The following is a 72,089-nucleotide window of genomic DNA, read 5'->3' on the forward strand; positions in this document are numbered from 1 at the left end:
GGTCTCATGACCCAACATTCAGAGCATACAAGTCAAAGCACATGCAGAAGCTTAACATGTCTGACTACAGACATCTACAAATGAAAAAGGCTGAGAAGCCTGACTATCTGCTAGATCCTACCGAGGGCACAAGATCATAGCTGAGGTAACAAGCTAAACGTCGAAGTCCACACGGAACTACTAGTGAGACTGAAGTCTCTCTGCAAAAACATAAATTAAGCAAACGTGAGTACAAATGTACCCAGCAAGACTTACATCATAACTAACTACATATGCATCATTATCAACAAAGGGATGGTGGGGTTTAACTGCAGCAAGCCAGCTTTGACTCAGTGGCTAACCTGAACTACTACTGCAAGTAACTCTTTTGAGGTGGCGCACACGAGTCCACATATTCACCAATCAATACACCACTATGGATCCGCTCTGGTCTTCCTACGAGAACGTCATCCATAGCACTCACGCTTATCTTGCGCATTTTAGAGTATCCACTTTCACTTGTCTATGAACTGTACAGGCAACCCAGAAGTCCTTTACCGCGGACACGGCTATTCGAATAGATGATGTTAACCCTGCAGGGGTGTACTTCTTCACACACGCTCTCGCCACTTACCACGATGTACACGTCGTGTATCTCGGCAACCTTCAAGAAGAAGCGTGGCAAGGGTGTCGGCCATGACCTGACTAACCACACAAGTCTCTAGTCCAGGTTTATCGCCTATTCGTGTTCCATCCGCGAGGAGATCCAGCCGGAGTTTCGCTCACAGCCCCAAACGACGTGTGCAGGGTTCCCGAGACACCAAACGGGCGCCCACCCCTAGGGTCAGCGCTACGCACGACCTCCAACACATATCCTACAAACACCAGAAACTAGTTGCAACTCCAGGACAAAGATCAAGGCGATTAATAAGTCGAGAGAGTCAATTAAGGATCCCAATGTGTGGTAGTAGCTGTTCATGGATCACAAACACAGAACTCAGTTCCTGAGGACGGCTTCAATGAGACAACCCACCATGTACTCCTACTTGGCCTCTCACCGCTACCTTTACCAAATCGTGTTCACACACTTAGCTCACGCACAGTAGGACATGTTCATCACCACTCCAATTCATTCTCGATGAATCTGACTCGACTCAACTCTAAGCAGTAGCAGGCATAACAAACAAGCATGAATGATTAGGCACATAAGGGCTCAATCAACTCCTACTCATGCTAGTGGGTTTCATCTATTTACTGTGGCAATGACAGGTCATGCAAAGGAAAGGGGTTCAACTACCGCAGCATGTAACAGTTGAATTGTTGTTGTCCTATTGCAGTAAAAGAGAGCAGGAGCAAGAGAGTGGGATTGTATCGGAATGAACAGGGGGGTTTTGCTTGCCTGGCAGAGTGGTCGAGGGGTACTACACTTCAACTGGACACTCACGGATATCCTCGGAGCAGAACCTACCACGGGGATCACACCGGTAACACAATCAATACATTGCAATATGCAACAATATGATGCATGCATGTGACATGGAAAAAAGAGTGTGTTGGGCTAATGCATCTATAACCAGATGGGTTTGAGCTATTTTGAACCAAAGATTTAAAGTTTAAACACATTTGTGATCTTAAATAGTGCTTTATCATGTTTTGCACTGAACAGCAAGTTAACTTGTTTAAACATGCATGAAACCAGTAAAAATGGATAGATTGGATTTTTCTGATCATTTTTCATAAATAATTTATTTAATTTGGAGTTACAGTTGATTTTATATGATTTTTAGAATTTTTGGATATTTTCTGAATTAAATAAATCATTTCTGATTTATTCGAAATCCCAGAAAATATTTACTGCGTCAGCCCTACGTCATGCTGACCTGAGAAGGTCAACAGGAGCGGTCTAGGTCAAACCTGACCAGTGGGGTCCACTGGTCAGTGACCTAGTGTTGTTCAGTGACAATGATAGGTGGGTCTAGTCAACGGACACGTCAGCACAGTCAATGCTGACGCGTGGGTCCAGAGTAATTAGATTAAACTTAATCTAGTTTAGGTAGCTAGTAAGTTAGGATGTGGGGCCCGGCTGTCAGCTTCTATGGGTGGTTTAGCTGGCAGTGATTAGTACTAATTACGAGGCCACGTCGGCACGCCGGAGATTGGCCGTTGGCGACCTCAAGCCGCGGCGGAGTCCGCTCGGGAAACGCCCTCCGGCGACCCAAAACAGCGGCGAGGAGCATCTACGCGCAGCTGGCACTCAGCCGCATCTATAAGCAAGCAGGAGGGGCCGAGGTCGACCGGACACGCCAGAATCAAGCTCACGGTGGCAGCCGGAGTTCAGGTGACATCGTGCTCGGTGTTAGAGTACACGGGAGGAGGAGTTGGTGGGTGTTCCATGCTCCTGGGAGCGTGCAGAGAACGGTGACGCGCTCGGTTTCGAGCCTAAGCGGCTGCAGCGACGGCGGTGACATCGCCGGTGACATGGAGCTCTCGGTTCCGGCTGTGGAGCTAGCTAGAGGATGTGCGCGACGACGAGGTAAGGGAGGTTTTGATCGGGGGCTCACATAGGATCGTTTGGCGCATACGGCGAGGCCTGGGAGGGTCGAGGCTGAGCGGGACGCCGAGAGGGATCTCCGGCGACCGAGGTTGAAGAAGATGGCGATGAGGGCGTTCGGGGGCGTCCGGCATCGTGCAGCTCGATGGAGAGGACGAGGCAGAGCTCGAGGATAGGTCGGAGAGGCTCCAGGGAGGCTGTGGGCATGACTACGGTGGCGACGAGCTCGGGCGTGCGTCGGCCATGGCATGAAGAGAGCGAGGGGGCGAAGGGGAAAGAGTGAGCGAGGGGTCGGTGGGTTCCGGAGCCCACGGGGAGACGATCCCAACGTCGCGCTGGCCAGGGAGGGGCCAGAAAGGCAGCTCCGTGCCCGCGCGCGAGCGCCGTGCACTGCTTCCCCTCTGCCTTCTGGCGAGAGGAGCAAGACAACTGGCAGGGGAGGTGGCTGGGCTAGGCCGACTTCAGTAGCAGGCTCCACAGGTAGGCGCCAGGTAGGTTCTCTCTCTCTCTCTGGTTTTTCTATTTATTTAGTTATGTTTGTTTTGATTTAGTAGGAGTACTAAACCAATTTATTTTCTTCTGTAAATTATTGTATGGACTAGAGATATTACTCTAGAGCCCCATAATAATTTCCAGAATTATTGGACATGTATTTCTTTTATAACAGAAATAAAGCCCATTCAAATACATTATGATTTAATTCAAATGCCCAAATTAATTACTCTTAATGCTCTAAAAATATTGGTTTAGGTTTTTCCCTCTTGCCAATATTTGCAGGGATTAAAATGAACATTTCCTTGGGCTCATCTGAAGAAATTTTTAACTTGCTCATTTTTAAAAGGTTTCTGAGGCTTTGAGAATCTTCCTCAATTCAAATTTCTTGGAATTAAACATGATGCATGCTCACTGATGCAACTATTTACAGTCATGAATCTAGGGCTGTGACAGCGACAACCCTGATCGAGGACCTGGAGGAAACATTCGCCAACCTGCGCAGGGCAAACCTCTAGCTTAACCCCAAGAAGTGTGTTTTTGGGGTCCCAACTCGCAAGCTGCTTGGTTTCCTAGTCTCGCACTGAGGGATAGAAGCGAACCTAGAGAAGGTCAATGCTATCAAAAAGATGCGCCCGCTCGAAACCCTCAAGGAAATGCAGAAGCTGGCGGGATGTGTGACCTCCTTGGGGTGCTTCATATCCAAGTCGGGCAAGCGTGTACTGCCGTTCTTCAAGTTGATTAAGAGGAAGGGTCCTTTCGAATGGACACCCGAGGCGGAGGCAGCCTTCGAGGACCTCAAGAGGTACCTCACGAGCCAGCCCATCATGGTAGCGCCCCGCTCGCGCGAGCCCCTGGTGCTTTACCTAGCGGACACCCCGCATTCGGCCAGCGCTATACTCGTAACAATTCGAGAGGAACGCGGCAGCACTCGAGGGAAGCCCCACGGCCCGTGCGGGGCCACGAAGCCTTCTGAGTCCTCGTTGCCTCAGGACGACGCTCCTGAGGGCTCTGCCCCTAACGTCCGAAGGGATCCCACGGCCCCACGCACCTTGCGCCAACAAGAATCCATCCATGCTTCGCGCCTCGTTTAACACCCGGTGTACTTCGTCAGCACGGTGCTCCGGTATGCGCACATGCGTTACCCTATGCAGTAGAAGCTCCTCCTCGTGCTCCTGGCCGCCTAGAGGAAGCTGCACCACTATTTCCAGGGCCACCCCTTAAAGGTCGTATCCGCATACCCCCTGGAGTGGATATTACGTAGCCCTAACACCGCCGACAAGGTCGCCGAATGGAACATCGAGCTGCAGGCCTTCCAGCTGGAGTTCAACACGACCAAGGTAATCAACGGAGCGGCACTCGCCAACTTCGTGGCAGCGTGGACAGACACGTCGAACCAGGAGCTGTGTGAGCATCGATCCTTGGTGCCAGGCAACAAGGTGCCTGACGGCTGGGTCATGCACTTCTGTCACATCACGGGTTCCGGCAAAACCCTCAAGGTTCGAACACTGGAGTGCGCACGAAGATCTCCTCCTACCGATCCACGTCCTAGCTTCACTAAGATCTCAAGAACTAACTCTATGAACTCGCAACACACGGGACACAAGATTTATACTGGTTCGGGACACCGTTGTGGTGTAATACCCTACTCCAATGTGGTGGTGGTGGATTGCCTCTTGGGCTGAGGATGAACAGTACAAGGGGAAGAACAGCCTCCTGAGGCGAGGTGTTCTTGTGCTTGGTGGACTTGAGTGGGTGAGGATCACTCAAGTTAGGATGAGATGCCTCTGAATAAGTTATCTCCTACGGTGGTAGCTAGTCCTATTTATATAGGCCCTGTTCCTCTCCCCAAATATTGAGCGGGAAGGGAGCCAACAACGGCCAATTTGAAAGGGGACAGCTAGTACAGCTTATCCTGACAAAAGCTGCCTTCGCGTGCAAAAGGCTCTGGTGGTGACGCCGCCTTGGGCTCCATGGTGACCTCCGTCTTGCCGTCCTGCTGGTCTTGGTCTTGTTGCACTGATATGGAAACCTTTGCTTGACGCCTTGGTACTCCGCGCCTGTACTTGCCTCCTTAGGACCCAAGGGGAAACAAGGACACTGTGCGTGCTGGCGCCCGCCTGGCGCCTGCCTGGTCTCGATCGTCGTGGCTCACGTCACAAGAACCTCGCGAGGTTTGCCTTGCCTTGATCTCTCCGCCCCTCGCGAGCCAACCTGGTCAGGCTGCTCCCGAAGGGGTCTTGCGCCGTCCGCCTTGCGAGGCTTGGCCCCTCGCGAGGGTCTTGAGTGCTTGTCGGTGAAGATGGACCGTACGGGCCCGCTCGCAGAGCTACGCCGTGGGCCGCAGGCAGGCAAGTCTGGGGACCCCTTTCCCCGGAACGCCGACAGTAGCCCCCGGGCCCATGGCACGCTCGGGCTTGGCTTCGAGGCGAAGCCAATGGTCAAGTGCGGAGCGCCGCGGGCCCCAATAGCCTGCGGCCTTGGTCGACGCGTGGCGGTTGATTGGACGTGGGCGTCTCCGCTTCCCCACGCTGCCTTAGAATCCGTCTGGCTATGCGGCCACCGCAACCTACACAATTATTCTTCCATCGCTAGCGCCATAATTCCCCAATTCCTTTGCTTCCCCGGGACTCCGCTCCTCTTTCCGATCTGACATGAGCTCCGCTCACTCCATTGCCATGGCGCTGAAACAAGCAGATAAGGGGAAGATTCCTCTGTCTTTAGCCGGTGCACCTCCAGCCGTCGAGCCCGTAGTTGGCCGATCGCTAATGCTCAATGACGAGGCCATGGGCAAGGTGCGCCCCATGCTCGCCTCCAGTTTCAATGAGTGGGGAAAGATGGCGGCTTGGCTTGCGTCTCGTGCTCGCATTGACCGGGCTGCCACCAAGGTCCCAATCTTGATCGATGCCCTCTGGGCCAGCCTGGTCCCTCCTATCTCCGCCTTCTTCAACGCAGTGCTTGAACACTATCAGATCCATATGCTGCATCTTGGTCCCCAATCCGTGACCCTTCTTGCCGTCTTCGCCTTCGCGTGTGATGCCATGGTGAGCATTGCCCCTTCCGTGGCCCTTCTTCGCCACTTCTTCTCGTTGCATCTGATTGACCGCCGGTAGAGCTCGGGTTGTCTGAGCTTCCGGGCGGTGGCTGCGACGGCAGGCGTGGGGATCGACTTCGAGCTTCCCCAATCCACGAGCGGATTTCGGACGCGGTGGGTATTGCTGATGTCAGAGTGCTCAGCCCTCTGCTTCATTCTCCGTCGGCGCCTGTTGTCCCCAACTCCGGTTGGGGCCACGAGAAGCTCACGATCCCTTGCCTTGTCCTTGTCTGGCTCAGGCTGAAGAGGCTGAAGGACCGTGGCGTAACTGCGCCTATGGAGGTGACGGAGTTTGTCCGGCGCCGAGTCGCTCTGCTTCAGCGCCATTCTCAGCCGATGTGGGCCTTGCTCAACAGCAAAGACCATATGAGGCTTCAGGAGTCCAGGCTCCCTCTTGAGACGCGGCAGACGGTGCTTGGGGTCTTGGCGGGTGTTCCATTGCCGGACGACATGCCTGGGAAGAGTTGTTTGCTGTACCATTGCTCAAATAAGGAGGAGTTCGTGGAGCACATGCCTTCCATTGACGAGTGGGGGTTGCGCCCAGACAGCCTGGTGGGGCCCCGCGAGAACCCTGTCAACGTGGTCCCCCTCTTCATTGCTGGCGCCAAGCTCACCCCAAGTGTGGATGCAGGGAGGCGAGCACCGTCCGAGGCTGATGGCTCTAGTACCGGGGTGCTGATGCCGCCTGGTGCTCCCGAGGCGTCATCCTCGGGAGCTCATGATTCCTGTCCTGGGGCGGTAGCTGTGGGGGCAATGCAGTGCACGACTCCTGAGGCTGAAGCTCTTGAGGCCTCGGCAGGTCGCTGCGAGGTGGCGCCCGACGGCTCTCCTCGTCTTGGCACCCTTGAGGCCGTCCCTTCAAGCGCTTCTCCTGCTGCACCTCATGTTGGCTGCTGTGTCCAACGCTTCGGTCGGCTCGGACTTTGAGGAGCTTCGGAAGAGGAAGGGGTCCCCAAGCGGCAGCGGTGGCATCTTCGGGCCGTTGAAGCGGAGGAAGTACATCGCCATTGACGAGTAAGTACCGTATCTTTGTGGCTTCTTGAGTGCCGCTTTCCTCCCTGACGTTGGTTCTTCAGGGTCCCCTCCGCCACAGCTGCTGAGTCTCCCGAGGAACAGTCTCCTCTCTCCTCGTCTCCCCCGCTGACCTTGAGTGCCTCTAGCCCGCACGCCGCCTTGGGTGCGGGGTCGGTTGCAGGGGTGCGCTCGCCTCCATGGCGCCTTGGGCTTACGCCCCCGTCGTCCCTCCTCCACGGCCTTGCATGGAGCTCAGCGAGCGTGTCGAGGGCTCCTCCTCTGATTGTGGACGGCGGCTGGATGGCTTCGGTCTCGGGCGCCTCCCCAAGCAGCGGGCCCCGATTCGTCCGGGCCCCTTGCGAGGCCTGGCTGGCCTCCTGGTGTGCGCCAGCCCCAGCCCCCCGTGGGAGGGGGCGCACCGCTTCGGGCCCCGCGGTGGAGAATGAGATGGGTCGTGCCCTTCAGTTCGAGCACGGACGAAGCGTTGTTCGTCATGAGCTCTTCCAGGAGGCGATGGGCGCGATGAACCAACTCGGTGAAGAACTCGCAGGTGTCGACGCGCGCCTCGAGGCCGAGGGTCTCCGGTTGGCCGAGGAGCGGCATAAGTTGAAGGTGGCCATCAACCTCGGGCGTCTCCAGCGTGAGTTTGATAACGCGAAGGTTGAAGCTTCTCTCACAACCTCGCGTGAAGCTTGCTCCCGAGCTCTAGAAGAGGCCCGAGAAGCTGACCGCCGCCATGAGGCCGCGGAGAAGCGCACGTGGGAGCTCCAAGCCTGGGGCGCCTCCTTGGAGCGGCGGTAAGTGGACGCGTGCAAAGCCGCCCTTGCATCGCTGCGGGGGACGCCCGTCGAGGAAGACGAGATCCGGAGGCGCGAGGAGCCGTTGGCGCTAGAAGCCGTGGAGCGTAGCCTCGAGCTTGAGCGACTGGAGATGAGGGAGCGTCAAGTCGCCCAAGCGGAAGATGCCGTTGGTGCTCGCGAGGCCAAGGCCCAGGAGGAGGTCGATCGCCGGGTGGCCGAGGTTTGCGCGGGTCTTGAGGGTAGGCACGACCTGAAGTTGAAGCGTGCGGAGACGGAGGCTGCGGGTAGGGCCGCCGCCCTTAGGCCCAGGCTAGCTGAGGCGGCGAGGCGCGAGGAAGCTGCGGCAGCCGCCCTGGTCACGGCGCAAGTGGAATTGGCCACCGTCCGCACCGAGCTGCTCTCTCTTCAGAAACGGGTTGCTGACGTCGTGTCCGTTGCGCGGCGGAACAGGGAGGAAGTGCTCCAGCGGCGGACGCTGGAGCGCGTGCATGCTCCCATGCTTCAGGACCTTCAGAACAGGGCCAATACTGCCCTTGGCCACATCTGTGATGAGAACGCCCCTCACCCCCACGTGAACGACTATGCCAGCCACCTCTGCTTCTTTGTCGACGTGGTGACGCGCCTGGAGAACCGCTCTGAGAGAGCTCGCCTGCTTGTCGAAGAGAGGAGCCACAGCCCGCTGGGGCGCGCATTCTCCCGTGTCTTCAGCCATCTTCGGAACACCTACCAGGACTTCGCCGCCATTGCTCCAATCCCGGAAGCCATCCGGGGAGACCTGGCATGGTGGGTGGAAGATAAGGTGGACGCACTGGTCAGGGCCTTCTCTCCTGACCACGACGCGGTGGTGGTCGCGGCGGATGAAGGCGACGTGGTCGATGATGATGCTGACGGCGCCGGAGGAGGCGATGGTGATGCTGGCGATGGTGACAGCGATGCCAGCGGTGCGTCTGAAGGCGATGCGGCGAGCGACATGTCCGACTGATCCCCGCGCTTCCCATTTGTTTGTCCTGCACGCAGAGGCTTGGGCGCGGCCCTAGAGGTTGTGAGAGCATTTTGAGAGGGGGAGCCCCTCGTGTAAACAAACCACTGCCTTTATTGTTTTTATGTCAAGCTGAGTGTGCGCCTTCATGAGTCTAGTGGCAAGTTTGCTGCTGCGGCTTACCTTAACCGGGGTAAGCCCCGAACTGGATCGTGAGGTCGCGAGCTCCCAAGGAACCCATGGAGGGCATGCTGATTCGCCCGAGAGGGCCTCACGAGCATCTGGTGCCGACCGTGGTATCGACACGCGCGGTGCGTATGCTGCACCCAGCCCCGCTCACGAGGGGGAGGTAGCGAGTGCGAGCTTCAGAATAAGGCAAGAACCAGATAGCAAGAAATCCCTCGAACGTGAAAAGGCACCCCCCGCATGCATCAATGAAAATTCAACTTCAACTTAAATCCAAATACAGAAGGCAAGGCTACAGAAAAAGGGATCCAAAGCAAATGGCCGCGTCCGGCACCTAGTCTAGTCTTCTTGTCTTCGAGTCTTCTCACCAGCGCGGAGCTAAGTGCTGCCACTAGGACGTGGGAGGGAGCCCCCGAGGCCCGAGGGCGGCACTCCTGAGACTCCGGGGCGTGTACTGCCTGACTCGTTATTACGTGAGAGTGTCACGGGCGGCGACCTTCACAGGCGTGAGCCTTACTTCATATCGCCAGTCGAGGGTCCCGCCTTGCGTCTCCCTCGGCTACCATTGGGGGCGACCGGAAACCAGGACGACACCAAAGGGGAAAAGGGGACGCCAGCGGCGCCCTCGGCGACCACGGATCCTCAGCCGGGGGTAGGCTCTGGAGCACCTCCCCGACAGAGGGCCTACCTCCGGGGGACGCCTTGCTCTGTGCGGCGCTGGGGTGGGCCTTCGCCCCGGCTTCCTTCCTGCAGTACCCAGCGTGCCCCTTCAGGAAGGAGGGAGGTCGACGAGCTTGTGCCGCCGTCTGCTGCTGCGACCTGATCCTCCTGCGCACCATGGTTAGCGTAAGCCTGCTCCTGAGGAATCAGTGGTACCCTGTAGTCGTTGGCGCCGGCGCGGTTGGTGAGGCTTCCGGATGGATCCTGAAAGATGCCAGCTTCTAGCGCCTCCTCCTCCTAGCCCGGCTCGAGGAACGAGCCAGGGTTGTCTTCCAGCATGTACTCCTGGTCCACCATGCGGGGCACGTAGGCCTCCAAGGCCGCCGCCTCGAAGACCTCGCTGTAGTGTCCCACGCTCCATGTCGCCCGTCCTAGCGTGCCGCCTCGAGGATGGTAGCGTTGCATCCCACCCGGACCGTAGGTGGCGGCGCTCGTGCCCGCGCCTAGCGGAGGTTGCGCGGGCGCCAGCGGGCGTACAGCTCATTGGTTGCGCCGGTGTCGATGAAGCCTGGTGGTGCGCCTGTGGGCACGCGGGTGCGGCGTGGTACGCCATGCGACCCGGACGCAGCTTGTGGCGTGAGCGGAGTACAGAAGGGTGGCGCTTGATGAGTACATAGACCTGGGGTAGGGTAATAGGCCTGACCTATGCCTCCTACTTAAGGTCCTTGTCCTAGAAGCAAAGAGGTTCAGGAGTAAATAGAGGGGACCCAACGAAGGTGTCGAGTGCAATCCACTTGACCTACCATTCACTCGGAGACCCCCCTTTATTCAGGTCACTCGACCACCAAACCACTCGACGTGCAGAAGACCTAAAGCAACTCCACGCAGCAACGATCGGGCATTTACCCTTAGAATTAATAGTCATTCATAGCACTTTAATACGGACGTTACATGTAACGCTCCTTCTTTATGAACATTGAACCCTGTGCAACGGAGGGGAGCTGGGGTCCTAGCACACTCTATATAAGCCACCCCCTCCTCTGGGACAAGGGTTCGCACCCCCTGTAACACACACGCATATAATCCAGTCGACCGCCTCCGGGCTCCGAGACGTAGGGTTGTTACTTCCTCCGAGAAGGGCCTGAACTCGTAGAACTCATGCGTACAACTTATCCATAGCTAGGATCTTACCTCTACATTCCTACCCCGATTCCACTGTCAGACTTAGAACCACGACAGTTGGCGCCCACCGTGGGGCCGGTGTTTTCGCGACTTGTTGGAGAAGTTGCAGTTCTTCCGATCCCCATCAGCATGGTTTCAGGCGGAGGATTGGCCGAGGGCCGCGAGATCCATTTCGGCGCGCTCGTGTTCGTCGCCCACGACTCCGCTTGGCTCCAAGAAGCTCCACTCGACGTCGAGGCGCTCCCCGTCCGCGGGGCAACGCACTTCCGCGCGTGCGTCCGCGGCGTCCTCCTGCGGCAGCCGTCGACCCTCCGGTGGCGTCTTCACTCCCTGCTGCCTGCCGGCACAAGCGTTTCGGTCGGTCGAGGCTCCAGCGGTGGGTGAGGCACGCGGTGGCTCGCCAGTCGGCCACCCCCCAAGTCGCGGCAATCGAGCCCGACGAAACTCTCTACGGCCTGTTCGACTTGTCGACTGGCTCAGTTGAGACCGCATCCGAGTGCGACAGCAGTGACCCCGCGGCGGAAGTCCTGATGGTCAATGGACCGCGCAGTCCTCCTGGCTTCCCCCGCGACGACGGTGGTGATGGTAGAGGAGATCCGTCGCGTGTCCACGAGGAGTACCGCCCCGAGCCCCTCTCTTCGCAGCAGAGGGAAGAGCTTCACCGCCGTAACATCGATACACTTCACACTCCTATCGTTGGAGAAACCCCCGAGGCCCGCGCCTTGGAGGAGGTGCGCCTGGCCAACTTGGCTGAGCGCACTCGACTGGAGAATCTCCAGCACGCAATCGACGAGCGTGCTCGGCAGCGAGTTCCTGAATCCAGTCGACGACAACTCTTTCCGCCTCCAACCCAGGTATATCGAACTCCGATCCAGAATCTCGCTGCTGTTGCCCGAATAGCAGAGTCGATTCGGCCTTCCCAGTCGGAGGCCGGTAGGGGTTTGATGCAAATCCGGGCTTTGCTCCGGGCGGCGGGGGAGTATAACACAGCAGTATCAGTCTCAGAATAGGATTCATAGTAGATCTATAATGGCAGACACAGTTCAGTCGGCTCACAGCCCAAGATCACCTCCAAGGCGAGAGGGACGTGGAGATCGACAGGATTAGTACAGAAACTGTGAGTAGTATGATCGTCGTTGAGTACCCACACCTCCCCCAAGGAGTGGGTCATACGCGCCTCGGCAACACGATGACAGGCGCCCTCACAGTGGTGGGCGAAGGATTCTAGTCGACCCCCGGGAGCCGGGCTTTGATGCGAGATCCATTCTCGTTCAAGGTCTTGTTGACAGGAACAGAGCACACAAAGATGGCCACGATAGAGATTACCCGACCGGCAGCAGGGTGCATGTTTCAGGTCCCGAGTGTTTCAGCAGAGCCATCAGAGCAACAGTGATTCCTCCCAACTTCAGGTTGGCGACTAGAGTCAGCAAGTTCATTGGTGAGTCCAAGCCTGACACTTGGCTTGAGGACTACCGAGTGGCTGTGCAGATTGGTGGTGGCAATGATGAAGTGGCCATGAAGCACCTTCCTCTGATGTTAGAGGGCTCGGCCAGAGCGTGGTTGAATCAGTTAGCACCTGGCAGTATTTATAGCTGGGAAGAGCTTGCCCGAGTGTTTGTCAGAACATTTGAGGGTACATGCATATGGCCAGCAGGGCTAACTGAGCTACAGTCTTGTGTGCAGAAGTCGAATGAAACTTTGAGAGATTATATCCAGAGATGGATCACGTTGCACCACACGGTGGAGAATGTGTCTGATCACCAAGCGTCAAGTAAGGCGTCAAGTATCGAGAATTGAATCTGAAGTTCGGTCGGACCGGAGATATGTCTCTGAGTCGAATGATGGAAATTGCCACCAAGTATGCTAATGGTGAGGAGGAGGATCGGCTCCGGAGTGGCAAGCACAAAACAGTCGCCCACGCAACCGGAGGAGGGAACTCCAGTCGGAAGCAGAAGCGTAAAGCCGAGCCAGCTGCTCCCGGAGAAGTCTTAGCCATGACTCAAGGAAAGTTTAAGGGGAAGCCCAAAGGGCCATGGAACCCCAAGAAAGTAAAATATCAAGATGGAAATGATGTGTTGGATTTACCATGCCACATTCACACCAAAAAAGATGAGGAGGGTAATCTCATTTACCCGAAACATACCACTCGACAATGTCGGCTCCTAATCCAGAAATTCTGAGAGAAACAGCCGAAAGAGAAGGAGAAAGAATCAGACTAGGTTGAGGATAAGGAAGAGGACGATGATGGTTACCCCCACGTCAATTCAACTCTGATGATTTTTGCTGATGTTGAGAGCAAAAGTCGACTGAAAGTCATCAACAGAGAAGTGAACATGGTCGGTCCAGCGACACCCAGTTATTTGAAGTGGTCTCAGACTGCCATTACATTCGACCAGTCTGATCACCCAACACACATAGCCACCCCTGGGAGGCAAGTGTTGGTGGTTGACCCAGTCGTCGAAGGCACTCGGTTGACTAAGGTTCTGATGGATGGTGGCAGTGGCCTTAATATACTGTATGCGGAGACCTTGAAGGGAATGGGCATTCCGATGTCCAGACTCAGTGAAAGGAATGTGAGTTTCCATGGAGTTATTCCTGGCAAGAAGGCTGAGTCACTCGGCCAGATCGCCCTCGATGTGGTTTTCGGTGATTCCAAGAATTACCGCAAAGAAAAGTTGACGTTTGAAGTTGTGAATTTCCAGAGTGCCTACCATGCTATTCTGGGCAGGCCGGCTTATGCACATTTCATGGCTCGACCAAGTTACGTTTACCTCAAATTGAAGATGCCTGCTCCCAAAGGAGTGATCACTGGCAATCGGAAGAATGCAGAAGAGTGCTTCCAGAAGGGCAAAAAGATCGCCGATGCGCAAATGGCAGTAGTGGAATTGCAGGAGTATCAAAAAAATGCAGATCCGAGTGATTTGTTGCGAGCTAAGAGGCCTGCCACGGATTCAGCATTTCAGTCGTCTGGTGAAACGAAGCCGATTCATATTCACCCGACCGATCCCAATGCTGCTCCGACTCACATTTCGACAACACTCGACTCCAAATAGGAAGAAGTGCTCATCCAGTTCCTCCCTGAGAACTGGGACGTCTTTGCATGGAAACCTTCTGACATGCCGAGTGTTCCCAGGGGGCTGGCTGAGCACCGTTTGCGAGTCGACCCGAAAGTGAAACCGGTCAAAGAACATCTTCGACGGTCCGCCGTACAGAAGAGAAAAGCGATCGGTGAAGAAGTGGCTCGGCTCCTAGGAGCTGAGTTTATCTGAGAGATTTACCACTCCGAGTGGCTAGCCAATGTTGTCATGGTCCCCAAGAAGGACGACTCACTTCGCATGTGCATTGACTTCAACCATATCAATCGGGCGTGCCCGAAAGATCACTTTCCTCTCCCCCGCATCGATCAAATAGTCGACTCGACTGCAGGGTGTGAGCGCTTGTCCTTTTTGGACGCTTATTACGGGTATCATCAGATCCGACTGTATGGACCCGATGAGATAAAAATAGCTTTCATCACTCCATTTGGGTTCTTCTGTTATGTCACCATGCCATTCAGCCTGAAGAATGCTGGAGCCACATTCATGAGGATGATTCAGAAGTGTTTACTCACTCAAATCAGCCGGAATGTGGAAGCATACATGGCTGACATTGTGGTCAAGTCACGTAAAGGTTCCGACCTATTGGCTGACCTTGCTGTCACTTTTGCCAACCTCAGAAGGTATGATATCAAGCTTAATCCATCAAAGTGCACATTCGGAGTTCCGGGCGGAAAATTACTCGGTTTCCTCCTTTCCGAACGGGGGATCGACGCTAACCCAGAGAAAGTTGGTGCCATTCTCCGAATGAAACGCCCTGTGCGTGTGCACGATGTCCAGAAGCTTACAGGTTGTTTGGCCGCCTTAAGTCGATTCATTTCTCGCCTTGGTGAAAAGGCATTGCCTCTTTACTGACTGATGAAGAAGTCTGATAAGTTCGAGTGGACTCCTGAAGATGATGCAGCATTTGCAGAGCTCAAAGCCCTGCTTTCCACCCAGCCGGTGCTTGCTGCCCCAATCAGCAAAGAGCCTTTACTGCTTTACATTGCAGCCACTGGACAAGTCGTCAGTACAGTACTTACGGTCAAGCGGGAAGAAGAAGGAAAAGCCTATAAAGTTCAGCGCCCAGTATATTATGTTTCTGAAGTTTTGACTCCATCAAAGCAAAGATATCCACATTATCAGAAGCTTGTTTATGGGATTTATATGACCACGAAGAAGGTTGCACATTATTTCTCTGACCACTCCATTACAGTCGTCAGCGATGCTCCATTATCAAAGATTCTGAACAACAGAGATGAAACTGGTCGTGTGGCAAAGTGGGCGATTGAACTTCTTCCCTTGGATATTAAGTTTGAGGCAAAGAAAGCTATCAAGTCCCAAGCAATAGCAGATTTCCTCGCCGAGTGGATCGAACAGCAATTGCCGACTCAAGTCCACTCGGAGCACTGGACCATGTTCTTTCATGGTTCCAAGATGCTGAATGGTTCCTATGCTGGGGTGGTACTGGTATCCCCCCGAGGAAACAAGCTCAGATATGTTCTCCAGATTCACTTTGATTCCTCCAATAATGAAGCGGAATATGAAGCACTCTTATATGGGTTGCGTATGGCCATCTCACTCGGCGTCCGTCCCCTCATGGTCTACGGGGACTCAGATTTGGTAGTAAATCAAGTGATGAAGGAGTGGGACGTCAGAAGCCCAGCTATGACTGGTTACTACAATGTAGTGAGGAAGCTGGAAAAGATATTTGAGGGGTTAGAGCTCCATCATATACCCCGACTGAAAAATCAAGCAGCCAATGATTTGGCAAAGATAGGTTCCAAGAGGGAAGCCATTCCCAGCAACGTGTTTTTGGAGCACATTCATACACCTTCAGTTCAAGAAGATCCTTTCACTGAAGAGCCCCCGCAGCCTAAGAGTGCCACAGATCTGACTGAAGTCGAAGTCCCAGCCGTGGTCGACCTGATCATGGAAGTTTTGGTCATCACTCCCGACTGGACAGTGCCATACATTGCGTATATCCTTAGGAAGGAACTCCCAGAGGATGAAGAAGAGGCTCAACAGATCGTCGGTCGATCCAAAGCCTTTACTGTGATAAAAGGACAACTGTTCAGGGAAAGTGTAACCGGAGTCAGCCAGAAATGCATAACACCAGAAGAAGGTCGAGTGATCCTCAATGACATCCACTCGGGGACCTGTGGTCACCATGCGTCCTCTCGGACCATTGTGGCCAAAGCATACCGAGCCGGATTTTATTGGCCACGAGCAAATGAAATGGCGAAAGATATAGTCGACAAATGTGAAGGCTGCCAGTTTTACTCCAATATGTCCCACAAGCCTGCGTTAGCCCTGAAGACTACTCCACTCGTCTGGCCCTTTGCTGTTTGGGGATTGGATATGGTTGGACCCCTGAGGACTGGTAGGAGCGGCTTCACTCATGTGCTTGTAGCAGTCGACAAGTTTACCAAATGGATTGAAGCCAAGCCTATCAAGAATCTTGAAGCCAGTAGTGCTGTCAGCTTCATCAAAGAATTGACATTCAGATATGGAGTTCCGCACAGCATCATCACTGACAACGGGTCGAACTTCGATTCTGATGAGTTCAAAGCCTTCTGTGCTTCCCAAGGCACACAAGTCAACTATGCTTCAGTCGCCCACCCCCAGTCGAATGGACAAGCAGAAAGAGCAAATGGCTTGATTCTCAAAGGACTGAAACCCCGACTGATGCGTGATCTCAAGCATGCAGCAGGTGCCTGGGTCGATGAGCTTCCATCAGTTCTTTGGGGATTGAGGACAACTCCCAATCGGTCGACTGGCCGAACTCCATTCTTCTTGGTTTATGGAGCTGAAGCTGTTCTACCGAGTGACTTGCTTCACAATGCACCCCGAGTCGAGCTCTTCTCTGAAGATGAAGCAGAACAGGCCCGGCAGGATGCAGTTGATCTCCTAGAGGAGGAAAGAGAGATGGCCTTAATCCGGTCGACCATTTATCAGCAAGACTTGCGTCGATTCCACGCCAGAAACGTGAGGGGCCGAGCCTTTCAAGAGGGAGACTTGGTTCTTCGAGTGGATCAGCATAAACCACACAAGCTCGCCCCTGCTTGGGAAGGTCCCTTCATTGTCACTAGAGTTCTCCACAATGGAGCATACCATCTTTACAATGTCGAGCATCAAAAAGACGAGCCACGGGCTTGGAACGCGGAGCTGCTCCGCCCCTTTTATACTTAAGTACTCATTCGGATGAGTTGTAATAAGAAATACCTTTGTAGTTTGTTCAATCAAAGACAAGACCTTTACAGTCTTCCTAAATGGTTATTGTTACTTTTGCTTGCATCTGAAATTCCCAGTGGGTGACTTTGCCGTGAACCCGTTTTGCCTAAAGTTTGAAAAATCCTACCGAGTGGTGAGGAAGCCTCTCACTTGGGGGCTTAGCCGTGAATCCATTTCGCCTAAGTTTGTAAAATCCTACCGAGTGATGAGCTAGCCTCTCACTCGGGGGCTTAGCTGCAGTCCAGTACTCGCCTAAGTTTGAAAAGTCCTACCGAGTGGTGAGCAACCCTCCCACCCGGGGGCTTAGCTGCAGTCCAGTACTCGCCTAAGTTTGAAAAATCCTACCAAGTGGCGAGCAACCCTCCCACTCGGGGGCTTAGCTGCAGTCCAGTACTCGCCTAAGTTTGAAAAATCCTACCGAGTGGTGAGCAACCCTCCCACTCGGGGGCTTAGCTGCAGTCCAGTACTCGCCTAAGTTTGAAAAATCCTACCGAGTGGTGAGCAACCCTCCCACTCGGGGGCTTAGCTGCAGTCCAGTACTCGCCTAAGTTTGAAAAATCCTACCGAGTGGTGAGCAACCCTCCCACTCGGGGGCTTAGCTGCAGTCCAGTACTCGCCTAACTTTGAAAAATCCGACCGAGTGATGAGCAACCCTCCCACTCGGGGGCTTAGCTGCAGTCCAGTACTCGCCTAAGTTTGTAAAATCCTACCGAGTGGTGAGCAACCCTCCCACTCGGAGGCTTAGCTGTAGTCCAGTACTCGCCTAAGTTTGAAAAATCCTACCGAGTGATGAGCAACCCTCCCACTCGGAGGCTTAGCTGCAGTCCAGTACTCGCCTAAGTTTGAAAAACCCTACCGAGTGGTGAGCAACCCTCCCACTCGCGGGCTTAGCTGCAGTCCAGTACTCTCCTAAGTTTGAAACCCATCCCTATCCGCAAGGACGACGAGGTGCAGGTCGACCGAAACCTTCTCCTTCGGAGCTGCGCCACAAGTACATCGTGCGCTCCATCCCTATCCGCAAGGACGACGAGGTACAGGTCGACTGAAACCTTCTCCTTCAGAGCTGCGCCACAGGTACAACGTGCGCTCCATCCCTATCCGCAAGGACGATGAGGTGCAGGTCGACTGCAACCTTCTCCTCGGAACTGCGCCATAAGTACAATAGCTACATCTCAAGTACAAAGATTATTCCAATTGAAAAGCAAATTCCACTCGAAGGCAAACACAAGCATATTCAGAGATAAACCAAGTTCAGATAAATCCTAAAGTTCCGGACGACGGATCAAAAGTATTCGAGCATCAAGCCCGAAGAAGTTTAACGATTACACAATCACTCGGCATTCCGAGGCAAATAAAGGTGGAGCATAATGTTTCTCAGTCACGCGTCAGGAGAAGGACTAGCTGGGTCGCAAAAACTGTCAAGGTCTATTCTGTCTGCAATGCGAGTGGCGGCGTCAAGGAAAGTGTCCATGAAGGATTGGAAGGTGTTCCTCTTTGTGTTAGCAACCTTGAGCTCCGCTAGCTTGTCTTCTTTGACGTATTTGCAGTGCACTCGGACCAAGGACAACGCGACATCAGCGCCACAGCGAGCAGATGACTTCTTCCACTCTTGCACTCGGTCAGGTATTTGATTCAGTCGAGCCATCAGAGACTCGAGGTCTTGAGATAGTTCCGCCTGAGGCTAGAGTTCAGTATCAACCCGAGTCATCGCTGCTTTCAGGCGAGCAAGATAAGCAACCGCGTTGTCCATGTGAGATTCCAACCGCAGCACATTCATCGCAATATCATCCTTGACTGGACAGTTTATGGGATCTAGACCGGTCTGGACCCGCCCAGTTTCCGCTTCAAAGTCTTGGTAGAGCTCTACACAGTTGAGTAAATGGTGAGTCGACGATATAATCAAGCTTGACAGTCAACCAAAATAAGTCAGTCAATCATCAGTACCTTCAAGTTTTAGGACCAGCTTTGTAGCAAGCTGGCCCAGATAAGACTCCAACTCGCCCTTCTTGGCCTTGAGGCTCCCAAGCTCGTCAGCAGCATGTCCTTGTCTTTCTTCCGTCGCTCGACTTCCCGATTGGCGTCAGAAACAGCAGTCTTCAGTTTGGAGTTCTCCTCTTCTAACTTGCTGACTGAAGCAAGCTTCTTGTCAGCAAGCACCGCTTTCTCTCGCGCTTCCTTCTGTGCAGCAGCAAGATCCAAATCCTTCTTCTCCAAAGCCTGCTTCATTTTTTCTAAAGAAATAACATTCTTCAGAGGGTCTTGGAGTTGACGGTTTTCACTACATACATCTGCTCGAGTGGAGTCACTCGGTTCAAAAAATGGAAAGGAAAAGTGCCAGCAGTGAGATAGACAGTTGACGATTGGTTACCTCCCATGGCAGCTACTTCATCACGAGCAGTCTTGAGATTCTTCTTGGCCAATTCTAGATCAAGGTTGAGGCTGATTTACTGCCTGTTCATTGTAGAAAGCTGAGCCCCAACATCACAAGATTTGTGCAGTATAAGCCATATCAGGTGACTGAGATAAAAAGACATCACAGTGATAGCTACTCTAAGAGTACCACCGAATCAAACATTCAACGGCAGTCTCAGGGACTACACCCAGTGGGTGCACTTAGCGTGCCCCCACTGGGTTGAATAAACACTCGACATGGTCTGCAGCACGAGAGTAAAAAAACAGTTCTCAGACCATAGTCGACTGCCCGCAGTCAACCACGGTCTCGAGGACTACACCCAGTGGGTGCACTTAGCGTGCCCCCACTGGTTCCGGTTCCACCCGACCTGGCCCGCCCAGGCCGAGTGAGAAAATTCAGACTCTCAGACCACAGTCGACTGCCCACAGTCAACTATGGTCTCGGGGACTACACCCAGTGGGTGCACTCAGCGTGCCCCCACTAGTTCAAATACACAATCAACTCAATCCAAGTTGACTCAAATAGACTTGTTCAACTTTAAAACAGTCACACCCCAGTGGGTGATCGGATGAGAAATAAGATCAGTCGGAAATCAACTAACCCGTACATTGGTCGGCAGAGCAGCACCGGCGTTGAAGGCCACCTGACTGGCCTCGTGCACCATTTTCATCTGCCCATCACAAGATTCAACTGAAGAAGAGCTTCCTTGGCGGCACTCGGTGGGTCGCCTGGAGTTTGATACGCAGTGAAAAGCGATGATGGCAGAGCAGTCGAAACAACTGCTGGGTCTGATGCGTGGAGTTGTAATGGAGCAGCAGGGGTCTGAGCAGCTGATCCTGATGGGCAGTCAGTCGACAGCGGGATAGCGAAAGTGACGTTGGTGCGAGTCAGATCTGTCGATCGCTCGACCGTCGTCCTAGGCATCAGTGTCGACTAAGGAACCTGAACCTCATGCGCTTTCCCGCCCAGTCCCTTGTCCCTCCTCCTCCTTTCCCTCGGGGGCACTTCTTCATCGTCCGGGAGCACAACAATGTCCTGTGGTGCTGCAACAAACAGAGAAATTCAAAGAGATAGCTGACAAACAATCCAGTCGTCCAAATAAATTCGAGTCGGGCAGACTTACTGGCTTTGGAGGTAGCTGCATCGTTGGTTTCCTCGTCGTCTGGGGTCTTGTCGATATCCATATCAGTTGCAGCCGAGGCAGGGCTGTAATGGTTCATCATCCACTCGGTCAGTACAAGAGAATCGGTCAGAACAAGAAAATACGGGGAGAACATTTACCCAGAAGCAACAGGAACGTCCATCTTGATTCTAGGCAAGGTCTTCCGAGCCTTCGAAGGATTGATCTTGGGCTGCTTGGTGACCTTCTCAGCCAATTCTGGAGTCAAAGACCGAGCGCGCTTTTGAGATGGAGCGCTCGAGGCCACGGCCTTGCCGCGCCTGCCCGCGGGATCATGGTGCTGCTTGGATCGACGTTCGGAACGAGGTGGTGAGTCGGCTACCTCCTCGCCGTCCGACTCATCGCACTCGTCTTCATCATCGTCGGCTGGTGACTCCCACTCGCCGCTCTCCTCCGCGCTATCCTCGCCTTCTTGGTCCTGCTCCAGAGCTTGTTCACCATTGGGCATTGAGTACATCTCTGTATAAATCTACAAAACAAGGAGCCGAGTGGAAATCAGTCGGATCAACAAACAGTCAGAAAACACATCCAAATTCAATCAGTTGTAGTGGCCAAACCATGTCTGGCTGGTTGCTGTTGCTGAAAGGTTTGACTCTCCTGGCGCCCCTGGGTTGTCCTTGTTCCCGGTGGTGCCCCTCAGCCACTCGGCCCTATTTTGGCCGTCACCTCCTCCGGATGAACCCGAACGGTATCACCAGCCCTGGAGTACATCCACATGGAGTGGTCACGAGCTTGGAGTGGTTGAATGCGCCGACTGAGGAACACCTCCATCAGATCCATGCCGGTGACACCTTGGTTGATCAGTTGAACTACTCTCTCGACCAACATGCCCGTCTCCGCCTTCTTCGCGGTGGTCACTTTCAACGAAGATGGAGTTTGAACACAATCAAAAGCAAAAGGGGGAAGTCCAGTCGACTGGCCTGGGGTCACGATATCCTGGCAATATAACCAGGTCGACTGCCAGCCCCTGACCGACTCAGGAAGAGTTGTAGAAGGGAAAGAACTCCTCTTCCTCTTCTGCATACCCAGACCCCCACACATCTGGATAACATGGGTTTTCTCGTTGTTCGAGTTCGCTTTCTTCACTGTTTGGGAGCGGATGGTGAAAATGTGCTTGAAAAGACCCCAGTGCGGTCGACACCCCAGGAAATTCTCGCACATGGACACGAATGCGACAAGATATGTGATGGTGTTGGGAGTGAAATGATGGAGTTGAGCCCCAAATAAATTCAAGAAACCTCGAAAGAAGGGGTGTGGAGGAATCGAGAAGCCGCGGTTGACATGAGTGGCGAGCAGAACACACTCACCCGGTCGCGGTTGTGGCTCAATTTCCACCTCCGGCAGCCGCGCGGACTCATGGACGATCAGCCCCAACTCGGCCATATCGTCCAAGTCTTCCTGCCGAAGGGAAGATCGGATCCAATCTCCCTGGATCCAACCCGACGGCAGCCCCGAGCGCGATGAAGATCCCCGATTCGTCTTCTTACTTTTTGCCGCCCGCATCGCCTTCTTCACGCGTTCCAGCGCCGCCGTTTTCTCCTTCCCCATGGCGGCAGAGCGGCGGCGTCGAGAGTGGAGAAGATGAACAAGGTGAAGGAGCAAGAGGAAGAAGAAGGAGAATGGGCACGCACAGTGCGGACGCCTCGGCCTCGCCGTTTTTAAAGGCCCACTTCCGAGTGGCTGACGCGCAGGCCCGGACGATCCTGTCAAATCCCTTAACAGTCACACACGGGATATGTGGCATAAAAAGTGGCGCGGAAATCGAAATGTCCTACTTATCTACTTCGCTTACCACGGCGCGCTTCCACCAAAATTTCGAATCCCGCGAAATACGGGATCCCCTACAAACTGATCACGCCAAAGATTCCATGTCAAGGATAACACTCGACGGATGACATTATAAAAACCTGTCAGTCATTTCTGAATCGATCAAGGCGATTGAAACGAAGCCGAAGTTCCAACAACTGGCATCCATTTGGAGATGAAAGCAAGAGTCAAAGCAAGGTCAACTTCAACCTTCTTTTCACTCGGACCTCAATCCATTCGGGGGCTAATGATGAGGACATAGACCTGGGGTAGGGTAATAGGCCTGACCTATGCCTCCTACCTAAGGTCCTTGTGCTAGAAGCAAAGAGGTTCAGGAGTAAATAGAGGGGACCCAATGATGGTGTTGAGTGCAATCCACTCGACCTACCATTCACTCGGAGCCCCCCCTTTATTCAGGTCACTCGACCACCTAACCACTCGACGTGCAGAAGACCTAAAGCCACTCCGCGCAGCAACGGTTGGGCATTTACCCTTAGAATTAATAGTCATTTATAGCACTTTACTATAGACGTTACGTGTAACGCTCCTTCTTTATGAACATTGAACCCTGTGTAACGGAGGGGAGCTGGGGTCCTGGCACACTCTATATAAGCCACCCCCTCCCCTGGGACAAGGGTTCGCACCCCCTGTAACACACACGCATATAATCCAGTCGACCGCCTCCGGGCTCCAAGACATAGGGCTGTTACTTCCTCCGAGAAGGGCATGAACTCGTAAAACTTGTGCGTACAGCTTCTCCATAGCTAGGATCTTGCCTCTACATTCCTACCCCCCATTCTACTGTCAGACTTATGACCACGACAGCACTCCTGAAGCCGCGGCGTCCAAGAGCTCGGCGACGCGCTCCAGCAAAGCGTCCCGACCACTCTCTGTTAACCGACATCGCAGCAGCTCTCGAGCCACTGTGAGTGCGGCCCTCATGTTCGCCTGCTCTCGCCGGGTGTGCGGCGCCGTGGCGGCAGTGTGGCTTGAGGCCCTTACGGCTGCTCACACTTGTCAAGGAGTAAGAGCAGAGGGTGAGTGACCGCGCCGCCTGCGCCCCGCGGTGTTTGGCGGTGCACGTGCCGCCTGAGGCGCGGGGTCAAGGTCTTCTTGGGCAGACGGCGCCGCCCGGGCCGGCCAAGCCGCCCAGCGGTCGGTGTTGGCTCTTGAGTTGCCGGACATCGGGGCCGCGGAGCGCCAAGGATCAACGAGCGGATTGGCCGGTGGAAGAAGAGGTCCGGCGCACCCCCACCTGGCGCGCCAAATGTCGGATCACGGGTTCCAGCGAAACCCTCATGGTTTGCACACTGGTCTGCGCACGAAGATCTCCTCCTACCAATCCACGTCCTAGCTTCATTAAGATCTCAAGAACTAACTCCACGAACTCACAGCACACGGGACACAGGATTTATACTGGTTCGTGCCACCATTGTGGTGTAATACCCTACTCCAGTGTGGTGGTGGTGGATTGCCTCTTGGGCTAAGGATGAACAGTACAAGGGGAAGAACAACCTCCTGAGGCGAGATGTTCTTGTGCTTGGTGGACTTGAGTGGGTGAGGATCACTCAAGTTAGGATGAGATGCCTTTGAATGAGTTATCTCCTATGGTGGTGGCTAGTCCTATTTATATAGGCCCTGGTCCTCTCCCCAAATATTGAGCAGGAAGGGAGCCAACAACGGCCAATTTGAAAGGGGATAGCTAGTACAGCTTATCCTGACAAAAGCAGTCTTCACCTGCAAAAGGCTCTAGTGGTGACGCCGCCTTGGGCTCCATGGTGACCTCCGTCTTGCCGTCCTGCTGGTCTTGGTCTTGTTGCACTGATATGGAAACCTTTGCTTGACGCCTCGGTACTCCGCGCCTGCGCTTGCCTCCTTAGCACCAAAGGGGAAACAAGGACACTGTGCACGCTGGCGCTCGCCTAGTCTGGATCGTCATGGCTCACGTCACGAGAACCTCGCGAGGTTTGCCTTGCCTTGATCTCTCTGCCCTTCGTGAGCCAACCTGGTGAGGCCGCTCCCGAAGGGGTCTTGCACCGTTCGCCTCACGAGGCTTGGCCCCTCGAGATGGTCTTGAGTGCTTGTCGGTAAAGATGGGCCTTACGGGCCCGCTCGTAGAGCCACGCCGTGGGCCGCAGGCAGGCAAGTCTGGGGACCCCCGTTCCCAGAACGCCGACAACTTTGATGGAGCCATCGTATGGCGAGGCGCGGGAGTTGGGGTCATGCTCGTCTCCCCGACAAACAATAAGCTCTCCTATGACGTCCAACTATGCTTTCAACATGCTGAGAAGGTCTCCAACAACATCACGGAGTATGAGGGCTTGATCGATGGGCTCAAAGCCGCGGCCGCCCTAGGGGTCAAGCGCCTCACCATCACGGGCGACTCCCAGCTCCATGTCAACTTCTCTAACAAGTACAAGCGAAAGGACGAGCACATGGCGGCAAACCTAGAGGAGGTACGTAGAATCGAGAAACAATTCTTGGGTTTGGAATTGCAACACGTCCTGAGGGGCGCGAACAAGGAAGCAGGTGACATCGCCAAGCAGGCATCACGCCGTGAGCCCCAGAGCCCTGGTGTCTTCGAGGAAAGGCTCTTCAAGCCATCAGCCGCACCCCCAACGTCGGGAATGATGATGCCTCAAGAGGAGCTACCCCTCACGCCTCCAGCAGGCGCCCCGGCCTGCAGCATAATCACCTGGACCCACCTGCTCCTGGCGATGGAGCCTCAGGAGGGCAGGTGGGCCCAGGAGTTTGAGGCATACTAAAGCTGTCAGATTGGGTAGGCTTTGAGGAATATTGGGGGTCCCTTATGTTGTGACTGAGCAGACGCCTGATTGAAGCAACCCCTACACTTTATGGGTTGTTCCAGCCTCTGCCAGTGGGTGGTTTTTCATTTCTACAATGGGTGCTTCAGCCTAGAACTGAGGGGCCGACACAAGGCGTATTTTGTTTTGGGGTTACCTGAGAAGGAGGAGGACGCGGAGTGCGTGGCCCACGTGGCCACCGCCTACTGTTTGTGGGACGGCAAGCTGTACTAAAGGCGCCCCAATGACGTCTCGTTGAGGTGCATTTCAGAAGATCAAGGGCGCGAGCTGTTGGCAGACACCCACGAGGGAGATTGCGGGCATCATTCGTCGGCACGCACCCTCGTGGGAAAGGTGTTCCGTAGTGGGTTCCGCTGGCTTACGGCACTCCACAACACCACTGAGCTGGTCCAATCCTCCAAGGCTGCCAGTTCGATGTAAAGCTGATCCATCAGCCGGCGCAGGGGCTCCAAACCATCCCGCTCTCGTGGTCTTTCGCGGTCTGGGGGCTGGATATAGTGGGCCATTCCCCATGGCACCTGGGGGCTACCGCTACCTCTACATTGCAGTCAACAAGTTCACCAAGTGGGCGGAGGTGGAGCCGGTGCGCACCATCCCCGCGAGATCGGGCGTCAAGTTCATCAAGGGCCTCGTGAGCCGGTTTGGTGTCCCCAACCGCATGATCACCGACAAAGGCTCGCAGTTCACAAGCAATCTTTTCAGGTCATATTGTGTTAACGTAGGAACACAGATATGCTACGCTTCGGTGGCCCACCCAAGGAGCAACGGCCAGGCTAAGCGTGCCAATGCGGAGGTCCTGAGAGGCCTCAAAATTAGAAGCTTCAAGAAGAAGCTCGAGGACTGTGGCAGGGGTTGGCTCGATGAGCTGTAGTCCGTGTTGTGGTCCATCCACAACTAAACCCACTGGCGAGACTCTATTCCTCCTTGTCTATGGGGCAGAGGCGGTCCTTCCGCTTGAGAACAAGCATCATTCCCTGCGGGTCTTTTGGTGTTCGATGAGGCGCGTCGGGATGCCTCGCGGGGAACTGATCTTGTGCTCGGAGAGGACGCCCGCCGCCAAGCCTCTCTGTGGGCCGCAAGGTATCAGCAGGCAATGCGGCGCTACCACTGCCGAAACATCTTCCCCCGGACCCTTAAAGTTGGTGTCGTTGTCCTGAGACGGGTCCTCTCCAGGGAGGGCCTTCATGATCTCTCGCCCATGTGGGAGGTCCCGTTCAGGTCCGCCTGCGTCTCCAGGCGTGACGTCGCGGGCCTGGAGACGGAGGACGGGGTCCCCGTCTAGAATGCCTGGAACATCCAGCATCTTCACAAGTTCTACCTGTGACACTCTCTTGTAATAATGAGTGGGGTTGTACATGCCCCGGAGTCTCCTGGTGCGCCGTTTCGCGGCCTCGCGAGAGCTCCCATCCACTCCAAAGTGGAAGCCCCATGCTCCGCGTTGGTAGACGACACGGTCGAACAACAACTATGCCCACGCCCAAGTGGAGGCCCCATGCACCGCGCTGGTGGGAAGACTAGCTTAGGTGCCGGACGCAGCTATTCTTTCGTTCTCTCTTGTAACCAAATTTGCCACTTCTTGGAATGAAGTTTGAAGTTTCTGCGTCTTTAATCGAAAGGGTTGGGATTTTCCTCTTGCAGTGTTTCCCTTCTTGAATCTCGCTTTTAAAGGAAATGACGGCTGCCAGTTGCTCCCTCCTGCGCGTCCTGCGAGCAGGGGCTGGGCATGGTGTGTACACTCGAGCCAACCCTAGAAGCTTTAAGGCCTAGGCCACGACAGCCGCGGGTCCGCCTGTGCGCACACCTCACCAAGACTTTGGCGTCCGAATACTTGCGCGACGCTCTCGAGCAAGCCAACAGGCACCTATTGCCTTCGGCCCCTGGCCCCAGAAGCGCTCAATGTCGGTTCTATATCCGGCATATCTCGTAGTAGGGGTCCTAAGCTAGGCATCTTGGAGCGATGGTAACATGGACACAGGATTTTAGCCAGGTTCGGGCCCTCTTGATGGAGGTAAAACCCAACGTCCTGCTTTTGATTGTATTCATATGGGGTTTAGTAGAGAGTACATGTATCTACCACGAGATTGTTCTAATGAATATTAGATGATCTATTAACTAGCCTGGCCTCGGTTTATATAACACACCGGAGGCCTAGGGTTTAGAGGAGTCCTTGTCTTGGGCGCCAAGTCTTGTGGAATCCTCCTTGTATGCGGCATGGGCTGCCCGAAGTGGCCCATAAGTGATCCGCCATGGGGGTCCTCGGCCTGATCCAGCTGGTCGGAAGACAACATGGTGAGTACCCCCTAGTCCAGGACACCGTCAGTAGCCCCCTGAACCGGTCTTCAAGTTGGCGACGCTCCTTGATTCTTCTGAACTATTCTTCATCCTCGGTCGTCAGTCTTGAAAACTAGTTCAACAAGTCTTCTCATCTTTGATCTTGAGGACCGCCGAAGTGAATCCGAAGAGTTTACACGTCGGGTATCCGAGGATCCCCTTTAAGTTTTCGGCCTTTAGCAATGCCTTGTTATTTTTTATGATAGACCTTGGGTTTGAAGTTGTTCTCGTGCGGTGGTGTCCTCTTGCATCCCAACTACAAGGTCAGACTGCATCTGAGGTATCTTTTGCAGCTAAACACCAACGCCGGACCGCTTCCAAGCTCCAACACCGGAATGTATCCGAGCTCCAACATCGGACTGTATTCGAAGTGTCATAGCTTACCTAATGTGTGAAAAAGTTTGAAGGAGGTTACCCGAGCTTAACGCTGAAAAAGTTCTCTATGGAGCTAGCCGCTCGCAGCCGAGTTTTATGCCGGACTGCTTGCGAGGTGATGCACCACCTCGGTCTTGGGCTGATTGTTTGCGGAGTTTATTTCTGATTAATGCAATTTATTTACTGACGAGATATATAGCCGGTAGCCCTAGTGATCGGCGGACGGGCCCTTGAGAGAGGGTTTTGAGAAGTCGCCGTAATATATTAGCTTGATGCCCGATAAGTCCCAGATAGTACCTATTGTTGTCCGAAGACGCGTTTGCCCATAGTTCGGTCAAGCCGAACACTGAGTAGTTTGAATTTTCTGTATTGAACAGGCAATGCAGTAGCCCCCGAGACACTGGTGGGTGGCAATACCAGATCAGGGGATCAATGTGCCACTTTAATATTAGTAAATGATAAGCCCGAATCCCAGTAGCCCCCGAGCCTTAATGTGGGCACGGGTGGCCGAATTAAGGATCGATATCCGGAGTAAAAGCACAAATTATGTGTAATGATTCTACGTATCCAAGTACTCTACATTATTAATGCTCGAATCCGCTTTGTACAAAACTTTGTTGACCGACCATCAGCTTCAACCTCCTCAGCCAGTAGCCAGGGAGTGTTTGTCCTAGTTTATATAGCCTCTATAAGGGCCAAGATTTATGACAAACAAGGCAATTTGGCCATATGGTTTTCTAAACAAAGGTACACGGAAAGATATGTTATAGTATTATTTTTTAACATAAGAAACATCTTCCAAAGAGAATAGTCCCGCTATCGGTTCCTTTCTTTGGGTAGTCATGCTGATCATGATCATGAAACCTCACCTTCGATCGATGTGGGAGGAAAATATCAAGGATTTAGTGTGGGGAAAGTTCCTTAACTATATGGTCTTAATGAACCGAAATTTTCACTTCCGTCGTTGCCGACCAATTATATTCTTAAGATAGCTAGCTTTCGGCTTCACCCAGTCTGAGGTACTAATCCGGATGACCCGGTAGTAACAATCACAGAGGTGCTCCCTTTACCCCCTAGCCGATCAATCGGGAACGTAGGGTTAAACACAGGAGCCAGGCAACCCAGCTTGGCCAAAATCTGAAGTCAAATTTTATGCATATTCACGGCTTTATAACGATAATTACGGAAGGCAGCGCTTGTATATTGAAATACAAACACTAATGATATATGTTTATTTTGACTCCGTTGTGACCGTTTATCAGTTGAAAGTGGCCCATCGTCGGCTTCTACCCCTTTGTAGATACTATCCAGGGTGTTTCCGCAGTAACAAGACAACCCTTTGCCGATGTCTCGGTGCCCGGAGGCGGTTGTGTTAGCGGAAACAAGGCAATCAGACATGCGCGCTTTATAACTTTCACTTAGTCATAGGAGCTTTAAACTGGGGAAGCAAGCTACGAGCCCCCGATTAGTGTTCGGCACCGACTGAAGTCTAACCATTAACACTTCGGCCAATGTTATGAAAGGCCCATCGTTTAACACGGGGTAATCGGTATCGATCTATAGTTTGACACCATCATCGGACCACTAACCAGTTTACGCCCATTGTGACAGTCAGTTTTCGGCTTTCTCCACTGAGGTGCTTAACCATTCGAGCTGGAAGCATAATCGTAGTGGTTCTCCCTTTGCACACCTAGCCGAACAAAGTGAAACGTAGGTGGCAAGAACAGGAGCCAGGCAACCCAACTATTGACCGAAGACACAATTTGAAACCGATCCATATATAGCAATATCCGAGAATGTTTTTACCGAACCTCTAAAGGTGTCCGGTGTTGCACTGCAAGACTTATGCTAGAAACACACAAATAGTTTAAAAGTGCCATAGGCTTGGAAAACCAAAAAACTTCAGTAAAAATTTTACACCCGAACTAAATCAAGTCATTCGGTGCCAATCTGAAAATTGGTCTTACTTTTGTGCTTTTGTCGTGCATTAATATGACACATCCGATCTCAACACTTCAAGCGGGTCAGCCTACGGCTGCAACCTCCTATACGGAAGAAGGAGTACTGCTCGTTAATAAAATTTAGCGACCTAAACTCGAGCGGCTTTAGAGAGAGAGTAGGCCATCTGGCTATTGACCGCACACTCGTGTCGAAAAAGGGAGTGATAGAAAAAGACTTCGCAACGACTAAGTATGAAACAATTATAATAGAACGGCTCATATAAATTTAAGAGCCCCATTTAACTTGGGTAAGAGAAGTGTTTTTAACAAATAACGTTCTTAACAAACTAAGTTTTTTGTTTAACACAAATATAAAGTTTAGCATGGAACCGAACAAGAATTAAAAAAATTTAGCATGGAAGCGACTTAGCTGGTTAATGTGCTCGGTTTAGATGATATGGGCCGAGCTTATGGAGGGTCGAGTTTCCAGCCCCAAGCCGGTCCCGAGGTGCCCGAGCAAAGATTTCGTCTTGACGAAGTGGCGATGTAGCATGGTCAACGTGTTGAGGAGAAGCCCCCGGTCCAGCCGAGTTGACAGAGCTGGTTGGCTGGTGACACTGGAGTCCCCGATCCAGCCGAGCAGACGAAACTGGTCGGCCGGTGATGCCGAAGTCACTGGAGTAGGTTTGATGGCGAAGCCCCCGGTCTAGCCGAGGTGACATGGTAGATCGGTAAGGTGACGACGAGACCCCTAAATTAGCACGTCGGTACACCGAGGTGACAGCGCTGCCTGACCCGAATCATTTACTTGTGCACAGAAAATAGTGCAAGCCGGAGATAATAATAATAAATTAAAAAAATGTTGCATAACTATTAATTTATGCATAGTGAATAATAGAAGAAATATGGCCCGTGCGCCGAACACCCGACGAGGCAGAGCTCTCTCGGCGATGCCGAAGTCCCCGAGGCATCCGAACATGTCAGTATGGCAGTTCGACCAACAACGTGATCGCGCGAGCCGATTTAAGCCGATTGCGACGATGTTGTCAGCTTGCCGAAATGACAGCGTGATGCAGTCGAAGTCGATTACCTACACACGTAAAATAGTGCAGTCCAAAAATAATAATAAATTCTTCGCATATTTCAAATAGGCAAAGTAAATTGTTAAAAAGATGTAGCCTGGGCACCGAGGTCGACGTGACGATGCCGGGGCCTCCGAGCCAACCGACGAGACGAGCAGGTCAGTATTGTGGGGAGAGAAGGTTTACCCACCGGGGCGATGACATAGTCTGACCGATGCTGACATCGGCTTGCCCAGCATAGCATGACCATAGCTGATTATCCTGCATACGCGAAGTAGCGCAAGACAAAGAGAAAAATTGGTCTAAATAAATAATTTTAGAAACATGGTCTGAATGCCGAATTTATCTTGATGGCATGATGGCGGTGACCATGCCATGTTGTGCGAATTCGTCTGAAAGACCGAGCTGCGGACTAGAGCGATGACAATAGCCTGGAACACTACGGATGGCGACCACAGTGATCTGCGTACATAAGACAGTACAAACTAGCAAAGCATATGTGGTACAAATAATTTATGCAATACAACTTTAACAGGAAAAATATAACCTGACTTATTTGGATGACAGGTGAAGCGACTGCGGACATAACGTGCCACAGTTCGTCAGGTCGGCCAAGCATGGTCGAACAGTCCGGTGTATCACGGACATGGAAACATCCAGGTTGCATACACAGCACCTGGAAAGTAAAAAAACTAACATGGAGCTTTATGCACATTAGTATAGCTTAGCCATGATGCAGTATTCATCGAATAGTTAGCACACGCATGCCTAGACAACAAGTACTAGTAGCCAACAACCTTGATACAATTTAAATTTGAAGTAAAGGAATAGAGGATCTCCCTGATGGATGACGCCGAGCAGGGATCTTCTCGGCTCCGCGGGCAGTGCACCAGTGTGAGTACTTCTAGTATTGCTCATTGGTTCATCCGTCGCCATCAGCAGATGAAATAGTGCACAGATGCCGCAGTCCAGACCCCGGTTGTAATCGTATTGCGGATGCGGTGTCCACTGATGACTAAGCCGGCTGGCCAGAAGCTGGCCGTGTTGGAACCTGCCGGACCACCACATTGAACGCGGGTTGGCGGACCAAATTGTAAAATAGCCGCAGAAAAATCTACACAGGAAAAAGCATGGAAAACAGCAAAAAAAATCCTGCGTGGAATATATACAGTACAGTATAGGTTACTGGAAAGATAAAAGCTGATATCCTTGTTCGGTCAGCGAGGCGTGGAGACCTGAGGAGAACAAAACCTGAAACAAATCGAACTAGTACTCCCTCATATGGAGATCAATTAAACCTCGAACGATGTGTGGAGTCCTTCACGTGAACTCCAAGTGGATTGGTACTATAGTAGCCTAAAGCGTTTTGGTATTCCACGTCCCTGCGCCGCACCATCTCTTCCAAGGGTGATTTGACCTCCGTGAGGTAGTAGCCATGGAGGAATTAAACAAAACCGCAAACCAGCATCCGACCAGCGATAGTGTCGCTACTTAAATAATGAAATAAAAGGAAAAGAAGAGAGAAAGGATCATCACTACGCCTGTGCTACCTGCGGAGGGAAGCTCCTGGCTCCCCGTGGCCGCTTGGGACTCGGGATCACACGAGGCCAGTGCTGAGCCGATTTGTCCATGTTTGTACCGATCTCTTGACACTTAGAGGCTACCAGCACACAAATTCCCCTGATCCGATCCGATCTCAAAATTGATCTTGAATGAGCCTGCGAAATATAATTGTAATCCGACAACAATAATTCTTGAAGAAATCAATTCATACAAAACGAATCTGATTGAAAAACAGAAGCTGATCATCCAATCGATCTGCGACGAACGCCGAGCAGGCTCTCAACAAAAGAACCAATGCCGGTTCTATATCCGGCATACACTACTAGGAAAAGGGCTATAGCTAATATGGACATTAATGGCGCACCATGTATGTGGTGCGCCACTGCTATATAGCAGTGGCGCACCAGATACAGGTACGCCATTATTGACATATTACTAATGGCGCACCTGGTGTGTGGTGCGCCATTACTAGTTTTTTAAAAAAATAAAAAATATTGTTAGCAGTGGCGCACCAGGGGATAGTGCGCCATTACTAGGTGACATAGTAATGGTGCACCTGTACAAAGTGCGCCATTACTATGTGTATGACTTGGTCAAACATTGGTCAAACTTAGTAAGGGCGCACTTTGTGTAGGTGCGCCATTACTATGTGCGCACTTTGTACAGGTGCGCCATTACTATGTCAACTAGTAATGGCGCACTATCCCCTGGTGCGCCACTGCTAACAACTCATAACCAAATGCACCCCCCTGTGGACCGCCTTTTCAGTTTTAAAAAAATAAAAGAAAATGATGGAAATGTCAAAAAAATAAAAGAAAATAACTTTCCCACGTGATATGTGGTCTAGTTGTTGGGAACATTTACAAATATGAATTTCAACTTTATTTGCAAAATATCTCTGGAATTTAGTAAAATGGGCATAACTTTTGTATACGAACTCGGATTAAAAAGTTTTTTATATGAAAAATCATCTACTCGAAAAGTTACATCCGAATTCAACTGGGGGAACCCCGTTGAAGATTTTCAGAATCCCCAAAAACCTAACAGAATAAAAGATACAGGCTTTTAAGATCTAGAGGGGGGGAAATGGAAAAAAATTCAAACTTACTAATGGCGCACCATTTGCTAGGTGCGCCACTAGTAACAGAAAAAAAATTGGTTTCGAATTGTTTTTGGAAAAAATGTTCAAAATATGATACGTAATATGACTGGGAAGTTTGAAATATTTTTTCAAAATTTCATCACACTCATGAACATGAACAAAGTCATAGACATCAACAAGGTTTAATAGGATTGATATGATAGATATATCAACAAGTGCCTGTTAAGTGAGCTGGTGCTGGGGTTGGATAGAACTACAAAGTTAAGCGTGCTCGGGCTGGAGTAGTGTGAGGATGGGTGACCTTCCGGGAAGTTTGACCACGGAGTGCGATTTGACTTGAGATTAAGCATATTCACCCGAGATTAAGCCATAGGGACCAAATGTGCGCCATTACTATTTGTTACTAGTGGCGTGGTAATAGTGGCACACCTATAGTGCGCCATTAATGGCAAAAATAGGTGCGCCACTAATAGGCCTTTTTCTAGTAGTGATATCTCATAGTAGGGTTCCTAAGCTAGGCGTCTTGGAACGATGGCAATATGGACACGGGATTTTACCCAGGTTCGGGTCCTCTTGATGGAGGTAAAACCCGTTCTAATGAATATTAGATGATCTATTGACTAGCCTGGCCTCGGTTTATATAACACACCGGAGACCTAGGGTTTAGAGGATTCCTTGTCTTGGGCGCCAAGTCTTGTGGAATCCTCCTTGTATGCGGCATGGGCTGCCCAAAGTGGCCCATAAGTGATCCGCCATGGGGGTCTTCGGCCCGATCCAGCTGGTCGAGAGACGACGTGGTGAGTACCCCCTAGTCCAGGACATCGTCACTCACCTCCTGGCCTTGCCAGGCATCGCGACCTGGCATACCAGCGGCAATCGACAATCGCTGGGGGGCTCTGGACGCAGGATCGGCGTCAAGGAAGGGTGGCCTGGGAAAACACAATCACTGTCAGGCACATCATTAAGGAGACCTTCGCCAAGTGTTTTTTACATCTCCACGAGGCTCGATGGCTGACGGAGGCGCCTCCGGAGGCCCCGAATCCTCGCAAGTCCACTAGGGGCCTCCCGAGCCGCGAGCCCCTCGAGGACCAGGAGCCATCCCCCCCGTCCCCCTCCCCTGCCAACCTCCTTCGGCTGCCTCGATGCCCTAGCAGCATCGCGCCGATATGAGGGATCAAAAGCTTCACAGGAGCGTGCCCCAACGACATAGGAAACTACCAAGGGCCAAGAGTGCACCAAGCTAAGTTATTCTAATCGTGTTAGGCAGGAACCTTTCAGTCATTGGCAATATAATGCTAGAAAATGAGCAGGAAACACTCATATAAAGGCGAAAGCGCCGCAGTTAATTACACGCCCCCGCGGGGCTCTTCACGACTCTTGATGCAGGAAATAAAAAAACACACCGAAAGAAGGGGCCTCCCGAGGGCCGCTGCTCCTGAAGCTCGGCTCCGGCGCCGCCCACGCTCAGCCAGAGTCCTCCTCCTTGACGGGGGTACGGCGGCATGGCGAATAGTCGTCCTCCTGGACCCGGGCGCAGTGATGTGGCGGCTTGTCGATGTCTTTGTCACTCGAGCTTCCCCCGTAGGAGGCGCCGCTACTGCTGGTGGTGTCACGGCCGTCGCCAAGGGCAAGTTCACCGCCCAGAATGTCACCGCTGCGATGAGCATCGTCATCGGAGAAGCGGTCGCCACCGCCGCTGTCGCCCTCCAGGCAAAACCATAGGCGCCCGCCGTGAAACGCCCATGATGCGGCTATATCTCCCACGTGTCGAGGCACGACTTAGAGGCATAACCGCATTGTAGGTATTGTCGCAAGAAGGGTCATCTTCACACAATCCCATGTAATGAACAAGAATGGGATAACGAGAGTTGGCTTACAATCGCCACTTCACACAATACATAAATTAATTCATACATCATCCAAAATCCACACATAGACCGACTACGGTCAAATCCAAATGAAAATAAGATAACCCCAAATGCTGATCCCCGATCGTCCCAACTAGGCTTGACAAATCCCGATAGGAGCTGCAAATATCTCGTTCTCAGGGCACAAGGGATGAGACATCCTACGAGTAAAACCAGGCCTCAAGTTTCCCCGAGGTGGCCCCGCAGTCTACTCGTCTCGGACCAACACTCGAAGTAGCACTGGCCCGGGGGGTTAAAATAAAGATGACCCTCGGGCTTGCGAAAACCCAAGGGAAAAAGGCTTAGGTAGGAAAATGTAAAACCAATGTTGGGCCTTGCTGGAGGAGTTTTATTCAAGGCGAACTGTCAAGGGGGTCCCATAAATCACCCAACTGCGTAAGAAACGCAAACTCAAGGAACATAATACCGGTGTGACGGAAACTAGGGCGGCAAGAGTGGAACAAAACACCAGGCATAAGGCCGAGCCTTCCACCCTTTACCAAATATATAAATGCATTAATTAAATAAGAGATATTGTGATATGCCAAAATATCCATGTTCCAACATGGAACCAACTCCAACTTCACCTGCAACTACCAACGCTATAAGAAGGGCTGAGCAAAAGCGGTAACTTAGCTAAACAACGGTTTGCTAGGAGAGGATGGTTAGAGGCTTGACGTGGAAATATGGGAGGCATGATATAGCAAGTGGTAGGTATCGCAGCATAGCAATAGAGCGAACAACTATCAAAGCAAAGATAGAAGTGATTTCGAGGGTATGGTCATCTTGCCTGCAAGGTTCTCAGAGTTGTCGAAAGCTTGATCCTCGTAAGCGTGCTCAATAGGTTCCTCGTTCACGAACTCGTCTCCCGTCTCTTCCCACAGCAAGAACACAATCAATGGAACCACAATCAATCATGGGAAATGCACAAGCAACAGGATGCAATACATGCATGATATGCGAGATGTGATATGCGATGCGTATGCGTGCTCCAGAAGAAAAAGGATGAACAAGGCATCAACTTGGCAAACCAAGTATGCCACTTGAAAGATGAGATGATTTCGGTCAAAATCGATATAAAGATCACCGGAAACGGATGCACGGTTTGCAAACGTCGAGCAAAACAAGAATGACAGGATTCTGCGATTAACAGCATGATAGCACTTAGAATACATCAAGTAACGATGCTACAACACCCCACCATAACAACAAAGCGTATGACAGTGATCTACAGGAGATTCTTTTCAAAAGATGAACACTGAGCTATGGCTAGATCACAGCATAACAGGTTCATACAAGCATCGCAAAAGTGCAAAAGATATCGGCTTCACACACTGAAAATACTGAACATGGCTGAAACAGCATCAGGTAGCAAAGTTCAGAGCAAGCAAAACACCTACTACAGGAACTTACCATAGCAAAGCAAGGCATGGCATGAATCTGCTAAATGCATAGAACAAAAGTCCCTTACTGACCATGAGCCAAAAAGGATCAGACGTTATGATGGCACCCATGTAAACATAGCAAGTTTCGTTAACAGGTTTCAGACTTGGCAGAAAACAGAGCATGGCATTAACACAATTATGAAGGCATCTTTGTGAGCTCGATTCACTCATCACAAAGCAATGCATGACCAAACAAGAATACCTACAGAAAGATGGCATGTTTATGAAGCTAACCATGGCAAGAGCAAGTTCATAGCATGTATGGATCAACTACAACAACCTTGGCAAAGATGAATATCATGTTAACATTCTGCCAGGAACATTTTATGCAAAAGTAGAGCAAGATTAAGACATGCTAGGTCACTCCATAATTGCAAACAGGGGCATGGATTGATAGAGCACAACTATATCTACAAAACATCCTTACTGAACATACCCAAAAGAAGCATGTATCTCACTGTAGCCACATGAATACATGGCAACAAAATAACAGCAGGTAAAAGACGGCAAAATCCCAAGTCCCCGAAACAGAAACATCACGAAGCCTAGTTTGCATGCTTGTGCTAGTCACCACATAGATCACAAAAATACATGGCATACACCTCTGTAAATATGGCATGGCATAGATCAAAACACCTGTAGAGCTCATGCCAATAAGATGCACACATTAAATACAACAAAAATAACAAAACATCAAGTTCTGCCGAGTAACAGCAGTAAACATCATATAGCACTCTTGCACCAGAGATTTGGGCATCAAGCTGAACTCAAACGAGCATGGCACAATGGAACAAAATGAAGAGCATCTCGTGAGAAACATTTCGATATATCATGCACGCAAAACGGAGCAGTATGCAGTGAGATATGATGCGATGAACAGGGCAACATAAATATGACAGAAAAAGACTTGGAGGAGATTTCGGGGTCAACCTCGATCTAGATCTGGTGTGGAAATCGAGGATCACGGGAGTGGGAGGACGGGGCGGCCGGAGCTCGGACGGAGAGGGAGGAGGCCGGGGAAGGCGCGGGATCCGGCGCGGAGGGAGCGGCGGCTCGGGCGGCGCGCTGAGGAGGCGCACCCGCGCGGCGGCGAGCTCGGACAGCGCCGGCGAGGGTCAAGTCGGCGGCGGTCGGCGGCGGCGAGGCTCGAGGCGGCGGCGGTCACCGGCGGGACGCGGGCGGGCGACGGGTGGAGGCGACGAGATGGCGGGGACAGGCGACCCGGGGCGCGGGCGGCGGCGTACGGGCCTCGCGGGCCGGATTTGGGCCCCGCGGGCCCTGGCGGCGGAGCAGAGAAAGGGGGGCCGGCGGCGGTGACGTGGCAAGGTGGGATTGGCCGGGGGCGACGGCTCGGATGTGTCCGGCGGCGGGGTGGACGCGTCCGGCGGCGGGAGGAGGAAGAGGCTAGGGTTAGACCGCGAATTTAGAAGGGGAAGGCATATATATAGGTAGAGGGAGCTAGGAGACTCCAAATGGAGTGCGGTTTTCGCCCACACGGTCGTGATCGAACGACCGAGAGCATGGAGGGGGCTTAGATGGGTTATTGGCCTGTTTGGAGGGCTGTTTGGCTGCAACACACAAAAGGCCTTTGCGGTTACCAGGTTAACCGTTGGAGAATCAAACGACCTCCAAATGGAACGAAACTTGACAGGTGCTCTACCGGTGGTGTACCAAGGCCACTTGACAAACCTCGGTCCATTCCAAGAACGTTTAACACCCGCTCATGGAAAGAAACAAGAGGGGTGCGCCGGTGCATGTGGGAGGGTTGGATTGCATAACGGACAACGGGGAAAATGCTCAGATGCATGAGACTAACACGTATGTAAATGAGATGCACATGATGACATGATATGAGATGCATGACATGAACAAAATGCAAAACGAGAGACAAAAACCCGACCACGGAGGGAATATCATAACACATAGCCAAAAATGGCAAGAGTTGGAGTTACAAATATGGAAAGTTACATCCGGGGTGTTACAACACTCCACCACTACGAGAGGATCTCGTCCCGAGATCTAGGACTGAAAGAACTCCGGATATTCGGAATGGAGGTGGTCCCCGCGTTCCCAGGTGGCTTCTCGGCCGGAATGGTACGACCACTTCACTTTCAGGAATTTGATTGACTTGTTGCGAGTCTTGCAATCAGTTTCCTCAATAATAGCAACGGGGTGCTCATGATAAGACAGATCTTCTTGGAGGTCAATCTCTTCGAAGTTGATGGTGCTCTCAGGAGTCTTGAAGCACTTGCGAAGCTGTGACACGTGGAACACATCGTGCACGTTCGCGAAGTTGGAGGGAAGCTCAAGTTGATAGGCGAGGTCACCTCTTTTGCCAATGATCTTGAAAGGACCCACGTATCTAGGGGCAAGCTTCCCTTTGATACCGAAGCGACGAGTGCCTTTCATTGGAGAGACGCGGGGGTAGACATGGTCTCCGATCTCGAAAGCCAAGTCACGGTGCTTGCTATCATAGTAACTCTTCTGGCGCGATTGCGCGGCTTTGAGATTTCCACGGATGACTTTACACATTTCTTCAGCCTCTGTGATCAAGTCATTGCCAAGAAGTTGGCGTTCACCAGTCTCTAACCAATTGAGAGGAGTACGGCACTTTCTGCCATATAGAATTTCAAATGGGGCCTTGCCCGAACTCGCTTGGAAGCTGTTGTTGTAGGAGAACTCGGCATATGGAAGACAATCTTCCCACTTCATGCCAAAGAAGAAGACACAAGCCCTGAGCATATCTTCAAGGATTTGATTTACTCGCTCGACTTGGCCACTAGTTTGAGGATGGAAAGCTGTGCTGAAGCGAATGTTGGTGCCCATGGCCTTCTGGAAGGAGTCCCGGAACTTAGAAGTGAAGATGCTTCCACGATCTGAAGAAATCAATTGTGGAATGCCATGCAAGGAGACAATCCTGGAGGTGTATAGCTCTGCCAACTGAGCTGCTGTGATAAATTCTTTGATTGGAAGGAAATGAGCCACTTTAGTAAGCTTGTCGATGACAACGAAGATGGCATCATTTCCGAGCTTGGACTTAGGAAATCCAGTCACGAAGTCCATTTCGATATGATCAAACTTCCATTCTAGAATAGCAAGAGGTTGGAGGAGACCAGCTGGTCGTTGGTGTTCTGCTTTCACCATTCGACAGACATCACATTCGTTCACGAATTGAACGATTTCTCGCTTCATTCGAGGCCACCAATACGACTGCTTGAGGTCATGGTACATCTTCGTACTTCTAGGATGAATGGAAAGAAGAAAATTGTGTGCCTCGTTCATAATGACTTTCCTTAGATCACCTTTAGGAACCACAATCCGGTCCTCGAAGAATAAAGTGTCTCTGTCATCAATGCGATAGCACTTGTATTTGGAAAGACCCTTGTCAATACCACGTTTCACCTTCTTCACCATGGTATCCAGGAGTTGTGCCTCACGAATTTGATCTTCCAAAGTAGGAGAGACTAGGAGGTTGGCAAGAAAGCCTTGAGGAACAACTTGGAGATTCAGTTTGCGGAAAGCTTCACAAAGATCCGGTTGGAATGGCTTGAGAATTAAGCTGTTGCAATAAGCCTTCCTGCTCAAAGCATCTGCAATGACATTGGCCTTGCCTGGACTATATTCAATACTTGGATTGTACTCTTGAACCATTTCGACCCATCGAGTTTGCCTGAGGTTGAGGTTCGGCTGAGTGAAGATGTACTTGAGACTCTTGTGATCGGTGAATATGTCCACTTTCCTTCCCAACAAGAGATGTCTCCATGTTATTAATGCATGGACAACTGCCGCCAACTCAAGATCGTGAGTGGGGTAGTTCTTTTTGTTGGGCATCAACTGAAGAGAGGTATAGGCCACAACTTTCTTCTCTTGCATTAACACAGCACCGAGACCTTGAAGAGAAGCATCACAGAAAACTTTGAATGGCTTGGATTCGTCGGGAGGAGTCAAGACAGGAGCTGTGACGAGTTTCTCTTTGAGAGTGTTGAAAGCAACGTCACACTCGGGGGTCCAGACATACTTCACATGCTTCTAGAGGAGGTTGGAAAGAGGCTTTGCAATCTTAGAGGAATTCTCAACGAATCTTCGGCAATAGCTTGCAAGACCAAGGAAACTGCGGAGCTGCTTGACATTCTAAGGAGGTTCCCAATTCACAATTGCAGACACCTTCTCGGGATTAACAGCGATGCCCTTGGCAGAGATGATATGGCCAAGGTAAAGAACTTCATCAAGCCAAAACTCACATTTGGAAAACTTCGCATAGAATTGATACTCTCTGAGCTTGTCGAGCACCAATCGCAAATGTTTGGCATGATCCTTCTTATTCTTGGAGAAGACCAAGATATCATCGAGATACACCAGGACGAATTCATTGGTATAGGGGTTGAAGATGAAATTCATCATTCGAGAGAATGTTGGAGGAGCGTTGACAAGGCCAAAAGACATGACAGTATATTCATAAGAACCAAAGCTTGCTCTGAATGCTATCTTGGGAATATCTTCTTCACGAATGCGAATATGATGATAACCCATACGAAGGTCAAGCTTGGAGAATACTTTCGCACCTTTAAGTTGCTCGAATACCTCATTGATGTTAGGAAGTGGGTACTTGTTCCTAATTGTCTTCTTGTTCAATGGACGATAGTCGACACAAAGTCGGTCCGTGCCATCCTTCTTCTGGACAAAAAGAACACCACAACCCCATGGAAATGAACTGGGTCTGGTCAGACCCAGACGCTCTTGTTCATCGAGCTGTTTCTTCAATTCCTTCAGCTCCTTGGGTCCAAGCTTGTATGGACGCTTGCAAACGGGTTCCATGCCGGGCTCAAGATCGATAACGAACTCAACTGGCCGGTGCGGAGGCATACCCGGAAGCTCTTCTGGAAAGACATCTTGGTACTCACAAACGACTTGAATCTGAGAGATTGTGTCTAGCTCGCCCTTCTCATTGAGAGAAAATAACCGAATAGTCTCGTCACGAGCGGCATAGATGATAACATCCTCAGAAGAGTGTGTCAATTTAATTTCCATGGCAGCACAATCAAGTTGAGCCTTGTGCTTAGAAAGCCAGTCCATGCCGAGAATTAGATCAATATCTGAGTCACCAAGAACAATTGGTCTAGCCAGAAATTTATAGTTTCCCATCTTGATAGAGACATCGGGAGCAGCCAAACTAGAAGTCATAAGTTTTCCCAGAGAAACAACATGCATAACTTTGGATAAAATCTCTGTGTCAACATTGTGCTTCGATGCAAATGGGTATGACATGAAAGAATGCGATGCACCAGTATCAACTAAAACTTTAGCAGGAATATCATTAACTGAGAGATTACCCATTATCACATCAGTAGATTCCTCCACTTGAGCTGCATTCATCATGTTCACCTTTGCAGACTTGGGATTATGCTTGACCACTGCATTGCTGGAAGATCTCACAGGAGGAGGAGGCGAAAGGCGCCTTTGGTTGAAGCACTTGTTAGCATAGTGACCTTTCTGCTGACACTTGTTGCAAGTCACCTCTGAGAGTGGACGATGATAAGGAGCATTCGACTTTGGAGCTTGATTCTGAGACTTGTTCTGATAGCCAGGGTTGGGTGGGTGGGAAGATCCATGGCCACCTTTGTTCTTCTGCTAGAAAGACTGACAAAACGGAGGAGGAGCAGGCAACCAGAACTTCTGTTGCTTAGCAACCACTAGTGAGGAAGAAGAAGACTGAACTGCATCCCTGACTCTCTTCTTAGAAGCCTCACACTTGAGCTGAGCAGCCTCTTGCTTCAGTACCATATTGTAGAAATCATCATACTTGGTCGGCTCAAAAAGCACGAGAGGTAATTGCAGATCTTCTCTAAGGCCACCTCTGAATTGATAGATCATGCTCTTTTCATCAGGAACGTCTTGCTTAGTGAAGCGAGCGAGTTTCTGAAACTGGGTATTGTATTGATACACGGACATGCTGCCTTTCTTGTGTGGAACTCCTCACGCTTTCTCTCAACAACACTTTGTGGAATGTGGTGAGCTTTGATGTCTCGGCGGAAATCATCCCAGGTAATCACACGACCTCCTCTGGAATCTTTGTATTGTTGATACCACTTGGCAGCTTGATCCTTGAGTTGAAAAGAAGCGAACTTGACAAAGTCCTCAGGCCTGACATTGCTACATTCAAAATGCTTGTTGATGTCCATGAGCCAATCATCGGCGTCTGTGGCCTCAGCACAGTAGCTGAATGAATTCGGCTGATTTGCAACGAACTGGTTGAGGGTAGCGAAGTGAGGCTGATTGTTTCCTTGGCCTTGATTTCCTTGGTTGCCTTGCCCTTGTGTGCGCTCTTGCAAGAGTTGCAAAATCATCTGAGCATTGTCGTTGGTGGCTGCCATGATAGCTTGCCAGGCCTCCAGAGGCGAAGGTGGTGGCGGAGGGTTCGCCTGACTCCCCTCATTGCGTTCCGGATTCTGACGCGTTGGCAGAGCCATCCTGGAGAGGGTGACATCCGTTAGCATCTTGATAGACAGATAGACAAGTTGAATCAACGGATAGAAATTGCAACATATAGTCTTCACAATAAACATTCGAACGAGAATGAACGAATGAATACCATAGTAAATCATCACACTTCCATAAGGTGAGAAGCCACTTGATAAAGGGTTGATGAATAAAATAAGAAGGTACGAGTGGAACAAATAAGTGGTAAGGATTACCCAATCACAAACCAAATATCTGCTGGAAGAAATGCTAAGAGCTACTTGAATCCCACCTATAAACTCCCGAAACTTTCTGGTTATGCAATCTGGTGTTGGGGATACAGGGGACACAAAATATATCACCCAAACTAGCAATCCCTAGATCCAGCTGTATCCATCCGTCAACACATAACCAAGAAACCTTCGGAAATCGTGTACCTCAACCTTCGAAAAAGCATCCGTTATACGAGTTATGGCAATACTCCAGAACTCCCACCCCAGTACTGGGTGGCGTCGAGGTGATCTCACCAACAACTGCATAAAAGAGATTTTCGATGTCGGCGAAACTCAGGTATTCCAGAACTGCAACGATAAAATTGTGACGACAACACCTCGGAGCTCAACTCCCCGGGACACTGCCACAACCCCTAAATGTCAGGAGGCACCAAGAACAATGTTCTCGTCACAAAACCATCGGAACGATTCCAAGATACCCGCGTGATCCTAAATTTTTTTTAGTGAAATTTGAGAAGAGAAGAGTCAAAACTTCTACGTCAGGAGACCGCACCAGAGCGACGAAGGGACTGAGGAGTAAAAAGAATCCTACTCTCCGATATATATAATCCTAAGACTCAAAACATTTTTGTTCTAGACTCAACAACGCCAGCGCTTCGATCAAGTAGGGGGCTCCTAAGTTGGGGATGGCTCGGATTACCAACTTGAAACGCCCACGATGCGGATATATCTCCCACGTGTCGAGGCACGTCTTAGAGGCATAACCGCATTATAGGTATTGTCGCAAGAAGGGTCATCTTCACACAATCCCATGTAAATGAACAAGAATGGGATAACGAGAGTTGGCTTACAATCGCCACTTCACACAATACATAAATTAATTCATACATCATCCAAAATCCACACATAGACCGATTACGGTCAAATCCAAATGAAAATAAGATAACCCCAAATGCTAGATCCCCGATCGTCCCAACTAGGCTCCACTACTGATCATCAGGAAACGAAACATAGTAACGACCACGTTCCTCGTTGAACTCCCACTTGAGCTCGGTTGCGTCACCTGCACTGGTATCGTCGACACCTGCAACTGTTTTGGTAGAATCTGTGAGTCACGAGGACTCAGTAAGCTCACACCCGCGAGATCAAGACTATTTAAGCTTATAGGAAAGGATGGGGTAATGAGGTGGAGCTGCAGCAAGCATTAAGCATATGGTGGCTAACATACGCAAAAGAGAGCGAGAAGAGAAGCAATGCAACGGTCACGAAGCTAGAAATGGTCAAGAAGTGATCCTAAAACTACTTACGTTCATGCATAACTCAGACCGTGTTCACTTCCCGGACTCCGCCAAAAAGAGACCATCACGGATACACACACGGTTGATGTATTTTAATTAAGTCAAGTGTCAAGTTCTCTACAACCGGACATTAACAAATTCCCATCTGCCACATAACCGTGGGCACGGCTTTCGAAAGATAATACCCTACAGGGGTGTCCCAACTTAGCCCACTATAAGCTCTCACGGTCAACGAAGGATAAACCTTCTCCCGGGAAGACCCGATCAGTCTCGAAATCCCGGTTTACAAGACATTTCGACAATGGTAAAACAAGACCAGCAAAGCCGCCCGATGTGCCGACAAATCCCGATAGGAGCTGCACATATCTCGTTCTCCGGGCACAACGGATGAGACATCCTACGAGTAAAACCAGGCCTCAAGTTTCCCCGAGGTGGCCCCGCAGTCTACTCGTTTCGGACCAACACTCGAAGGAGCACTGGCCCGGGGGGATAAAATGAAGATGACCCTTGGGCTCATGAAAACCCAAGGGAAAAAGGCTTAGGTAGGCAAATGTAAAACCAAGGTAGGGCCTTGCTGGAGGAGTTTTATTCAAGGCGAACTGTCAAGGGGGTCCCATAAATCACCCAACCGCGTAAGGAACGCAAACTCAAGGAACATAATACCGGTGTGACGGAAACTAGGGCGGCAAGAGTGGAACAAAACACCAGGCATAAGGCCAAGCCTTCCACCCTTTACCAAATATATAGATGCATTAATTAAATAAGAGATATCGTGATATGCCAAAATATCCATGTTCCAACATGGAACCAACTCCAACTTCACGTGCAACTAGCAACGCTATAAGAAGGGCTGAGCAAAAGCGGTAACTTAGCCAAACAACGGTTTGCTAGGAGAGGATGGTTAGAGTCTTGACATGGCAATATGGGAGGCATGATATAGCAAGTGGTAGGTATCGCAGCATAGCAATAGAGCGAACAACTAGCAAAGCAAAGGTAGAAGTCATTTCGAGGGTATGGTCATCTTGCCTGCAAGGTTCTCAGAGTTGTCGAAAGCTTAATTCTCGTAAGCGTACTCAACAGGTTCCTCGTTCACGAACTCGTCTCCCGGCTCTACCCACAGCAAGAACACAAGCAATGGAACCACAATCAATCACGGGAAATGCACAAGCAACATGATGCAAGACATGCATCATATGCGAGATGTGATATGCGATGCGTATGCGTGCTCCGAAAGAAAAAGGATGAACAAGGCATCAACTTGGCAAAATAAGTATGCCACTGGAAAGATGAGATGATTTCGGTCGAAATCGATATAAAGACCACCAGAAACGGATGCACGGTTTGCAAATGGCGAGCAAAACAAGAATGACACGATTCTGTGATTAACAGCATGATAGCACTTAGAATACATCAAGTAACGATGCTACAGCACCCCACCATAACAACAAAGCGTATGAAAGTGATCTACAGGAGATTCTTTTCAAAAGATGAACACTGAGCTATGGCTAGATCACAGCATAACAGGTTCATACAAGCATCGCAAAAGTGCAAAAGATATCGGCTTCACACACACTGAAAATACTGAACATGGCTGAAACAGCATCAGGTAGCAAAGTTCAGAGCAAGCAAAACACCTACTACAGGAACTTATCATAGCAAAGCAAGGCATGGCATGAATCTGCTAAATGCATAGAACAAAAGTCCTTTACTGACCATGAGCCAAAAAGGATCAGACGTTATGATGGCACCCATGTAAACATAGCAAGTTTCGTTAACAGGTTTCAGACAGCAGAAAACAGAGCATGGCATTAACACAATTATGAAGGCATCTTTGTGAGCTTGATTCACTCATCACAAAGGAATGCATGACCATACAAGAATACCTACAGAAAGATGGCATGTTTATGAAGCTAACCATGGCAAGAGCAAGTTCATAGCATGTATGGATCAACTACAACAACCTTGGCAAAGTTGAATATCATGTTAACATTCTGCCAGGAACATTTTATGCAAAAGTAGAGCAAGATTAAGACATGGTAGGACACTCCATAATTGCAAACATGGGCATGGATTGAAAGAGCACAACTATATCTACAAAACATCCTTACTGAACATACCCAAAAGAAGCATGGATCTCACTGTAGCCACATGAATACATGGCAACAAAATAACAGCAGGTAAAAGACTTGGCAAAATCCCAAGTCCCCGACACAGAAATATGACGAAGCCTAGTTTGCATGCTTGTGCTAGTCACCACATAGATCACAAAAATACATGGCATACACCTCTGTAAATATGGCATGGCATAGATCAAAACACCTGTAGAGCTCATGCCCATAAGATGGACACATCAAATGCAACAAAAAACAAAACATCAAGTTCTGCTAAGTAACAGCAGTAAACATCATATAACACTCTTGCACCAGAGATTTGGGCATCAAGATGAACTCAAACGAGCATGGCACAATGGAACGAAATGAAGAGCATCTCGTGATGAACATTTTGATATATCATCCACGCAAAACAGAGTAGTATGCAGTGAGATATGATGCTATGAACAGGGCAACATAAATATGACAGAAAAACACTGAGGAGATTTCGGGGTCAACCTCGATCTAGATCTGGCGCAGAAATCGAGGATCGCCGGAGTTGGAGGACGGGGCGGCCGGAGCTCGGACGGAGAGGGAGGAGGCCGGGAAGGCGCGGGATCCGACGCGGAGTGAGCGGTTGCTCGGGCGGCGCGCGGAGGCGGCGCACCCGCGCGGCGGCGAGCTCGGACGGCGCCGGCGAGGCTCGAGGCCGCGGCGGTCGGTGGCGGCAAGGCTTGAGGGGGCGGCGGGACGTGGGCGGGCGACGGGCGGAGGCGACGAGGCGGCGTGGACGGGCGACCCGGGGCGCGGGCGGCGGCGGCGGAGAGAGAGGGGGGCCAGCGACGGTGACGTGTCAAGGTGGGATTGGCTGGGGGTGACGGCGCGGACGTGTCCGGCGGCGGGGTGGACGCGTCCGGCGGCGGGAGGAGGAAGAGGCTAGGGTTAAACCGCGAATTTAGAAGGGGAAGGCATATATATAGGTAGAGGGAGCTAGGAGACTCCAAATGGAGTGCGGTTTTCGCCCACACGATCGTGATCGAACGACCGAGAGCATGGAGGGGGCTTAGATGGGTTATTGGGCTGTTTGGAGGGGTGTTTGGCTGCAACACACAAAAGGCCTTTGCGGTTACCCGGTTAACCGTTGGAGCATCAAACGACCTCCAAATGGAACGAAACTTGACAGGTGGTCTACCAGTGGTGTACCAAGGCCACTTGACAAACCTCGGTCCATTCCGAGAACGTTTAACACCCGCTCACGGAAAGAAACAAGAGGGGTGCGCCGGCGCATGTGGGAGTGTCGGATTGCAAAACGGACAACGGGGAAGATGCTCGGATGAATGAGACGAACACGTATGTAAATGAGATGCACATGATGACATGATATTAGATGCATGACATGAATAAAATGCAAAACGAGAGACAAAAACCCGACCACGGAGGGAATATCATAACACATAGCCGAAAATGGCAAGAGTTGGAGTTACAAATATGGAAAGTTACATCTGGGGTGTTACACGCCGTCCTCGCCAAAGATCCCGACGAAGAGCGTTGCCACCTGATAACCCACAAGTATAGGGGATCGTTTGTAGCCTTCTTTGATAAATAAGAGTGTCGAACCCAACGAGGAGCTAAAAGTAGAACAAATATTCCCTCAAGTTCTATCCACCACCGATACAACTCTACGCACACTTGACGTTTGCTTTACCTTAAACAAGTATGAAACTATTTTGCAAGAATAAACCTACGAGTACTTTGCAAGAATAAAACTAAGAATAAATTGCAAGGTAATAAACGTGGATAGATTTTGTCAACAAGAATTCTTGCAATTTTATATGAGGGAGAGGCATGAGCTAACAAACTTTCTCTACTTGGATCATATGCACTTACGATTGGACCCCTAGCAAGCATCCGCAACCACTAAAGATCATTAAGGCCGTGAAACCCAACCATAGCATTATGTATCAAGTCCTCTTTATCCCATACGCAACAACCCACCTACTCGAGTTTAAGCTTATGCCACTCTCGCAACCCACCATAAGCGAATCAGGAATGTATTGCAACACCCTGCAGCGGGGGCCCCTCACGTTTGCGCGAGACGGTGGGCACCGTAGGATAGCACCATAAATAAAATATACAATCATACCAACCAAGATCACAATTAACCCACAGGACAAAACGGATCTACTCAAACATTATAGGATAACCATAGATCATTGGGAAATAATATACGGAGTTGAGTACCATGTTTAAGTAGATATTACAGCGGGGAGAAGGGGTGTTACACCGCTGCATAGAGGGGGAGAAAGTTGGTGTTGATGGTAGCAAGATTGTTGATGTAGATCGCCGTCACGATCCTTGCCGGCGGCACTCCGGCGCCACCGGGAGAGAGGGGGAGAGAGCCCCCCTCCTTCTTCTTCCTTGGCACCCCCCTAGATGGGAGGACAGTTCCCCCCTACATGGCGGCAGACGGGGGGAGACCCTCGGAGATTGGATGTCCCTCTGTGTTCTCTTTTATTTTGTGTTCCCCGGATCTGGCCATTCACTGTTTCTTAAATTCCTGGAGATCCGTAACTCCTATTGCGCTAAAAAATTTACATGATATTTTTCCATAAATTATCTTTTTTGAGCCATAAGAACGGCCCCAACCGACCTTCGAGGAGGGCGCAAGATACCTGGGCGCACCAGGGGTTGCCCGACACGCCCTGGTGGGTTGTGGTCACTGTGGGCCCCCGTTTGAGTTGATTCCACCTCCCAAAAATCATAAATATTCAAAAATAATTCTCAATAAATTTTTATCGCGTTTGGACTTCGTTTGATACGGATTATGTGCGCAATAAAAACATGCAACAAACAGGAACTGGCACTGGGCACTGGATCAATATGTTAGTCCAAATAAATCATATAAAATGTTGCCAAAAGTATGTTAAAGTTGTATAATAGTGGCATGGAGCAATCAAAAATTATAGATACGACCGTATCGGCATCCCCAAGCTTAATTCCTGCTCGTGCTCTAGTATGTAAATGATAAAAAAGATATTTTTTCACGTGGAATGCTACCTAGCATAAACTTGATCATATGTCTAATCATGGCATGAATATTAAGACTCGAGTGATTCAAAGCAATAGTTTATAATTTGACATAAAGACATCAATACTCAGGCATCCCAACAAACAATCATGTCTTTCAAAATATCAACGCTAAAGAAAGCTATCCCTACAAAATCATATAGTCTTGCTTCTGTCCTGCTTAGATAAATGCTACTAGAAACAAAATCATATAGTCCTGCAAAAATTTATTAGCGCTCGAAGCAAAGTACTACTACGCATGCCCCTAGGGGGATATATTGGTAGGAAAAGACCATCGCTCATCCCCGACCGCCACTCTTAAGGAAGACAATCAATAATAAATCATGCTCCAACTTCATAGCATAAGGAGAGACTATTCGTGCATGCTTCGAGAATCACAAACCTTAACACCAATATTCTTACTAACCACAACCATTTACTAGTACCTCCCACATATTCTATTTCTATATCACAAAACTATTGCAAGGAATCAAACATATCATATTGAGTGATCCACAAGTTTTATGTAGGATTTTATGACTAACCAAGCAATTGACCAATTCCTGTTGACTCTCTAAATAGATATAAGTGAAGCATGTGAGTTTAGTTCTTTCTACAAAAGACCATGCTCTAATAAGTATAAGTGAAGGAAAACAACATTCTACAAGCAACGGTTTTCTATGTGAAGAGAAATAGGCAAACCAAACTTCAAATGATATAAGTGAAGCACATGAAGCACTCTATAAAGCCACACTCAAAAGATATAAGTGAAGTGCAATGAGCATTCTATAAATCAATCATGGACTACCTCATACCAGCATGGTGCATAAAATAAAACTAAAAACTAAGCGCAAAAGACGCTCCAAGATTTAAACATATCACGTGAACGAAATGAAGACGAAAACATACCGATACTTGTCGAAGAAAGATGGGATGCCTTCTGGGGCATCCCCAAGCTTAGACGGTTGAGTCTCCTTGACTATTTACTTGGGATGACTTGGGCATCCCCAAGATTGAGCTCTTTCTTCTCCTCCTTCTCCTCAAATCTGGACCTCCTTGATCTTTGATCACTTCATCCACACAAAACTCAACAGAAAGCTCGGTAAGATCCATTAGTATAATAAAGCAAATCAATACTCTAAGTATTGTTGAAAACCAATTCATATTTTGTTTTTGCATTGTAGTTGCGGTAATATAACTTTTTCATGGCTTATTCCACTGATAGAATCGATAGTTTCATCAAAACAAGCAAAACAATGCATCAAAAACAGAAACTGTCTTAAATAGGACAGTCTGTAGTAATCTGAACATTCACCATACTTCTCGTAATCCAACAATTCTAAAAAATTAGGAGAAAATAAACAATTTGTATAGCAAGACTGTGCCAGCAGTTTCAGAAACTTTCGACGTTCCAGTAAAAAATGTAAAATCACGCACTACAACCAAAGTTTCTGCTTTTGCGCCGCACATACCAACAAGCAATCTACTCCTAAAGGCAAATATTGGCACATTAGTTTTATAATACAATGGAATTGCACAAGGGGACAATTATTTTTGTGAAAATCTTCATGAAAAATTCTACACTGTTTCCATGAGCATGTACACAAGTGTTCAAGGTCGACCCTCACTTCTCCAATGCATAACATCCAATCGCTTCTCTTTTGTCGAAAAGTTTTAAGTTACACTCTATATTTTTTATGTTTTTAAAATTTATAAAAGCACTCAACAGAAATAAATGAGTCTCTAAAACTTCCGGGTTGTCTCCCTGGCAGCACTTTCTTTAAAGCCATTACGCTAGGCATAAAGTGCTCAAGTAATGAATCCACCCGGATCCCAAGGTATATCAAAGCCAATTTTAATTAACAATGATTTGGCATTTAGTAGTGACCACAAAGCAACATATATCAAGCAATGATGAAGTATAACTCTCTTCCTATTCATCGGCATATCATACAAGAACAATTCATGCACATCAAGTAAAGGCCAATACATAGCATAAGAAGTTTCTTGCAATTCTTTCGTGCTGGAAACATAGCGAGACGGATTTGTAGTTCCTCTCTCATAATAATTGCAATTAGGAGCAGAAAGCACATGCATATTACATTCATCAAAATTATCATGTGCAACGGTAAAAGGCAACCCATCAATGTCATCCTTAATAAGTGCAAACTTCTCCGACATAGTGTAGTTTGGAGAATTCAAAAAGATAATAGGACTATCATGTGTGGATGCAATAGCAACAATTTCATTCTTAATATAAGGAACTATAGCAAGTTCATCTCCATAATCATAATTCATATTGGCATCTTGGCCACAAGCATAGCAAGCATCGAGTTCATCAAAAAGGGATATTTCAAAAGAATCAACGGGATCATAGGAATTATCATAGCATTCATCCTCCGGTAAGAACGAAGGGACATTAAACAATGTATGAGTTGGAGGGTTACTCTCATTAGAAGGTGGGCACGGGTAGCTAATCCGCTCTTCCTCCTTTTGTACTTCGTTGTCCTCATCATCTTTTTCATCCAATGAGCTCACAGTTTCATCAATTTCTTCTTCCATAGACTCCAGCAAAATATTAATCTCTTCTCGGATAGCGGAGATTTTCTCAATAAATTCATCAATATCAGAATTATATTTATAATTATCATAGCAATATTTAAGGATGTGTCACAGCCCTAGCTCAGCCCCTGTTGTCTTTGCTTGATCTTCATGTCATCATGTTCAAATTCAAATGAAATTTGAATTGAGGAATTTTCAAAGCCTCAGAAACCTTTTAAAAATGATCAACATTAAAATCATCTCAATGTGTCCAAGAAAATGTTCCTGTTTCCCTCTGAAAATATTGGCAAGAGGTAAAATTCAAGGCAATATTTTTGGAAGCTCAGAAATATTTGTTTTGGGCATTTGAGTTAATCTAATAATTATTTGCATTGGATTTATATTTGTTATATATTAAATATAGGTCCAATAATTCTGGAACTTTTTATGTGGTTCTGGATATTTCATATCTAACCCCATAATTATTTTCAGAAGCTACAAAATGGTTTGGTATTTAACTAAATCAAAACAGAATGACAAAAATAGAAAAACAAAAATAAAACAGAGACAGAAACTTACCTGACCTTACCTGAGGCCCAGTCCTGTAACTTACCAAGCCCAGGAGTGCAGCCGACGCTAGCCCAGCGCTGGCCACCATCTTCAACCTCCTGCCAGTAGGCAGGAGGGCCTGTGCTCCGCGCGCGCGCATGCGCTGCGTCCACCTCCTCTCTCCCTGCCTGCCTGGACCTCCCTCGCGTCGCCACGCACGTACCCGAACCCAACCGATCACTCCCGTCCTCTCCCCCTCCTCTGTTTCTCTCCCACGCGACCATCGAGCGCACCCGTCGCCGCCGCTCGTCGTTGCCATAGCAACAACCACCCCCTTGCCCCTCTGACGTGCCCCTGAGCTCCGCCTCCATCATCTACGCATCCTCGACGACTCACGCGACGCCGGACGCCCTGACGCATCGTCCCCGACTTCTTCTTCAACCTCGGGACGCCGAGATCGCCATCGTCGTGCCGTCTGCTCCGAGCCTTCCCCAAGCCCACATCGACGCCTCTGCAACCACCGTGAGCTTCCGCGCCGCAACCCCCTCTCCCCAAGCTCGATTACGCCATGTAGCCGTCGCCCCCTTGTCGGCCAAATCGCTCTGCCGCCTGGCTTCGTAGCCCACATGGTCGGGTGACCATTTGGTCACGGGCGTGCATCCGTTGTGCTCACCGCGACACGTCGAGCATCGCTAGCGTCTTCCCTCGCTCTTTCGCACAGCGCAGCCGCATCCCCGCGCACACCCGAGCTCCGGCCGCCGCAGCCAAGCTCGTTGTCGTCAACTCCGACGACCCCAGCACTTGCCGCTGCCGTCATGTGGTGCGCCTCCTTGCGGTGCATCCGTATGGCCTAGCCGCGCCTGCTACCGTGGCTGGAAATAGCCGACCGGCGAGCGCTGCCGTGCTGTGCTTAGCGCCGGCGTTTAGCCGCCGACGTGGGCATCCTTAGTGGCTAATGACCCACTAATTATCTACTCCGGTGACACCGACAGCTGGGCCCCACGCCAAATTAACTCTGGGCTTATTTTCTGTTTAGATTAGTTTATAACCCAGCAGGACCCACGCGTCCGAGTTGACTAAGCTGACGTGTCTGTTGACCAGGGCCACCTGTCTGTGACTCTAGGCAGCACTGGGTCACTGACCAGTGGGCCCCACAGGTCAGGTTTGACCTGGACCGGCTACTGTTGACCGCTGACAACACAGTGACATCATGCTTAAGCAATAAGTCATTTTCTGGATTTGTTTTATTTCTAAATAACCAGGAAAATCCAGAAAATGATTTAAACTTCAAAAATTCATAGAAATTCAACCGTAACTCCAAATGAAATAATTTATATATTAAAAATTATCAGAAAAATCCAATAGTTCCATCTGTACTTGTTTCATGCATGTTTAAACAACTTAACGTTGCTGTTAATATCAAAACATGATAATGCACTTTATAAGTTCATGTTTTGAATTTGAATTTTAACCTTTGGTTCAAATCAACTCAAACCCTTCTGTTGTTGCTGCGTTAGCTCAAAGCACAGCATATTGCCATGTCACATTCATGCATCATATTGTCGCATTGCATTGATTGAGTTTCGTCTCTGTTGCCGGTAATTGTCCCCCTTAACTAGATGTTGTTCCGACGATGAGATCGATGACACCGATGAAGAACTATACTATCTTCAGAAGTGTCAGGCAAGAAAAACCCCCTTGTTCATTCTGATACAATCCCACTCTCTCGCTCCTGCTCTCTTTTATTGCATTAGGACAACAACGATTCAACTGTTACATGCTGCGGTAGTTGAACCCCTTTCCTCTGCATGACCTGTCATTGCCATAGTAAATAGATGAAACACACTAGCATGAGTAGGAGTTGTTTGAGCCCTGATGTGCCTACTCATTCATGCTTGTTTGTCATTCCTGCTACTGCTTAGAGTCGAGTCAGGTATGATTCAACGCGGCTGAATCGGAGGTGTGTGAACATGTCCTACTATTGAGAGCTAAGTGTGTGAACACGATTTGGTAAAGGTAGCGGTGATAGGCCATGTAGGAGTACATGGTGGGTTATCTCATTGCAGCCGTCCTCAGGAACTGAGTTCTGTGTTTGTGATCCATGAACAGCTACTACCACACATTGGGTTCCGGTAACTCGACCCCTCTCGACTTATTAATCAACCTGATCTCTGTCCAGGAGTTGCAACTAGTTTCTGGTGTTTGTAGGTAGTGTTAGTAGTCTACCAAGTGGCACCCGGTACAGGTGGGCTTGGGACAGACTAGGCACAGTGGCACGGTGTACCAAGTGGCACCTGGATGGTGAGCTTCTGGTGTTTGTAGGAGCGACACGCCGGCCGGATCTCCTTGCGGACGGAACCTGAATAGGCGGTAAACCTGGACTAGAGACTTTTGTGGTTAGTGAGGTCGTGGCCGACTCCCTCGCCAGGCTTCCGCTTGAAGGTTGCCGAGATACACGACGTGTACATGGTGGTAAGTGGCGAGAGCCTGTGTGAATAAGTACACCCCTGCGGGGTTAACATCATCTATTCGAATAGTCGTGTCCGCGGAAAAGGACTTTCGGGTTGCCTGTATAGTTCATAGACAAGTGAAAGTGGATACTCTAAAATGCACAAGATAAGCGTGAGTGCTATGGATGGCGTTCTCGTAGGGAGACGGGAGCGGATCCATAGTGGTGTATTGATATGGTGAATATGTGGACTCGTGTGTGCCACCTCAAAAGAGTTACTTGCAGTCGTAGTTCAGGATAGTCATCGAGTCAAGCTGGCTTGCTGCAGTCAAACTCCACCACCCCTTTGTTGATACTGATGCATATGTAGATAGTTCTGATGTAAGTCTTGCTGGGTACATTTGTACTCACGTTTGCTTAATTTATGTTTTTGAAGAGAGACGTCAGTCTCACTAGTAGTTCCACGTGGACTTCGACGTCTAGCTTGTTACCTCAGCTACGATCTTGTACCCTTGGGAGGGTCTTGTAGATAGTCAGGCTTCTCAGCCTTCTTCATTTGTAGTTGTCTGTACTCAGACAATTTAATCTTCCGCATGTGCTTGTAGCTTGTATGCTCTGTATGTTGGGTCATCAGACCCACGTTTGTAATATCAGGCTCTTCGGAGCCCAATGAATAAATACTTTGAGTCGTAGAGTTTTGTTGTGATGCCATGTTGTATTTACACATATCGGGCATATTGTGTGTATGATTGAAATGCTTGGTATGTGTGGGACAACCTAGTTGTTTATCCTTGGTAGCCTCTCTTATGTGGAAATGTAGTCTAGTGCTTCCACTGAGCCATGGTAGTCTGCTACCGCCCGGTTTACCGGAGTCCTGCTAGTCCAGTTAATACTGCTCCGAAACACTTAGACTCGTTGGCATGTGATCCAGTTCATTCCTGTGTCTGTCCCTTCGGGGAAATGTCACGCGGTGACTTCCGGAGTCCTGCTAGCCTGCTATAGCCCGGGTTCCTGGAGTCCTGTTAGCCCAGTTGCTACAGCCCGGATTCACACGCTGATTACCGACATGTTCGATGCTGGTTCATGTATGCTTGTCCCCGTAAGTTGGTGCCACTTTGGGTTCACGACTAGTCATGTCGGCCCGGGTTCTCTGTCATATGGATGCTAGCGACACAATCATATACGGGAGCCAAAAGGCGCAAACGGTCCCGGGCCAGGTAAGGTGGCACCCGTGGGAATACCGTGCGTGAGGATGCAAAGTGATATGATGTGTTACATGCTAGATCGGTGTGACTTAGGATCGGGGTCCCGACAGCTTTGGTATCTAGTTCTGATGTAAGTCTTGTTGGGTACATTTGTACTCACGTTTGCTTAATTTATGTTTTTGCAGAGAGACGTCATTCTCACTAGTAGTTCCGCGTGTACTTCGACGTCTAGCTTGTTACCTCAGCTATGATCTTGTACCCTTGGGAGGGTCTTGTAGATAGTCAGGCTTCTTAGCCTTCTTCATATGTAGTTGTCTGTACTCAGACAATTTCAGCTTCCGCATGTGCTTGTAGCTTGTATGCTCTGTATGTTGGGTCATCAGACCCATGTTTGTAATATCTGTCTCTTCGAAGCCTAATGAATAAATACTTTGAGTCGCAGAGTTTTGTTGTGATGCCATGTTGTATTTACACATATCGGGCATATTGTGTGTATGATTGAAATGCTTGGTATGTGTGGGATCCAACAACCTAGTTGTTTATCCTTGGTAGCCTCTCTTATGGGGAAATGTAGTCTAGTCCTTCCACTGAGCCATGGTAGTCTGCTATAGCCCGGTTTACCGGAGTCCTGCTAGCCCAGTTACTACTGCTCCGGAACACTTAGACTGGCCGGCATGTGATCCACTTCGTTCCTGTGTCTGTCCCTTCGGGGAAATGTCATGCGGTGACTTCCGGAGTCCTGCTAGCCTACTACGGCCTGGGTTCCCGGAGTCCTGTTAGCCCAGTTGCTACAGCCCGGATTCACACACTGATGACCGACACGTTCGATGCTGGTTCATGTATGCCTGTCCCCGTAAGTTAGCGTCACTTTGGGTTCACGACTAGTCATGTCGGCCCGGGTTCTCTGTCATATGGATGCTACCGACACCATCAAATACGTGAGCCAAAAGGCGCAACCGGTCCCGGGCCAGGTAAGGTGGCACCCGTGGGAATACCGTGCGTGAGGCTGCTGTTGGCGTTCAGGGAACGGGGGTCCCCAGACTTGCCTGCCTGCGGCCCCCGTCGTGGCTAAGCAAGTAGGCTGTACGGCCCATCTTCATCAACAAGGCATCCAAGACCCTCGCGAGGGTCCAAGCCTCGCGAGGCGAACGACGCAAGACCTCCTCTGGAGTATCCTAGCCAGGAAGGCTCACGAGGAGCGGAGATATCAAGGCGGGGCAAACCTCACGAGGCCCTCGTGACGTGAGCCATGACGCACGACACCAGGCGGGCGCCAGGCGGGCGCCAGCGCGCGCAGCGTCCTTATTTCATCTTTGGTGCTAAAGAGGCCAGCGCAGGCGAAGAGTACCGAGGCATTAGGCAAAGGTTGCTATATTGGTGCAACGAGACCAAGACCAGGAGGACGGCGAGACGGAGGTCATCGTGGAGCCCAAGACGGCGTCACCAGCAGAGCTTTTCGCAGGCGAAGACCGCTTTTGTCCGGATAGCTTGTACTAGCTGTCCCCCTTCAAATTTGCCCACCGTTGTTGGCTCCCTTCCCGCTCGATATTTGGGCAGAGGACCAGGGCCTATATAAGTAGAGCTAGCCACCATAGTAGAGGCATTTCATCTTAGCTTGATCCAACCCGATCGAGCAATTCACCCAGCTCTCACCCACACAAGTTAGCCAGGCACAAGAACACCTCACCCTCAGGAGGCTGTTCTTCCCTTTGTACTGTTCATCATCAGCCCTAGAGGCAATCCACCACCACCACACTGGAGTAGGGTATTACACCACAACGGTGGACCGAACCAGTATAAATCTCGTGTCTTTCTGTGTTGTGAGTTCGTCGAGTTCGTCCGCGAGATCTTAGCGAGCTAGGGCGTAGATCGCTAGGAGGGAAAGACTTCGCGCGCACCCCAGTGTTCGAACCTTAAGGGTTTGCCGGAACCCCACATCCGACAGCTGCAATGTGATATGATGTGTTACATGCTAGATCGGTGTGACTTAGGATCGGGGTCCCGACAGCTTTGGTATCTAGTTCTGATGTAAGTCTTGCTGGGTACATTTGTACTCACGTTTGCTTAATTTATGTTTTTGCAGAGAGACGTCAGTCTCACTAGTAGTTCCGCGTGGACTTCGACGTCTTGCTTGTTACCTCAGCTACGATCTTGTACCCTTGGGAGGGTCTTGTAGATAGTCAGGCTTTTGAGCCTTCTTCATTTGTAGTTGTCTGTACTCAGACAATTTAAGCTTCCGCATGTGCTTGTAGCTTGTGCGCTCTGTATGTTGGGTCATCAGACCCATGTTTGTAATATCTGGCTCTTCGGAGCCTAATGAATAAATACTTTGAGTCATAGAGTTTTGTTGTGATGCCATGTTGTATTTACACATATCGGGCATATTGTGTGTATGATTGAAATGCTTGGTATGTGTGGGATCCAACAACCTAGTTGTTTATCCTTGGTAGCCTCTCTTATGGGGAAATGTAGTCTAGTGCTTCCACTGAGCCATGGTAGTCTGGTACCGCCCGGTTTACTGGAGTCCTACTAGCCCAGTTTCTACTGCTCGGGAACACTTAGACTGGCCGGCATGTGATCCACTTCGTTCCTGTGTCTGTCCCTTCGGGGAAATGTCACGCGGTGACTTCCGGAGTCATGCTAGCCTGCTACAGCCCGGGTTCCCGGAGTCCTGTTAGCCCAGTTGCTACAGCCCGGATTCACACGCTGATGACCGACACGTTCGATGCTGGTTCATGTATACCTGTCCCCGTAAGTTAGCGCCACTTTGGGTTCACGACTAGTCATGTCGGCCCGGGTTCTCTATCATATGGATGCTAGCGACACCATCATATACGTGAGCCAAAAGGCGCAAACGGTCCCGGGCCAGGTAAGGTGGCACCCGTGGGAATACTCTGCGTGAGGCTGCAAAGTGATATGATGTGTTACATGCTAGATCGGTGTGACTTAGGATCAGGGTCCCGACAGGATGGCAGAAATTTTGGGTCTATAAACATCATCATCAAAAGCTTCATACTTTAAAAACAAAGATTCAATTTCATAAGCACCCTTAAAAGCAACAAACTATTCATTCCACATCATAGTAATCATATATACCATTAGCATAAGAAGCCAAGGTTTCATTATCATCCAATTTGCACAAAAAGGGAAGGTGTGGAGTGCTCATCCTAGAGCAACAAGTATAATCATATCTCTGGCATAAATTCCAAGCATACCAATGCAGCATATCAATTTTATCCCATAATAGTTTCCCGTTTTGTGTCAAGCGATAATCCCTAAAGTATTCACGTTGATCCAATGTTACTCCCATTATCAAGTTGAATGGGTTTTCTCAGGATTATCAAAGTAGTGCATAATATTCTTCACATAACGAGCATCGAGGGTTTTAGGAGGTTCCCCATCTACATGAGTAGCAAGTACAACTATTTTTTTGGGTGCTTCGTGTACCATATCCATAACTAAAGATAGAGAACAACTTATAACAGAAAATAAAAACTACGTAGTGATAAAGCAAACAAGCACACACGAGAATATTCACCCCACGCTATTGCTCCCCAACAACGACGCCAGAAAAAGGTCTTGATAACCCACAAGTATAGGGGATCATTTGTAGCCTTCTTCGATAAATAAGAGTGTCGAACCCAAATAGGAGCTGAAGGTAGAACAAATATTCCCTCAAGTTCTATCGACCACCGATACAACTCTACGCACACTTGACGTTTGCTTCACCTAAAACAAGTATGAAACTATTTTGCAAGAATAAAACTACGAGTACTTTGCGAGAATAAAACTAAGAATAAATTGCAAGGTAAAAAAAGTGGATAGCTTTGGTCAACAACAAAGTCATTTGTCCCTAGGCAATCAATAATAAGTACCTGTAATCATTCTTACAATTTTATATGAGGGAGAGGCATGAACTAACATACTTTCTCTACTTGGATCATATGCACTTATAATTGGACCCATAGCAAGCATCCGCAACTACTAAAGATCATTAAGGCCGTGAAACCCAGCCATAGCATTAAGTATCAAGTCTTCTGTATCCCATACGCAACAACCCACCTACTCGGGTTTAAGCTTTTGTAACTCTCGCAACCCACCATAAGTGAATCATGAACATATTGCGACACCCAACCGCGGGGGACCCTCATGTTTGCATGAGACGGAGGGCACCATAGGACAAAACCATAAATAAAATATACAATCATACCAACCAAGATCACGATTAACCCACAGGACAAAACGGATCTACTCAAACATCATAGGATAACCATAGATCATTAGGAAATAATATATGGAGTTGAGCACCATGTTTAAGTAGAGATTACAGCAGGGAGAAGGGGTGTTACACCGCTGCATAGAGGGGGAGAAAGTTGGTGTTGATGGTAGCAAGATTGTTGATGTAGATCATCATCATGATCCTTGCCCCGGTGGCACTCCGGCGCCACCGGGAGAGAGGGAGAGAGAGCCCCCCTCCTTCTTCTTCTTCCTGGGCCTCCCCCTGGATGGGAGAGAGTTCCCCCTCTGGTCCATGTCCTCCATAGCGGCGGAGGGGCGGGAGCCCCTCCAAGATTGGATCTCCCTCTCTGTTCTCTTCTGTTTCGTGTTCCCCAGATCCGACCCTTCACCGTTTCTTAAATTCCTGGAGATCCGTAACTCCGATTCGCTGAATTTTTTACATGATTTCTTTCCATATATTATCTTTCTTGCACCAGAAGAAGGGCCCCAACCGACCTTTGAGGAGGGCACAAGATACCTAGGCACGCTAGGGGGTGCCAGGCGCGCCCTGGTGGGTTGTGGTCACTGTTGGCCCCCGTTTGCGTTGATTCCACCTCCCAAAAATCATAAATATTCCAAAATAATTCTCCGTAAATTTTTATCACATTTGCAATTCGTTTGATATGGAGTTTCTGTGAAACGAAAAACATGCAACAAACATGAACTGGCACTGGGCACTGGATAAGTATGTGAAAGTTGTATAATATTGGCATGGAGGAATCAAAAAATTTAGATACGACGGAGACGTATCACCACCACGTCGTACTTGAAGTGTAGGGTGTGCCTCCTCGTTAATCAGCGGGCACGGGTGAATGTCTGCCACCCACGGGTTAGGTATACCGAGCCCAAGGAGGTAACCTCAACCTCCACCCACGAGGACCGGTTGCAGCAACCATCGGGCTACAGCCACAGCCCGATGGGTCCTACGACCGGCAGCTCCTCGGCGAAGGAGCGCGGGAACTGGATCGTGGTGCGGACGGACCCTCCATCCATACCACGAACTTGCGGGCCGTGTCGTCCGAGCAGGCGCACGAGCGAAGTGGTCGGACGGCCACCGCGTGCCTCCCTCCTCGGCCCCGTCCTCCGCGGCTTCCATGGCTGCCCCCGCGGGAAGGACCCTTCCCGCGACTGCTGGAGCCGGTGCGGACCCCCAGCAGAGCACACTCGTGCCGGAGAGGGACCGTCGTAGGCGTCACGATGGCCTTGCGAGGTTGCCGTGCCCTCTCTTCGGCTGGGGTAGCTCTGGCTCTTCCCGTGGCGCCTTCCCCTTCTGGATGGCAGAAAACCTTCTCACCGGCGCCATGGCTTCTTTGATGGAAGTGTGGAATGGAGGAGCAAGAAGATGGAGATGGGTTCGGGCTCCACCCCCTGTGCATTCTTATAGGCGATCAGAGAAAGCCAACCAGCATCCCTTCGCAATCGAGCAAAGATGGCTCCGCGGCGCACGCCAGGCTTTTTGTCAGCCTAGGCAGTTGCCGAGGAGACATGGCACTATTGCAGGATGTTGCTAACGGGACACTACGATCAGAGACCCTTCGATGAAACTGTGTGTGATGCAATAATTGCAAACGATGGTGTAAATTAACTGTCAAAAAAGGTGCAAAATGTTTGCAATGGCGGGCACATCGAACACGGTTTAGATTTTAGTTGTGTGTGCGATGCTGGGCATACGGTTGATCAATACGAACTATTTGCCATTAGACAGAACAACAGAAATGGTCAGCCATATCAATGTGTGTCCGATATATGGCATACAGTTCACTCCGATGAACTATTTGCGATGATCGAGGTGAACACAAACGATTCGGCGTAACAAGATGTGTGTGATACCCGGCAAACAGGTCGGTAATCAGAATTGTGTGCGATCATTATAGACAATCCATAGGGTCTTTTTTGTGAACTGTGTGCTCGTTAGGGCACACAGTTCAACAAACCAACCTGTGGGTGATAAAGTAGAAGATCTCTGTCGAATACGTATTACTAACCATCTACGATGAGATTGATAGGATAAACAGAGATAACAAATTAATATGAGCGAACGGAAACAGAGATATGTACAATCTTCTTAATTTAGTCCTTCTTGTTCTTGTTCTTGTTGTTGGATGGCCCCACGACATCGTCTTGGCGAGGACGCTTCTTGCCCCTAACAGTTGGCTTTTCATCGTCGTCTCCGTCATCATCGTCATTGTTCTCGTCGTCCTCCTCCTCCTCCTTGTTCGACCATTCCTCATCATCATCATCATCGTCCTATTCTCCGTCCTCCGACGGCTCCTCGTCCGTCTGGTTTTCGTCTGACGACTCCAGAGGCGGTGTCCCTTCCATGATCCGGATATAATCGAGGTCTGGGCTCGACGCCGGACTCATGGAAGACGAGCGGGATGATTCCGATGTTGACCTATCATCGGGAGCCAGACTGTTGGCCGAACTGTCGTCCTCGCTGTCGCTCGACATGGCTGCAGAGTGTGTGCCACTGTGTAGCATGGCATGCCGGGGAAGATGATGATGGTAGACACTTAAGCGGGGTATGCAGAGAAGTGGAAATGCCAATTGAAGCGGGGGTTGACGTAGTATCTAACCGCTGATATAATCAACCGCAATTATTTGTACCTAGTCGCTCCAAATTCCCGCGGTTGCGCATGACTCCTATTGGCTGGTTTATTTTTTAGGACAAAAAGAAGGAACGAGTTTTGGGATTATGAACCGGTACTGGTACGAATGGAGTAGGACAGTTGGCAAGCAATACATTGAGCTCTTCTTATTGATAAAGCCAGTAATAATCAAACTACAAAGGAAAAGAAAAAAGACAAAGGAAAATATCTGCAGGAATCTTCACGTAACATCAATGGCATAGGACCTAGATGTTCATTACTTAGAGCACATCGAGATGTGCTTTAGCAATACAGTCAAACAAAACCCCTAATCATCATTGCAAACAGCGAATAGAACATGGCTAATGCAAAAACCACAACTACACATGCTAGTTCCTTCTTGTCTCTTGCTTTCATCTATTGCCTGTGATTGATTCTTTCTTGCTTCATCGTACTGATTGTACATTCCAGATGAGCCAGTTTCTTCTGCAGCTTTATGTTATCTTCTATGAGCTTGCCATTCTTCATCCAGCCAGTTAAGAAAGGCACAAGCCTCATATCCTTGCCAATGTTAAATAGTATTCAGGATGAGCGGTGGCATTAACTGAAGTAAAATTATGAACTTAGCACTAACCTCTAAGGGGCAACTGAGAAACCGCCTGCCAATGTCGAATCCCTTCGTGCACACACGTCGAGCCGGAGTGTGCCCATGCACACAATTCAGCTTTTGGTACTTCTCGGTGGCGCAAAACTCGAAGTCGAACTCATGTTGTGGGAGTCTGGAGTCATGCTCCGGATCCAGCGGAAGATCGCTTTCCTGGGGGGGGGTCATTCAGGACGGATTTAGCAAGGAGCTATACTTAATTTGGACATGCTAAAAAAGATCGAGATAGATTGGAACCTGACAGGATGATTCGTATTCGTAGTACACCTTCCTTCTGATGACCTTAGGCAAGTGCTCGGCGGCGACCGCCATCATGGCGGCGATACGAGCAGGAGCAACTGCACCGAAACCATCAGCACCACTCCTCCGTGTTCCCAGCACCACGCAAGGGAATTTGGAGGCTATGTAGGGATTTGGAGGAAATGGGGAAACTATGGGGATAAGCTAACGGTCGGGAACTACTTATGGCACTCTATGTTGTATAAGGCACACTATTTATCCATGTCATTTGTGTTAGGTATTACAACGTCACACACAATTTCCGCACCAATCCGTGTGAGAAGACAACGTAGGTTAGACACGGTTGCCGTTACATAACCGTATGGATTGTACTACCATGTCCATATAATTGAGTTACAGTGATACCGTGTAAACAGCCGATCTGCGGATGTCCGTCAAAAAAATAGCCGCTATGCATACAGAGATGGCGGCGGCGGCCTAGGCAATGGCTACCGGAGAAGAGGTCAATCCTCGTTCGGTGGACGGTGGCAGCGTCATAGGAGGTCAATCCTCGGTCTGCGGTGGGAGATAGGAGGAGTCAACCATCGAGGTCGGCGACGTGATTCGAGCACATCCATCGCTGTCAATGGCGGGATAGTGGAGGTCGAACTTCAGGGGGCAGCCACACTAAGCTTTGCTCCTCGACCCTACTATCTCGGCGTGCCGCCACATCGCGCTTCTCTGTCTGCTGGGTGGAGGTCGCCGTGCGGATAATTAATTAAGGTATTGATTTCGTGAGTGGCTTAATTAAGGTATTCAATTCCTAAGGGTAGTGTTGTACTAGTACTCTGCGTGTAAATTGACTGGCCATTAATTTTTGTCATTACACGTCTGGATAACAATATGGAGCGCCCTCTGTAATTATGAAAAAATAAAACATTGGGATTTGTGCATGCATCTTTGGGCAGCAGTTAATCCGGGTATTAATGTTGTTGTTTTGTTTTTAATTACCATTAGTGTGGCGCAGATGGAACGATCTCAATGGATGAAGGATCGGAAAACCGCAGATTTTATCAGTGGCATGACAGAGTTCATGAATTTGGCTGAAAGTACACAGAGGAGAATTGGTGACGCGGATTACATCCTGTGTCCATGTACTGATTGTGCCAATACAGAGTCACATGAAGTTGCAGATGTCAAGTGGCACTTAGTCTCTAGGGGATTCATGGATGGATATACACGTTGGACCAGACACGGTGAAGAGGAGGTCATCGATAAAGATACCCAGGGCTGCGAGATGCCAAACCCCGATCAGTGTCACATGGATGTTGAATCTAACATCGGGGCAGAGGCGTCAAGCTACCAATGGAACACCAGAAAGCTGAAACGCCGATTGGAAAACCAATACGTCGATGCAGATGACGACGATCTTGATATGCCAGATTTTTCTGCTATGATTGCAAATTTCGAGGGCCCAAAATGGATATGATTGGGCACAAGGATCTGCCAAACATTGATGCGGACTCCAAGAAAGAAGTGTATCCAGGTTGCAAAAAGAAATATTCCAAGTTGAGTGCCACCCTGGCGCTTCTCAGATTTAAAGCAACAAACAGTCTATCGAACAAGGGCTTCATAGAGATGTTAGGTATTTTCAAAGAAATTCTTCCAAAAGATAATGTGCTCCCAGAAGCACAAATGAAGAGAAGAAAATTGTTTGCCCATTGGAACTTGAAGTACAGAAGACGCACACTTGTGTGAATGATTGTATATTGTATCGTGGTGAGTACAAAGATTTGCGTGCATGTCCCACATGCAAGCATGCTTGATACAAGCGCAGGAGAGCAAAATGATAAGTACAAATTGGATGACGAAATCAAGACAAGAATCCCGTTCAAGGTTGTTTGGTACTTGCCTTTAATTCCAAGGTTGAGGTGTTTGTTTGCAAACCCTAGAGAGGCAAAGAGGTTGCGGTGGCATCATGATGAGCGAATTGTAGATAAGTATATGAGGCACCCGAAAGATGGGGCTCAGTGGGAATTAATCGACAACAAGTTTCAAGACTTTGCCAAGGATCCTAGAAGTATAAGGCTCGGGGAGTGTACTGACGCGATGAATCCTTTTGGCGATATGAGCACCAATCACAGCACATGGCCGGTGCTTCTATGCATATATAACCTAGATCCTTGGTTGTGTATGAAGAAAAAATACATTCTGATGTCAATGAATATCCAAGGCCCGAAGCAACCTGTAAATGACATCGACATTACTTTCAGCTACTGGTAGAAGAACTGCTAACAGTGTGGATAGATGCGCCTGCTGTAAAATGTAATGATGCTTACAGAAAGGAGATTTTCGATCTACATGTGATGTTGGTGCACACCATTCAAGATATGCCGGCATTAGGCAACACATCGGGGCAGAAAACAAAGGGAGATGTAGGGTGTGTCACATGCATGGATATGATAGCTAGTAGATTTCTTCCCAACTTGCGCAAAACCATGTATTTGTGTCATCGTAGGTTCTTACGGAAAAATCACCCATACCGAAAGATGAAAGCTGAATTTGATGGTACGGCATAGGTAGGTGTGGGCCCAAGACCCTATGATGGGGAGGTGGTCCACAACATGTCTTAACAAACTAATGTTGTGCTTGGCAAGAAGTATGCTTTGACGGTGAAACAAACATTGTTCTGGAAATTACCTTACTAGGAGATTCTACGTGTACGTCACTGCATCGATGTCATGCACATAGAGAAGAACGTATGTGAAAGCATCCTTGGTACTCTGCTCAATATTAAAGGTAAAAGAAAGGATGGTGATGGTTCATGGCTCGATATGCGTGCTGATCAATCAAAACACAAGAATGAAGCAGAAGATGATGACAAATTCACCAAAGCTCGCCAGAGTTACAATTTCAGTACAAAAGAAGCAACACAGTTCTTCAACTATTTGTTGTCAGTTAAGACACCCTCTTCCTACTGCGCAAACGTCAGAAGTCTCGTGTATGTGAGCTCAGGTAAAATGAAGTTGGGACACATGAAGTCACATGGTTGCCACATAATGTTGATACAAATCCTCCTGGTGGCCATCAGGAATCTGATGGACAAAGATATAAGAAACACACTCATTGAGCTCTGTGATTTCTTCGACCAACTAAGGCAGAAAGTTGTAGATCCTGAAGAGTTCGATCATATGCGAGATGATATTGCAAGAACATTGTACAACCTAGAGATGTTTTTCCCACCGTCATTCTTTGATGTCATGCTCCATCTCACTATGCACCTTGTTGATGAGATAAAGTAGTGTGGTCCTATGTTTCTTCACAACATGTATCCCTTCGAGCTGTTCATGGGAATACTGAAGCACTTTTGTCGGAACCGAAACCATCCAGAGGCAAGCATCCTACAAGGTTATACCGCGGAGGAGGTGGTTAAGTTTTGCACCGAATACGTGAAACAAAGACCTATAGGTTTGCCCCTCTCTCACCACGAGGGAAGCCTGAAAGGTAAGCCGGTCCTTGCTGGCACGCAAATGGCTGCACCCGGAGAATTGGCAGAGAAAGCCCATTTGACAGTACTCCTTAACAGCTCAGTTCTCAGCGCTTATGCCGAAGAACACTTGGTGGAGATACGCCAAAGCTTCCTACCAATGGTGCCTTCATCAGATGTGGAGATGAAGGAGCACACTAAGAACTACACCGAATGGCTGAGGAATCGTTTGCCACAAGGATCCATCAATGACATCGCTACGTGGTTGGCACAAAAGCCATCACCTACGGTGTTGATGTACCAAGCATATGACATAAATGGATACACATTCTACACTGAGGAAAGTGATGAGAAGACCTCATATCAGAACAACTCTGTTCGAATAGAATATATGACTGTAGATGAAGCTAATAAAAGGGTATACTATGGAACCATCAAAGAGATTTGGGAGCTTGACTATGTGAAAGTTAAGGTGGCATTATTCAGGTGCGAATGGATCTTTCAGGACCCCGATTCCAAGTCACATCAATCTAGCCGGTAACACCTCATATCACTTTGCGGCCTCACGCACCGTATTCCCACCGTTGTCGCCTTACCATGGCCCTGGACCGTTTGCGCCTTTTGGCTCACGTATATGATAGTGTGGCTAGCATCCATATGACAGAGAACCCGGGGCGACATGACTAGTCATGAACCCAAAGTGGCACTAACTTACGGGGACAGGCATACATGAATCAACATCGAGCATGTCGGTCAGCAGCGTGTGAATCCGGGCTGTAGCACTGGGCTAACAGGACTCCGGTGAACCGGGCTGTAGCAGGCTAGGCAGGACTCTGGATGTCACCGCGTGACATTTCCCTGAAGGGACAGACACAGGAACGAAGTGAATCACATGCCGGCCAGTCAAGTGTTCCGGAGCAGTAGTGCTGGGCTAGCAGGACTCCCGCGAACCGGGCTGTAGCGGACTACTATGGCTCATGGAAGCACAAGACTACATTTCCCCATAAGAGAGGCTACCGAGGATAAACAACTAGGTTGTCGGATCCCACACATACCAAGCATTTCAATCATACACACAATATGCTCGATATGTGCAAATACAACATGGCATCACAACATGACTCTACAACTCAAGTATTTATTCAATAGGCTCCGAGGAGCGAGATATTACAAACATTGGTCTCATGACCCAACATACAGAGCATACAAACAACAAGCACATGCGGAAGCTTAACTTGTCTGAGTACAAACAACTACAAATGAAGAAGGCTGAGAAGCCTGACTATCTACAAGACCCTGCGGGGGGCACAAGATCGTAGCTGAGGTAACAAGCTAAACGTCGAAGTCCACGCGGAACTACTAGCAAGACTGACGTCTCTCTCTGCAAAAACATAAAATTGGCAAACGTGAGTACAAATGTACCCAGCAAGACTTACATCAGAACTAACTACATATGAGTCAGTATCAACAAAGGGGGGTGGTGGAGTTTAACTGCTGCAAGCCAGCTTTGACTCAGTGGCTATCCTAAACTATGACTACAAGTAACTCTTTTGAGTTGGCGCACACGAGTCCACATATTCACCATATCAATACACCACTATGGATTCGCTCCCGTCTCCTTACGAGAACGCCATCCATAGCACTCACGCTTATCATGCGCATTTTAGAGTATCCACTTTCACTTGTCTATGAACTGTTATAGGCAACCCAGAAGTCCTTCACCGCGGACGGCTATTCGAATAGATGATGTTAACCCTGTAGGGGTGTACTTCTTCACACACGCTCTCGCCACTTACCACCATGTACATGTCGTGTGTCTCGGCAACCTTCAAGCAGAAGCCTGGCGAGGGAGTCGGCCACGGCCTACCTAAACACTCTAGTCTCTAGGCAAGGTTTATCGCCTATTCAGGTTCCATCCACAGGGAGTCTGGCCGAAGTTTCCACCTACGGCCCCGAACGATGTGAGCAAGGTTCCCGAGACACCAAACGGGCGCCCGGTACACCGTGCTACCTGCCTACCGCATCACAGCCCACCCCACGGGTCAGCGCTGCGCACGGTCTCCAGCATACTACAAACACCAGAAACTACTTGCAACTCCTGGACAGAGGACAAGGGTGGTTAAGAAGCCGAGAGGGTCCATTGGTTTCGGGCCCAATGCATGGTAGTAGCTGTTCATGGATCACAAACACAGAACTCAGTTCCTGAGGACGGCTACAATAAGACAATCCACCTTGTACTCCTACATGGCCTGTCACCGCTACCTTTACCAAATCGTGTTCACACACTTAGCTCACACACAGTAGGACATGTTCACACACCTCCAATTCATCCCCGATGAATCAGACCTGACTCAACTCTAAGTAGTAGCAGGCATGACAAACAAGCATGAATGAGTAGGCACATCAGGGCTCAAACAACTCCTACTCATGCTAGTGGGTTTCATCTATTTACTGTGGCAATGACAGGTCATGCAGAGGAAAAGGGGTTCAACTACCGTTGTTGTCCTAATGCAGTAAAAGAGAGCAGGAGCGAGAGAGTGGGATTGTATCAGAATGAACACGGGGGTTTTGCTTGCCTGGCACTTCTGAAGATAATATAGTTCTTCAGCGGTGTCATCGAACTCATCGTCGGAACCACGTCTATCGAGAGGGGACAAATACCGGCAACGCAGAGAAAACACAATCAATGCAATGCAACAATATGATGCATGAACATGACATGGCAATATGTTGTGGTTTTAGCTAATGCAACTAGAAACCAGATTAAATGAAGTTGGTTTGAACCAAGGGTTCAAATTCAAACTCCATATGTGCTTATTTAAATGCCAATTATGCAAATTGCCATATACAGCAACCTTAGGTTGTTCAAGCATGCATGAAAATGGTACAGATGGATAGATTGGATTTTTCTGATCATTTTTCATATATAATTTGTTTGATTTGGAGTTACGGATTAATTTCTATGAATTTTTAAAGTTAGCATTATTTTCTGAAATCTCCTGAATAAGAATAAATCCAGAAAATAATTAACTGCGTCACTGTGACGTTAGCGGTCAACAGGCGTCGACCAGGTCAAACCTGACCAGTGGGACCCACTGGTCAGTGACCCAGTCAACTAACTAAGTTTGTTAGCCCTAACTAACTGGGCAGGGCCCACTAGTCAGTGACTTTAGTAACTAACCTAACTTTTTAATTAGTGCTAACTAGAGTAATTAGTCGGGCGGGGCCCGCAAGTCAGTGAGAGAGAGGGGGAAGTCAAACCGGGCAGTGGGGTCAATCCAAGCCGGTCAACGGGTCAGCGGTCGCCGGCGTTTAGCCACCGGTGAGTCCAGACGCGGCGGAGCACAGCTACGGGATGCAGACGCTCGTCCGCATCCAACCGTGGTGGTGGCGCGGCTGGGGAGTGGCCGGAGTGGCGCCGGCGACGAGCTCGGCGGCGGCCGAAGCTCGGTCGAGCTTGGGCTCGATGCTGCAGTGGCCTAGGCGGGGCGGCGCTAGCACCTACGGCTCCTACGTGATGCGGGGAGTGCAATGGGCACAAGCCCAGGACCATATGGTCACCGGAGCACCACCGGCGACGAGCGCGGGCGGCGACGCGTGGGGGTGAGCGCGGTGCAGTCGCTACGGCAAACGGGGAAAGAAAAGAGGAGGAGGGGAAGGTCAGTGGCTCACAGCAGTCACGACGAGCGGGTCAGCGAGGTCGGGGAGGCAGCGAGGCGAGCGCGGGGTCGCCGGCGATATCGGCGGACCAA

This window comes from Aegilops tauschii, chromosome 4, assembly GCF_002575655.3.
Source record: "Aegilops tauschii subsp. strangulata cultivar AL8/78 chromosome 4, Aet v6.0, whole genome shotgun sequence".
In the NCBI taxonomy this organism is placed as follows: domain Eukaryota; kingdom Viridiplantae; phylum Streptophyta; class Magnoliopsida; order Poales; family Poaceae; genus Aegilops; species Aegilops tauschii.